Here is a 72,089-nt window from a genome sequence, read left to right as displayed (position 1 = left end):
ATAAGGGCAAAGACAACATCCTTCTAAATTTGGAAAAAGGCCGAAAAACAAGCCAAGGTTGCTTGTTTTATCTGAATTCTCCATGGCAACAGATTTCTCTGCTTTGTCTTCTCAAGAGAGCCAAAAGAAGGAGAGGGACCCGAAGGATTTGTGGCATCAAACCTAAGGCTACAGTTTTGGATCTGAGAGAGAGGCCCATTCACATGGCTATTCATTGCATTTTCAGTTTAAAGCAATGCCAAGTACTCTCACGCCTCTATCGTTTTGTTTCAAGGGAACCTATAATTCTTGATTGAACCTTACTCATACTTGACTCATCCGAAGAAATTAGCTGCATACCTAAACAACAATGGCAAGATGCATGCCATATGAGATAATGGGCTCCATTTTCCTTCCCTACACTTACCTACCTTGGTTACCAAGTTTCGAAGAGAAGAATTTCTCTTTTAGAGCTTGTTTAGATAAGTGACTCGTACGCTATGTATTACAATATTACAATATCATCAAGTCTAATCCTAAATCAATACAATATTAAAAAATCAAATCTAAAAAATAAAAAATTTTAGTTATCAAAACAAATTACCAAAGGTGAAAAAATGAGAAAACATTACGGAACGTTATTACAATCTACAATGATACTCTCTTGCACTACAGTAAATTAGTAGTGGTCTTAGTTTTTTTTTTTTTTTTTTAAGTGGCTTTCTTTTTATTTTCTATCAAATTTAAAAATTGAAATGTTAAAAAAAATCAAGTTTGGATTAAAATTAAAATTACAAAAACTAAATGAACCGTAAAGAAAAAAAAAAGTAAGTAGACTAAACATAATTTTTTCTAGCAAATTTAAAATTGACCATAAAATTTCTTCTTGTTTTAGACTTTAATTTTTTTTTTAATTACTAAGGTGATTTACTTAACCGATGAAGTATAATTTGCAATTGTTGCCTTTATAAACCGATGGCTAACAGTGTGTGATTTTGTTTGGAAAATGGAGGAAAGGGTATTTAACCAATTGCCTGGATTAATTTAAAAAATTAAAGGGCACTAAGTCCAATATTGAAAAATCCTAGATCCACCTCATCTTCTGCTGCAAATTGCCATGCACTGTCATTCACTATAAAGTAAAGAGAGACAAAATCATCTACTATTGGAAGTGTTTTAATACTTTAACTTGTAAAAAGAATGCACTTAAATGTAATTAAATTATAATATTCATAATCTAAAAACTTCATTATTTTCGCATTTAATAAATTATTTAGAAGAACCATACCTTGATCCTTAGAAAGCTTTTTGAGAGATTAAAATCGTGAACGTAATTTGACGAAGAAAACTATATATCTTTTAACCCTCAATTATTTTCACATATGTTATGTTCTGATGAAATAAAACAAACATTTATAGGTCAAAGGGAAGACCAGTTTTCTAAATAGCAAAAATAATTTTTTATTTTATTTTCAAAGGAAAAAATAAGTTATCATGAAAAATCCAGTTAAAATTGACCAAAACTGCTATTAGAATTGGTCAAACCTATCATATTACTATCAAAACCAGGTTTGTTGTGTTATAATCGATTTATCAAGATTACATCCATCATTTTACTATCAAAATCGAGTTTCCCGTTGAAATTAACTAAAATCATCATTTTACAAACAAACTAAATTTTCCAAGTAAAAAATGATCAAAATAATTTACCAGAGTCGAATTCCTCATTTCGCAGTTAAAATGAATATTTTTTTTAAATAAAAGCCATAATTTTCAATGGTCAAGTTTTGAACTGTCAAAAATAGTTTTTTAACACTAATTTTAACTTTATCAAAATGTGTGAGTATATATATATATATTAGAGAATTGAAAAAAAAAAAGGTGAAGAAATATAGTTTTTCATTCCAAATACACAATAAATCTTAACCATTCATTAAAATCAAAACCCAAACAAATTATAACCATAGATTTAATTTAAAATCATTTACATGTGGACCATCGGATCAAATCAGGCATGATCTGAACTATCCATCCAAGCAAACTCACGGATTCACCATGTAGCAAGCCACATTATTCATTATTCCTATATTGTTTACTTATTCAAAGCATTTAAAAATCCAATTAGCTCACAAACAATTACTTTATTATTCAATTCCTATATTGTTTTCTTATTCTCTTCACGCTAACACCCCATCGTATTAGTGTGTATAGGTCTTTGATGCCCAACCTTTCAAGCAAGGTATGCTGAAAGTTTTTACCACAAATAACTCTTACAAGTATATCTGTAAATTGATCTATAAACTTTACACATGAAAACTAAATTATTATATTTTTTTAAGTTTTGTTTAATAAAATTTATGTCTATTTTAACATGTTTTATTCAATAATACTGGACAAGATTATGAGCTATTACAATAGCACCCATGTAATCATAGAACAACATTATTTTACTGTTAGGTGGCAATCCAATCTCTGTTAATGATCTTCTCACCAAAAGAGTTCATATAGTCTTTTGGCCATCCTATGACAATTAGCCTCTACACTTGATAATGCTACAATTTGTTCTTTCTTACTCCTCTATGTTACAAGGTTTTCGCTAACAAAAATAAAATATCTTGAAGTAGATTTCTTCTCTGAGATATTACTAGCTTAATTTGCATTTGTATAACCTATAAATCTTATGTGGTTATTTCTTGAAAACATAATTTGAAAAAATTTCAAATATCAAAGTATTCGAGTCACTGCATTTATATAATATGTACTTAGACGATGTATGAATTGACTTGCCACATTGCCGCATATATAATATATAATATATAATCGGGGGTATGCAAGAGGTAGATAAGTTTTTTTACTAAACTCTAGTAACTCTATTTATTTGTTAGTACTTGATTCAGATACTCTCCAAGGTTATAATTTTAGATGATTGATATCTTTATAGACTTGCATTCCAATAGTCTCACCTTTAACTGTAAATTCAAGATTTACTTTTATTTAAAAAGAAATATACCATGTTTTGATTGTGCAATCTTAATTTTCAGGAAGTATTTTAGTCCTCTTATAATCCTTATCTCATATTCAACCACTAACTATTTATGAAGTTTCGATATCTCTGATGGGTCATTTTCCAGTGATGATCATGCCATCTACATATATAATCAAATATATAATCTAGGCAATTATTTTACTAGTTGATGCTTTATAAATAGTATAGGATATGGATTACTCTATTAAAACACATATTTCTTTGTAGCTTGGCTAAATCATCTAGACCAGGGGCTTGGTAATTGTTTTGAACAATATAATTTTTTCATGTACCTCAGTAGGACCTCCATTTAGATTTTCTCTTCAAGGTCATCATGGAAAAATGCTTTCTTCACATCAAATTGTTACAATAATAGTCAAGCTAAGTTTATTGTAGGGGACAAGAGGAATTTCAACATGTTTAGCTTTTTAACTACTGAGAATATCTCCTAATAGTCTAGCCCAATATGTCTTGAGTATACTTTTTAGCTATCAATTTGACCTTATACAAAAGATTTGAGATTTGAGAGCCATATTCATGAAAGCAATCCTACAATACAGAGGACCTATTGCAAAAGTGTATAAAAAAGGTATATGAAATAGCATGCGCTAGAGGTGTATGATGGCTAGTACTGTTTGACATGGAAGAAAGTGTAGCAGAAGAGTCAAGATTTCTAGGTGAAAATAGATTGAATGCTACCTACCTCATAAAATACATAGAAAGTATCCAGACATGACCTCTCAGACATTGTGAGGGCAAAACCATCTTCTTCATATGTTATTAAAGAACATCATCAACACTTATGACTTCAAACAAAACTTTTCCAGCTTGTTTGTTCAGTGGAAAGCTGGATTAAGCTGTCACAATCCTTTAATAGCCATCCTATTGCATTTTCTTTTCAGATATTCCATAGAAGTAGTTGTTGAATATCATAACAGCTGACTTGTTGAAGTTTTAATAGCAAAACTTATGCGAGGAAAAAAAAGAGAGAGAAAAAGAGAGCTAATTAATATCTAGGATGACAATGTGGCAGTATAAAAAGAAGTAGGAAGGCTAGATATATACTCAATTTTTTAGAAATACATCTAATTCAATAATATACGAGTAACTAAAGTAGCGTGAAAAAAAAAAATGTTGACAATGGACCTCCCTATATATGTAAAAGAACCCAAATGGAATTTAAAATAATAATAATAATAATAATAATAATAATAATAATAATAATAAAACTAATTTAGAATTTAAAATGGTCCAAATAAAAATAATGTTTTTGCAAACATATTTAGCTTATGGCACAACAAAACTTCAGCGGGGGTACAAACTTATGCTACACGTAATAATTTTGACAAACCTACAAAACTAAATTAAATAGTTAGAAAAAAATGAAGTATAATATTCAACTTTCTAATAATTAACATTCAACATTCATACCGCCCAACTCAAAAATTATTTACAGTGATTTAAAAAATATAGTTTAATTGATCAGATTTTAAGTTTATTCTCTACATATAAATCACTAGTTCGAGTCCCACAAATCTCATAGTTACTAAAGATTTATATGATTATTAACTTCAAGGTCCGTGGGATTAATCAAAGTACAAGCAAGCTAACCTGAACACTCATATTAATAAAAAATATTATTTACAATCAAAATATTAAATACAAAAACAAAGAATTATAAAATAGCTCTCACTAGTCAAAATTACACCCTCACAATTTGTAATTCCTATAATAAAAATTCAGAATATCTTGGTTATTATTCCTCAAATATATAATAAACAACTAAAAACAAAGGCACATTGGTAACTAATATAAAAAAACCATTTCTCCTCCTTAAGTGGCCGTAATCTTTTCTACTGCAAATCATGACATCGCTTCCTTTTTTTTTTCCTTTTCTTTTCTTAGTCTCCTTTGATCTCTCTCTTCCTTACTAGTTTAAGAAACTCTTGCTGAAACAGTACAAAATAATTATCATATAATTTTTATTTTGTTAAAAAATTTTGTTCACACAAGCACTTCACCATCACCAGGCCTTTTAACTGCCATTACCCATTAAGATAAAATAAATCATACATTACAAAAAAAAAAAAAAACAATTCTATATTAATTAGTGTTTCATAAACTTGAATATTTTAATAAAACTAAAGGGAGTCCATATTTTTGTATAATAAACTCGTAAGGTTATTGTTATGTATGCTTGGCTGTCCATTTTTGTCCATGCATGGAAGGATAGCATAGAGACTTCCGTGGCCATTCTTGGTGAGTAGCTAGGGTTTATGAAAAGCATGTGACAAACATGCAAATAAGGGACATATATAGTAATTTATGGGCACCCAATACACATTAGTTTCAGTGCACTTGGTCTAGGTGAGTGTCCTGTTTGTGATGGGGTCTCCTTTCTTTCTATTAAGAAACTGGTTCGTGCCTGGTGCCATGCCCTAGCTACTCGTGAGCTTGGTGTTGATGACAGTGACTGGCTCACATGAAATCATGAGATCAATGAATGCACTGAACTATTCTGTGCAAAGCATGTGGACTTTCCTCAGCTTTTCTCTCAGGTTGGCTCAGAGGATGCAGCCTTATTTGACATCTTTTTCCATCCTTGGTGCACCCAAGTACTAAACAATTGATAGATCAATGAAGCATTACATGTTTTCAAGAGGGTGCAGTATCCGAGTTTTTTTTCCATGGAAAAAACAATTATGCTAAAATAGTACGAAAATTTATTTATAAAAATAATATAGTTTATTGAGGGGCGCAGGTTTTATATAAATGAGGTGTAGCATCTTACAGAAGCTTAAAATTTGGCGTACTGCTATTAAACGTTGGCTTACTTGGATATATGATTATAGTTTTTTTTTAAATGTTTTATATTTAAAAATATATTAAAATAATAATTTTTTTATATTAACATATTAAAATAATTTAAAAATATCAAAATATATTAATTTGAAGTAAAGAAAAAAAAATTAAATTTTTTTCAAAAATATTTTTAAAATATAAAAATAAACAGGGTTATCCATGTAGGTAACTGGAAAAAAAAAAGAGTAAAATATATTTAATTTTGTTCTTTATTTTTTATTTTTTTAACCCTTTTATATAATTTAAATTATTTTTCTAGTTTCATCATCTAACATTTTATTGGTTGGAAATTGGGTTTCATGGTTTTTTTAGATAGGGTGTATCCAGTCTAATAACCTAGGTCACGAGTTTGAAAAGTTAACATGGGTTAACATCATATTTTTTTTTTGTCATTTATTTTCTTTTTAGATTTCATTATTAGACTGTTTTTTTCTTTAAAAAATAGAATTTTTTATTTTTTTTATTTTTTTCCTATCAAATTATCTCAATCTCATGATTTGGCTTTCAATTAACTTGGGGTAATCCAGGTTTGTTTGGCCCTCGTTACTCAAGTTATAGGTTTGTTATTATAACTCATATTGACTTGGATTTTTTTTTTTTATCTTTTTGTATTTACCAGCTCGAAATTAAGTTACATTATTATATAAATTTTTTTTTAGATTATCATAATTATTTTATTTTATTTGGTCTATATCTATTGTTATCTGTGTACGATGCAAGTTACATATTTTTTTTCTTTAAAACGTGCATGTAATTCCTGGATATTATTTATTAAAACAAAAAAAACAATTTGCCACGCAGCTAATCACAGTTTGACATCTGGTACCCTCCTATACAAGGGACCTATCAAAGAAACAAGATAAGATTCGCCCTGCTAATAGGATGAGGTTGCTTGTTACAAATCAATGAATTGTGTCCTTCGGCATCCCTTATTCGTAGGCTAGCTTAAAGAATGAGTTATGGACCAGCCTGTATACAAGCCCATTTAATTCATCTTCAAAAGCAAATTGTACAAAAAGAGTAGAAGAAATTCAATGCAAGTACTAACTCATATTTATTGGTTCTATCAGCCCCTACAATCTGTTTTCAATTAAATTTCGGAATATTGATGTAGAAATCTAAAGTTATTCGTGACATGTATTAGTAGATGCAGGATACTTTAATGTAAGGTCACGAACAATGAAGGATCGAAGCCAGCGAAGGCCATCCTCCTAATGTTTCAAAAACATCCTTGATTTTGATAATTTTTCCAAGAAGTTGTAAGAATTGATCCCCCTAAAAGTAAACATATAGAAAAACTCTTTCTAGATTAATCGTTCTTAAGACTTGAATGAAAAAAAATTATCATTTGATCAACCTTGTAATCTCCATATGGAGTTCGTATTATTAGAAAACAACTATCATAAAAATGCTCTCTCAGTATAAGATAAACTAAAACCCTAAGATAAAAATATTAATTTGTTTTATTAGTGTGAGTGTTCGGATTAGTTTGTGCATATCTCGACTAATCTCATAGGCCCTGAAGTTAACGACCTTGTAAGACTCTAGTAGCCCTGAGATTTGTGAGACTCGAACTAATGATCTTTAGAAAGCAAACTTAGAACTTAACCAGTTAAGCAACACCTCTAAAGATTAAACAAAAAAAACCATTATCTCTAAAATATTAGTAAAGCACATTAATTTAATGGATGCCATATAATAAAGCATTGTCGATAAAATTATTCCAAAATAATACAGGCAAAGGGTGATTTGATTGAAGAACTATTAATTGAATCTATTAAAATGATTGATTTTCGAAGATAATGAAAAGACAACAGAAATAGTTTGGTTGAGTGTGGAAGAGATGAGGACATTGTTATGTCTATAGAGACATGAATTGACCAATTGATTGATAAAGTGATTACAGCAGTCATCTTCCAAATTTACAACCATTGGTATAATGTTTGCTAAAAAAAAAATCAAAAAACAAAAAAGTACCCATTTCACTATTGTAAGTGAATGCTACACAAGAACGAGCACAAGGCCATGTGAAACTCCACTTCAATGTGCGCGATGAGTAACAACGACAGATGAAGGATGTTGCTTAGCTTCCTGTCTCGTCAAAAGGGCCCAGCTTAGGGGACCTATGTACCACAGAAGTTGGACACATACAGCAACCCTTAAAGGATTTTGTACACGGCTCCTATTCATTAACCTCACGAGTCATCCCTGCTGCCGTTAAGATTTCACCAAGAATGTCCCTTGAAAATTGAATGGATTTGGTCGGCAAAGTGATAATTTCATGTGAAGTCCGAGACAATGCTCGAGTATAAGTTGAAAAAGAAGCAGAAAAAGTTGTCATTGTTCACGGATTGCATATATATATGGGACAGCAGCATATAATCATAATGGCGAAGAGTGATATAAACCACAGAAATAAAATAAAATATTGAAGAAGCAGTAAGCAAAGCAGGGGCAGTAGGTTTAACGGTAAACATCGATCCCACGTCGGGAGAGAACAGGGTTTAAGGACTCCTCCATCCTTTCCAGCCCAAAAGTGTAGGGAACGTTACCGTCGTGAATAAAACATTGTATATGATGAAATAGGAAAGAGGCACCATTCGGACTCCTAGGAGGCTAGGACACACTCCCCTTGCTTGCGACTAGTGCTCCTTAGGGCACACACTCGGGCTATTGGTCATCATTAGGAAGAGCATACAGGTAGGGTTTGGTTTCAGACAGAACGTTAGGGATGATATAGTAGAGATGAGACAGAGTTCAGAGTTAGATTCTGTGTCTTTGTATTTGGTAACGGGGATAAGACATGTATGCTAGTTTCGTTTTTCTATGGCCTGTTCGGTGATGGGAGACCATACAGAACAAATCACGAGAAAATATTTGACCTACCTTTTGTAATATCTTTACTGCCTGTATAATGGTTGGCATGTGGTTTAGACTTTTTTTTTTTTTTTCATTATAGTATCATTAACAATTTTTAGTGTTAATTGATAAATCTATACTTTTTTATTTTTATTATTATTATTAATGTGGGTGTTTGGGTTAGTTTACATGTACCTTGACTAATCACACGGATCCTTAAGTTAACGATCATGTAAACTTTAAGTAACTATCATATTAGCAACCACATGAATCGAATCTAAAAGTGAGATAAACTTTTTAATCTTAAACTCATTAGATTATTTTTTATTTTAATGTACCTATATATATTTATATTTTATTCTATGTCTTTTATCATCTTTTGGATGATTGGCCTAGAAAAGCCCATAAAATGTAAAATAAAAAGGGGAGGAGTAATCATGATAGCTTTTAAAATGTAAAAAAACAAATCTTTCATGAAATCTCATTAATAGAAATATATAAAAAGATGGATGGGTTCATTAACCCTTATTTTTAAATGATTAAATTTCTTCCACTCAATTAAAAAAGAATTATACTTTAAAGTAAAATTTGTATATAATATTCATCCTCGATTTATCTTTATATATAAAATTTAGGATATAATACGGAAACATAATTTTCTATTTTGCTACATATATAATGCATGTTGTTTTTTATATTTTAAATACTATTTTTTTGAAGAATTTATAATAGTTTGAATTGAAAAAATAACATATTATAAATTTTGTGCATATAAGTTCATATGAAATGCTAGAATAATCAAAATAAGAAATTCAATAGAGGAGAACATTTATTAAAAAAAAAAAAAAAAAAAGCATTGGCCTTGTTTCAGGGCCGACCCATTTGAAAAAAAAAAAAAAAAGCATGTTCAAGGTTCACCTTCGTTGTTAGATGTTCTAAATAGAAGGGACAAGAAATTCACAATTTTTTTCCCCTCAAAAACTCGTACAAAATTGGAGGTTGTCTTCGTTGTTATGAACCAAGCATTGATTCAATCCTATACATGTCCCATCCATCATATACTCCATATATATCAAATCCAACATTAATTAAGGTATTAATTTAATATGCGTTTGGTATGTTGGATTGGACACCACAAGTTGAGTAGTGTTTTACACATACATTGAAAAGACATGACAAGTTATATATAAAGTTTGGTGCATTCATTAATCTAAGTGAGATTTTTTTTATGTTAAAATATATATTAATAATATTTTTTATTTTTAACAAATTATTTTTTATATTAATACATTAAAATAATTTAAAAATACTAAAAACATATTAATTTGAAGTAAATAAAATAATAAATTTTTTTAATTTTTTTCAAAAATATTTTTTAAACACAAAAACAAACAAACAAGTCTCGAGTTATAATCATTATAATCTCTGTATGGTCCGAAGTTATTCCAAGGATAAAATTTGTATAACTGTACGGGTGAAATAAACTTATTTCAATACTATATTATCCATTATCTATTTATCATTCATTTATTTTTTAATTTGGTTGACAAAGTTTTACTAAGTTTCCTCATATTTTATTGAAAAAATTACATATTGGACTTTAATTGCAAAGAAAAGGTCATCTTTAGGGACTAAATTCAACATATTGAGAAATTAGTGGATTAAGAATCTAAACATGGAATAAAATACCATAAAAGTGAAATATAAAGACTAAGTTAGGGATCAAATAATATAAAGGAAAATTACAGAAATGAGGAAAAGAAAATAAATAAGGAATCAAACAAAATTATATATATATTATATATATAATATATATATATATATATGAAGAGATTCTACATAGTTAAGAAAAGGAAAATTAAATTAATCTTTGACCATAAAATTTTCTAATTAAAAATTCATATTCAAGAAGAAAATAATAATAAAATATTTTCCAATAACTTTCAGAAAATGTTTTTCCGTCCAAATTTTTAGAAAAATATTTTTTTAAAAACTAAGTCAAAATTTTTTTTTTGATTGGAAAGTATTTTTGATTGATTAATTTTTTTAATAATAAACAAATATAAAAAGGTTTTAAAAATGATTTTTTGAGAAATAACATGGCCTTGGACTCTTCCTCAGCATTAACCATGGTACTGTCATATCGCCCTCACGAAACCACATAAACCTACGACAGCAGCAAACACTAAACCATCATACTCCTTGGAAACTCAACATCTCCACGTCACTGCCAGGCCAGCCTCATCTCTCATTACCAAACCCCAAATTAACACAAATTTCAGCCTCCCTCTCGGTCCAAAAACCGAGCCAAAATACTCCCTTAAGCCCAATAACGTTCATAATCTCTTCCCCCATGAAATCATCTTGTTTTTCTGTTTGTTTTTGCAAGTATAGTTATAGCGGTGGAGTACATGGGCCGTGGTTGATGGACCATTTCCAACAGTTTCTTGTTGACGCTCGTAGCTCTCAAAGGTCATTTTCAAATTGTGATGAATCTTGTTTGGTTTCATCAATGTATGAGTTTGTTCTTGTTGTTTTTTTATTTGACATGTTGATTGATTTATATTTCTCATAGCCTAAAATTGGTCCAAGAATTGTAAATCCTATTTAGATTTCTCCTCGGATGTTGTATTAAGGACAATCGATTTTGCATTGTATATATTGATATTGTGTATATTTTATATTTCTAGTTTTCAATGCATTGTGTTTTGTTGTAACTGAAAATTTTCCTATGAATTATAAGTACTAAATAGGTTTTTCCTCGGATGTGAAATTAAAGGTGCCACACCCAACATGAATATGGATCTCAAAAATTAAAAAAAATATAAAAAAATAAAGTCATCACCTAGTTCTTTAAAGAGATTAAGAATCTTAAAACATGCATTGGTTTTAGAGATTTGAGTAAGGGGTTTGTTATGTTTACAAGAAGATCAAAATCATCCTTATTGCATTCTTTCCAAGGTAAAGTTACATTTCCTAATTGTTTTCTCCTAAATTTATTTTAAGCATGTCATTTATCATAACACAATTTTTACCGCTTCTTTTCCAATAAACTTTCTAAAAAAAAAGTGTTTACAACCATTTATCCGTTCATTTTGTAATTCTCGAATATTATTAAGTATTACACAACCACTTAATCCTTGTAACCCAACAATCCTTGTATAACCAGATTCAAAAGAAATAGTAGAGAGATAAATTTAATAATCAAAACTTTATCCGATCTGATCTCCCTCCATATACGACAATGCTCAACATTACCGACATGGGAACAAAAAGGATGAAGTTACACATCCTATGGGCTAGTCCATGTGCTAAAACATTCTCTTTACGCAACCAGTCTCTATACCCGATCTCTGAGACCAATTAGGGTTTCTAGTGATTAAAATACTAGCTAGTGACTTTCATTCCATTTTTTCCATTGATAAAAAACAAGAATTTCATTGTTTCCCACATTTACCAATATATATCCATACACAAGAGTGGATGATTGTCACGACGCCGCACACGTACGATAGATAGTATTGCCCCTTAGCTTAGTTGACTCTTATCTATCATCATCATTCAGCCTTATAGACAATCATGCCACTTGTTTTCCTAGTGAGGAACATGAACTTATCATGCATCAACATTGTATTTTCCAAAAAAATTTGCAAACTCAGTTAATGGCTATCATTTTTGTAAATCATTTTTCTTGTTTTGGCAACAAGCCATAAATTTAAAAATTATATTCTTTCACATCCAATTATTAAAAAGAAATAGTCAAGAAGTAAACTTGAAAATAGTTTCATTTTTTCGTGTTGAAAACTCAAAACATATTGTTTAATAATAGGATGCACTTTGGTTTTTTTTGTGGTCAAAATATAATCCACTAAAAGTATTCTAACTTCCTTTTTTTAGCTTTCTCAGTCCTCTTTCAACAATCAAGAATTAAAATAAAAATAAATAAAAATTACTAAATATAAATTTTATTACTAAAATATAAATTTTAAAAGGAAAGCTTAGTGTGGAAAGATGCGGCTCTAGGAATAAACTTTTTCTGAACGGATATGCGCCAGCATACAAAACAAAACAAACCTCGAAATATATAACTAAAGCAACATAACTTATAAAGGCAAAAACAAAAGTTTAATGATCGGAGCATAAAAACTTATAATTTTTAAAGACTGAAAAGAAAAAAGACGCAATGAGTAGAAGGGTGAAGATACAAGTTTGCATAAATATCATAATTGTAGTGATTAACCATCGTACTTTTCTTTTAATGAAAACTAGTCATGGGCACTCATGCTATGCTGCGCATAAAATTCAAACTAAACGTAAGAGAACATGGTTTCGGTAATGCATATAGATGATCATTTTTTATTTAATTTGGTTTTTATTAAAAAAATTAAAAAAAAATTAAAACTGGTTCAAATCAATTGGTTTCAGTTCGGTTCAGGTTTTTTTAAGATAAAAACCGATTCAAACCAATTTGGCTCGATTTTTTTCAGTTTGACTCAGTTTTTTCGGTTTGTTTTTTTTCAGTTTCAGACTTATAAAACTAAAATTAAACTAGTTGGTTTTTTCAAAATTTTAATTGGTTTAATCAGTTTTTTTCATCGTTTGATTTTTTCAGTTATTTTTTTTCCTGGTTTTCTCAGTTTAATCGGTTTTTTTGGTTTTTTTGCTCACCCTGCATATGTTTTTTCATATTATAAAAAAATTAATTGATAATAAAAAACAGATGATCTTTACATTTTATAAAACAAGAAAATATGTTAACTTATAAATTATAGAAATTATCGCTAGTACTAATAAATTAATTTTTACTATAAGAAGCAAAAGATTAATGTATATATAATGCATTTAAATTTTTTATTTAATTGTGGGGGAAATAAAATGGATATTCTTAAGAAAAATAATTATTTAAATTCTGAAAAAAAAACGTTTTCAGTCAAGATTCTCACTTCTCATTAATGTTTTTTTCTAAAAAAACGTATATTTTTAATAGCATTATGGTTTATTGATTTGAAATAAGGGAAATCAAAATATAAATTAGAAAATATCCTATTGATTTGAAATAAGGAGAAAATAATGTATCTCTCTAATTAAAACTTCATTTTCTTATTCTTGTGTTTTTTATTCTTTTTTTTTTTCACAAAAACATTTCTTTTTTCATGTATTGTTTTTTAAATTAAAAAATATCATAATCTTAAAAGGAAGTTTGAATAAAAATACAAAATAAAAATCATAAATTGATAATTTTCATGGAATATATATATATATATATATATATATATATATATATATATATATGAGAATTCATGGATCAAATTTAAAACAATGTTTAGGATCGTACCATAAAGAACTAACTTATCATGAGCAAAATGTAAAAATAAAAACTTGAGAAAAGAAATTATTTTTTTTGCTAATATAAAAAATAAAATTTTTTTCTCGCACAATGTTGTAGAAATCTCTTTTTATTCGGTTCTTTTATAATTAAAATACATATTTAAACGAAACACAATGAATTCAATTTTGGGAAAAAATGATTTCTTTTCTTATTAATGTTTTTTTCTGTTTGAATAAAATATTTTTTTTATTTGCATCACATTTTGGGAATAAAAAGCACTGAAAATTAAAATAAAAATGTGTTAAGTTTTTTCATCATTTCAAATAAAATAAGTACTAAAAATAAAATTGTTAACATTCTCATTCAAATCTATAGTATCATGTAAAAACCATGAAAACATTAAATAATAATTCAAATATCATATTAAGTACAGTGCACTACAATCAAAATCTATAACAAAAACAATTTTGAATTAAAAAAAAAAATTATAGAAAGGGGCTCGAATTTAAATAGATAGACTTAGCAAGCTACAACAAACGATGCATTATCTATATTTAATTATTAAAAATAAATAAATAAATAGATGATATGTTTTCCACCATTAAGCTTAAAATCTATAATTATATCAATAAAAAAGATAATTTTGATTAAAAATATATTTTTTTTCTTCATAACTTTATTTGTTGTTTTACCAAGGAATGTCCATTTTATTATGATATTATTAAATATAAAATGTATTCTAAAAAACAATGTTAAAAAATCTAGTGAGATCCATGATCTATGTCATAAGATGACAGGTTAACTTGATTTCATCTGGGACAGCGCAAACATGAGCGTTTTGATATTTTTTTGTAATAAAAAAAGTTAAATCTACACTAATCTCTGAAATTTTTTAAATCAAATTAAAAATTTAATTGAATTAACCAAGTTATAAATATATCCACTACATCAATTTTATCTAACCAAGCCAACTCCTTTGGCTTAACTTCAAAACAAGCCCTAGTTTAGAGTTCGGGTTAGGAGAAATCATGATGTTACGTGATTGTTTGGAAACGTGGTTAAAACCATGTTTTTTAAAATTTTAGAATTTATTTTTGTTTAAAATTATTTTGTTTATGTTAATATTAAAAATATTTTTTATAAAAATAAAAATATATTATCTTCATATATTTCTAAACAAAAAAAATACTTCAAAAAATAATTATTATCCTAATCCTACCTTTCAAACTAAATTAGATTTTATAACATTAGCAAGAACAAATTCCGGCAGAGCAGCAACTGGACAGTGAAACCTAAAATATAAAGAGATTATTAGTTAGTGGTTGCAAGTGGGCCAACAACAACAGAAGATGCCACTTAGGAAAAGCCGAAACCATAAGCATCATTGTCACTATTTATTAAACTAAAAGAAAGGCTAGAGAGACTACCTTTCGGACATAAAGAAACAACATAAGACGGCTACTTGTATTTTATTTTATTTTATTTTTATTCTATAGGGTAGCTAACATGACAAAGCAACAAGTGTTAAGTGGAGCACTTCAACAACCCCATCTCACAAAATCAGATGCAATCGTGTTCCAATTAAAATCCCTTTCTTTTTTAAGGGTTTCAGTTTCGAAAGGCTTCTGCAACATCTCGTATTTTTAATCACTTGAATAAATCACAAAAAAAAAAAAAATTGGTTGATATTTTGCCGTGCTTGAACTGCTTAGAGTGTGTATGATATTACAGTAGCGGTTGTGATTGTAATTTTAAAAAAATTATTTTATAAAAAATACTTTTAATTGAGATTGTTTGAAAAAATAGGTGTTTGATTAAAATTATGATTGAAATTAAGATTGAACAAAAAATAATTTAATGTGTTTGGTTAATAATGCTTTTGAAATTAAGGTTATAAAATAATTTTAAAAAAATATATATTAATCTTAATGGTTTTTTATTTAAAAGTTGTAGATTTAATTATTGTTATTATTTCATGAAATAAATAATACTTTATATAAAATATTTTTTATTATTCCATTAAATCATCTACAATTCTATTATGTACAAAATTCATCCAATAAGAACTATAGTTTCCATAATTTTTTGAGCGTGCAATAAAATTAGATAAAATATTATCAGGAATAAAATTGATTTGATATTACAGTACAAGGGAATTTAATTTAGTCTACACTAGTTTTTTGAGAAAAAAAAAATACAAAAAATAAACATATTGAAAAAAAAATTATTCACGTGAACAGTGCAAGTGAATTGCATTGTGCACGTAAATAGTGCAAGTGAATTGCTCTGTTCACTAAAACACTGGTCGAAGAAAAGTATCCAGGAGCTGCTTCGCCAAAATCGCGTGCAAAATGTGAATTATCATTGGCCTCACCAAAAATAAATTGTGTTTTTTACGTAACCAAACATAATGCTTGATGTGGTTGCTTTAAACATAGAAGCAACCACGCAAACAAACAGCCTCTTAATTAGTTTAGTTATCTGAGGCCTGTTCATTAAGTTGTATTTGTCAAAGCTTTATCTATATTGATTTTGTTTATATAAATATATTTAATTTATTATGAAAGATTTAATTATCTTTAATATTTATTAAATATTTTATCAATAAATATAATATTTGATTAATGAATCTAGAGTAAAGATAAAGTTCTTTGAACAAAAATGTTTTACAAAGAAAATTATAAAGTTTTTTATAATTATGAAATTCTTATTGCATCAAAACATTGTTCCTAATGTTCTTGGCCAATGCTATATTAAAACTATACATTAATTAAAATTGTTGAGATTGATACATATTATGTTATTTCTTTTATAAAATAAAGCAATTTTTCTTATAAGATGAGGTATAAGAGATATCTAGAACTAATATGTAGGTGCTTGTCGGATAACATGTACACTGAACTAACCTGCATGAAAATTCTAAATGGAGAGATCACATGTGTTTATGAAAAGACTCACATGAGTGAGAATTGTGTAAGTAATCATCATACTTGAAATAACTAAGTTATTTTATTATGTTTTGATCCTGCTACACATTATCTTAATCAAGGGTAACAAATGGGCAGATATTTGGTAAAACAAGAACTATATGAAAGTATTTAAGTAATTAAGATATGATTTATCACCTTAGTTAAATTGGGAAAAATGTTTCATTTATTCTCATATAGTATTGAATGTAAATCCTTATGTAAGTTGAAATGATATTTGAAGAGGATTTCAAATCTTATTCAGAAAATTAATGACAAAGTCGAAACATTGTTGATTAAAGGATAATAACTACGTTCAGAAACTGATCATTGAAAGATTAAGTCAAATCACTTCTGACTTTTCTAATATTTGAGGGATCATGACATGTTACTAGACATTGTTCTTCATCTTTAAATATAAATCAATCAATTATTGAATTGACAATAAATTAATTTGTTTTAGAAATTGAGGAGTATAATTAAATTAATACAGGGGATTACAATTTTAAATCTAGAAACAATCAAGTAAGGACTTGATTGAATAATTTTCTAAAATTAGCCTCAAATAATATAAGTGATATTATTTAAAGGGCAATTTGATATTTTATTATTTATAGAGTTTTTAGATTTATCTATAAATAGAAAGTCATGCTTCTTATTTAACAAAGTAAACACCTAAAATATATAAGAAAAGAGCACTATAAGGTATATTTAGGATATTTTTATTGGTGATTTATATAGATTATCATTATAGGCTGGACATTTTAACGGCTTGTAGTGTGTGACAACCCAACCTTAAAGCAATTATTCAAAGTTAAAAAAATACATTTTATTTTTATGTAATCTTCATATAAACCCTAAAAAATCCTAGATAAGTTTAACGGAATCCTTAGATCTCCTGAAAAAATTTTAAATTTACAATTTTAACTATGCATATGTCTTTCAAGAAACCCAACAATATTAGCCATAGGATGTCTTCACGTTTCAATGATTTCATTAATGTAGGATGAGACAAGCTTACATGGTGTCATAAGTAAGGCTAAAGTGGAATTGTTTCAATTACAACTAATGATAAATCAATGACTACTAAAATTTTAGGCCTAATAAATATTTGATTTTGGTATACTATGAGTTAAAATTTCTACACACACACACATATATATATACCAACAACTAACTATATATATATCTACTTACTTTTTTTATTGTTTATGAAAAATTTAGTTCCACACGTTACAACATAGAAAAATATATACTATATTATTTTGTTTTCAAATTAAAATAAAACTGAAATCAAATCTCAATCTCTATTCTTCTCTTTACGACAAAGAGTGCTAGATCATATTTTTTTCATTTCATAATGAAATTTCTCTTGTATGTGTGTATCATAATATTCCAAACTAGCACTAAGGACTTGTGCTTTTGTCTTTAGAAGAACACCCATGCTATTATCAAATAATAAAGTATTTTGTTACCTTTTCTCATTAACACATTTATTGGATCCCGAATCACACCACCGGATTGTCATCTCTCCATGTAACCCCTCTCTTTTATAATGATATCAAAATCAATTTTAGTTCTTCTTAAAAACAATTATATATTTTATGTATATTTGTATTTTGCAACCTATCCTTTCAAAAGTTGCACTTTGCACCCTCAAATAGACATCAATGTGATTTGATTAATGATGCCCGTGCATTCACAAATGTCTACTTTAATATTAATAAAAAAAAAAACAATAAGAAACAAATTGACATATATATTCAAACATTAACATATATTTAAATTTTAATGGTGAGGAGCCAAGTTCTTTTTCACTTTGGTTCTCAAATGTTTTTAGGCCTATTTCTATTTTTATTATTTCAAAAATTGTATATTTAAATTTATCTTTCAATATTGGGTTTACTAAGTGATTATTACTTAAAAGTGTATTTTTATCAAGGTTTTATATAATCATTTTGCACTTGAAGTATTAATAACTCAACTAAAGTATGTTTTATAATAACATATCTAATAATATAAGATACCTTTAATTTATAGTAAATGTTCATATTAAATATAGGCCTATCATATAAATGAAAGAATTGGTTAATGAGTTTAAGTATTGAAATTGAAAGGACAAAAAGAGGGCCAAACTTAGAAAAGAGATGTTGGTGTAGTCCAAAATGGAATACTATTCGGTAATTAGGTCATATCTCGAGTTCTAGATGTTCAAATGACCTCAATGTTTTGGACATATTCGGTAAGACATAGGCGTACAACTTTCATGTGGAGTCTAAGATTTAAAAAGGCCGTTTTCAAGTCCAAATTATAGCAATAACGGAGAAGTCTGAATATGTCATGCGGCCCATACATTGTTCAGTGTTCAGCCCATATCTCGAATTCTAGAAGTTCAAATGACCTTAATTTTTTTTTCCTGGAAAGATAAGATAATTTCCTATAAGTATAGATGATTCCAGTTCTTATTCTAGCTATGACATTTTATTCAGATAAGAAGATAAGATTTTCACAAAGTCAAGAGTTGGCCACCTACTCAATAATTAGTCATCAAATAAATAGTTTCAAATTTTGGCCTATAAAAAGAGACATTTGCCATGCATTTAAGAGTTGGGGTTGTTCAGATCAAGAACTTGCTCTTGTTCTCTCTCTTTATATTTTTTTTTAATTCTTAAGTTTTGCTTTCATTAATATCTTGTTTATGCTTTTCATTTCCTTTCCTTTACTTAGTTAACTTGTATCTTATTTATGTTTTTATTTTGTTTATTTACATTTCTCTTTTTCATTATGTTTAGCTAAGTTTATTATGTCAACGTGAAAAGGTTACATTATTGGTGTAAGAATAAGTATAGTGTAAACTCAACATGGACCTTAATGTTTAATATTAACATGTCTTATCTTTTTATCTTACTAATTCTTAATACCTTGCTTGTAAAATGGTTAATCTAGATTTGTGTTGTTTAACACTTGGTACAATAAATGTTTGGCACTCTCATAGCCCAACCGTATGGTATTACTTACACCTATGCTATGAAAGGAACTTGATTTGTTGTTAACATAAGTTAGCATCATGAATTCCTGACAATATTTAAAAGTTTAGTGTTACTTAAATAAAATATTTAATATGATCATGTTAATAATTTATAATGAACTATTAATGACAAATCATCCAATTGGAACCTCCTTTGTGTGTGCTTTCCAGTTGAATAATAAGAGTTTATACTATACTTGTTTGAAATACTATTAGTGGATCCTCTAACCTTGACATTTGTTTTTATAATTATTTAATCCTTACATTAATCTTCCATCTCAAAGTTCTTATCAACTTCTTCTTTATTATTATTATTGTTATTGTTTTTGTTGTTGTATTATTGTTGTCTATAATTTATACAATTAACCTCCATGTGGTTCGACTCCGGTCTTGCCGAGTTATTTATTACTTCGACACTCTTATACTTGGGAGAAGATATCAATCTTTTGGTCATGTCACTAAGTGCAGAGATTCATAATGTATCTCGACTTGTTTTCTATGAAGTTATTTTGGTTTTATAACCCGGGTAATGAATTTTGTAAGTTAGTCATGTTGACTCAAATTATTTTTTCTTTATTTTTCTATTTTTTTTTCAATTTAACCCTTCAACATTGAGTTGATTGGGAATCAAACTCTATAATTGTTTTCAAATCACTTTCTATGAAGTTCTCCTAATCTTTTGACTTAGGTTTGACAAGTTAACCCAAGTTGACTTGAGTCTCTTTTTTTTTCAATTTAATTCTTCAAAGTTAGGTTGATTAGAAATTAGGATTTATAATTTTATTTATTTATTTTCTATTTAGTTATTACAGTTTTATGAATCATGTCGTGAGTTAAGCAAGTTGACTCGAAATTTTTTTTTTGTCCTTGTTTAGTTGAATTTTTTTAGTTTAATCCTTTAATATATGATTGATTTAGAATTAGGCTTTATAATTTATTTTAGTTTGCATTCTGTAAGGTTATCCAGGTCTCATGACCTGGTTCATGGGTTTGGTCGATTGACTCGAGTTGTTTTTTATGTCTTATTTTTATTTTTATTTTTATTTTTAATTTCACCGTTTAATATTAAGTTGATTAGAAATTGAGTTTCATAATTTTATTTGATTTGCTTTCTATGGGGTTATCTCGATCTTGTGACTCATGTTTAACAAGTTAACTTGAGTTGGCTTAACTTATTTTCTAAATTGAATTTTGGTTTAAATTTCATCTTTCAACATTGGTTGATTGAGAATTGAGTTTAATATTTTTTTTTTATTTGTTTTCGTTATCTCATTGTCTCATGATCTGGGTAACGGATTTGATAGATTGACCTAAGTTGATCCAAGTTGATCCAAGTCGATCTAATATGTTTTCATTTCAATATTTTTTTAAAAAATGTTGTCCTAATTTTTTTTTAAGTCAAATTGCATTTTTATCGATATTCAGGTTGTCTTTGAATTTGTCAAGTCAAACAAGTCATATAAGGTCAATTCCCATATAGTTTAATTTTTTCTCTCTAAAAAACACATTAACACCTGGATGTTTTTTATGTTACAACAAATTGATCTAATCCATAATGTTAGTGCAAGCACTGATCTAGTTACTTCCTAAATAGAGTGGAATCTTTGTTTATTTCTTATTTAAAAAAAAAAACTAATTTGATTTGATTCAAGGTTACCATTTTCTCAATAAAATTTAATTAGTAAAATACAATTAAGATTGCATTTAAATTATAATGGATTTGAAATTATTAAATGGAGATTAATAATGATGGGATCACTAGACTAGTGAAATGCCCGAATTGGTGGGATGCTCGAACTACTGATATGCCTAAACATTTGTCCCTTTTCAATAACAAAAATAATGTGTCTCTCTCAATGGAAAACCAATTGTACATCCCTTATTTGGCAAATCGATTGCATGTTCCTCTTTTTTAACGAGTCTTGCCACGCATCCCCTCTCAACGGGACTGGCCTCATATCCTCTTTTAGTTTCATACCAACTTCACTCCCTTTTTATTGATAGAATGACCTTACATCCCTCTTGCTTGACAAATTGACTTCGCTTCCTCCTTTTTTGGTGGACCCAACCTTTAATGGATAGACCACGGGTTCCCTTTAATAATAAAATGATCATGTTTTCTTGCATCAATTATGTGTCCCTTCTTAGTAGAGCTATCATACGTTCTTCTGAAAAGGCTTATAACCTTAAATCCAATTGCTACACTCTAGGTGTACTACCCTCTAATCAAGCTTGATTTACTTGTTACTAATTACAAAGATAAAATATGCATGCATTAAATGCTTGCACATCCTTTTATCATAATAGAGCTCATTAAATGGTGTTTTGGAATGCCATACCTAAGGTTGGCCCTCATTATGCCTTCTTCCCCACTTACTAATGAATTAACAACCTTATCTCTATGAAAGTTGATGTGACTCGTGACTATATAAATATAAATGAGCCATCAAGTAAATGGATCCAATTTGGAAGCTCATATTCTCCTATTTAACTTTTAATTATATATTACTTTTTTTCTAAACACGCATGAAACAACTTTGAAAGCTCCACCTTTTTTATATTTGTGCTAACTAAAGCATCAAAGGGTCTTCTAAGCCCATTAAAGGACTTATTTTATAATTGCTCATAAAGTCAACTCTAATAGTCTTAATCTCCTAACTTTCTCACTAGCTTAGAATGATTATGATATTGGAGCTTTTCATGAACCTCATCTATAAGAATCCTGAACAAAAATTAATTCCATGGATGGTAACCCATAAATCCTAATAAGTGAGAGTTATACATCATTCCATCATAGGTGCTCCATTAGCTTTTTTAGATCTTTACTAGCTTACCCAACAAGTAAAAATGTTTTTAGAGGCCTTATTAATCATACAAGAGCTATTGAAAAACTTGTCTCTTTCATAAAAGGTGTCTCCTCCATTAATACCACTATTTGTACCCCTTAATATGTGTAGACATCTCTAGTTTGAGGAGGAAATAAGCTAAAATGAAGTGTAATAGAGAAAAAAAAAAAGCAGTATTACTCTCACAACCCTCAAAAAAATCTATTATCGATATTATAAAGAGGGTTATCTAAGTGGATACTTCAAGCGTGATCACGAAAAGTAAAAAAAAAAACAAACCAACATATAGTCACAATCATAAAAGTAGTCACCATCATCACTCCTCATTAAGGACTTCCTCTACTAGCCTAGATGGGGGGAAAAAGCTTGAAAAAAGATAGATATATGATTATAAATACCTTTAGTATGGAGTTGTACATCCCTCACCAGGTGAGGGGCCCTTTATTATCTAAATAAGTGTTGGATACTCATATCTTGATAGAATTCATCATCATAAAAGCAAACATATATATCTATGATAGGCTCACAAATCCAAGTGATAATGTGCAAAACATCTATAACACTCTAGAATTGATCATACAACACATAAATCTCATGCATAAGACTTTTCCATCCATGTTTCATAAGTTAGCCTAAAAGTAGTATCACCATTTAGATCCCAAATCCATTATTGGCTTTGAGGATCTTTGTGCAAAGCTCATAACCCGTTTTAACACGGGTATCTAAGCCAAGAAAATCTCCACAAAGTTGTTCTCCACCATTTAGAAGGAGATTGAAAGCATTAGATCCTGCTTAAAGAGATTAAATGAAGATATATTAAATAAAGATAGACTTCTAAAACCAGTCACCATTAAGGCTTTAATAAATAGGGTTTTTAACCCAAATTTACAAAGAAAGTTATACATAATCCCTGACATGAATCTCTTAAAGGTGAAACAAATCATTAAAAACAACATTCAGATTTAAGATATAATAACAATATCTCTATAAGACTATACTCGTGTACTATTATTCATGAGTTATTATGTGTATGTTCCTTCCATTTAAGTTTTTTTACATAATGATCGCCAATAAATGGATCATGTGTTATTTTATAAGGTTGTCTCCATTAAAAACTTTAAATATAATATACTCTATAAAATAGTCTCCATATAATGCTTGCTTTCTATAAATTTTCCCCCATGTGTGGTTCCTCATAAAATATTATTTATACGATGAACTTCATGAAATACTCTCCAAGTGGCTCTCAATGAGTTTCACAAAGACATTCTCCACCTAGGGTACAAGATATAATTTTATCCAATGATAAAGATAATCTCTACCCTATTAAAATTGAATAAAATTATCTCTAAGGTTGTCTCCATAAAAAATTCTATATATAATATTCTTCATGAAACAATCTTCATATCATGCTCTCTATAGATTTTTCCCCATATGTGCTTCCCCATAAAATATTCTTTATACAGTGATCTCTATGAAATACTCTAAAAGTGGCTCTTTGTGATTTTAAAAAAAAAAACATTCTCTATCTAGGAATAAGATATATTTTTACTCGAGGATAAAGATATTCTCCACTCTAGGTACAAGAACCACTTTTTCTAGGTATAAAAACATCTTTTCCTAGGGGAAATATGATCTCCATGAAATATTTATAATGGTATTTTGTGCACATAACTCTCTTTTTTATATGAAAGAACATCATAGCTTGAGTATAACCCAATCCCTATGATAAATCATCATATGTAATCTTTATGAAATAGTCTTTATACAATGATCTTCATAAAACATTCATCATAGGATTTTCTCCATAAGAGTCTTCACACTAGGCAAGAGCTTCTCCACCTAGGTATTTTATGTTCTTCATTCAACATCCAAACTTAGGACAATATCTAATCTGATTTTAGTATGATCTCTAAAACAATCATAATAGGACAATATGGCTCGAGTAAGATGAGGAAGACACCTTCATCTAAGTTGGAGCAATACTTATCTTAGGTATAATACAATCTTTATTCAAGTACAAGGATTGCTTAATCTAACTCAAGACATTCTCCACCTCAAGTATAAAAATTAACTTTATCCAAGCATAAAGACACTCTATACCCTAGGCACAAAGTGGCTTTTTATATTTCGTTAGAATATCAATTAACTTAGCCTAAGCACAAAGACATTATATACCCTGGATACAAAGTGGCTTCCAATGTGTTGTTCAAATAAGAGACATTTATACTTGAGTACACAAACATTCTCCACCCTGGTTACAAGAATTCTTTTTCATTGACTAATTTCTACAAGTTGATGTTCATGTGTTGTTTTTCATGAGTTGTTCAAATCAGCCATTTTATCCAAAATTTAAAGACACGGACATTGCCTAGGTGCAAAGATAATGCCCTTCATAGTTAAGTGGCTGCATCATACTCCAATATAAGGGCAAATAATACAAAAGGTTATCACAATAAAATTTTAAAGACATCCCAGATAAATCCTTGATCATTTTAGAAAGCACATTAACATATCAACCAAGGTGGCTAGACAATGTAAGCTTAATGACTCGCATCTATATAACTAGTCCTCATAAATCACTTGTACAATAAAACCATTCAATCTCAATCTAAGTGAGCCTAATTTTAAGACAAGGGGAAACTGATGGGATACTTATATTGATGAGATGCCTAAATTGGTAAGATACTTGAACTATTGAGATTCCTAAATGTGCGTCATTCCTTAATCAAATTGATTGCTTCTTAATAGATTGATTATGTGTCCATTTGATCAATTATGCACCCCTCTTCTTAATGGATTAATTATGTTTCCCCCTTCTTCATGGGTTTGGCCATATGCCCTCCGTTAAAAGACCAACCTCTCATTACCTTCTTTTTGGTGGACTAGTCGTGCATCCTCAGATCGATCACATTTAATAGATTGATTGTGCACCCTTTTTTTTATAGATTGATCATTTTCTTTCCTCTTTGATAAACTAATAATGCATCTCCTGAATTGATCGCATACCTCTCTCATTGATGAATTAATCGCATATCCCTCTTTCTTAACGAATCTGATCAAATAACCTTCCTTAATAGGACTAATCTCAAATCCCTTTCCTTGGAAAACCAACTAAGTGTTCTCCTTGATTGGTTGATCAACCACGTGTCCCTACCTTTATGAATGTACACATATTTTCTTTACCAAAGCTTATACCTTTGAATCCAACTATTACATTCTAGGTGCATCACTCCTTAATTAAAGCTAGTTTACTCATCACCAATTATAGAGATAGAATTTACATGCATTAAATACTCACATGTCCTTCTATTATAATGGAATTCATATAGTAATGTTATGGCATGCCTATATCTAGGGATGACCCTTATGATGACATCCTTTTAACTTACCAATGAGCTACCAATCTTATCTCTATGCAAGTTAATATGGCGCATGATTATAAAAATATCCATGAGTCATTATGTAAAAGAGCTCGACCTGGGAGCTCATATTATTTTCTTCAACATTTAATCATCTCTAGCATTTTTTTTAAACATACACAACACAACCTTTAAGGCTTTACCCTCTATATATGTATGTTAACTTAAGCATCAAATAGTCCTTTAAACCCAATAGAAGACTTGTTTTGCAAGTGCCTATGAAGCCCAAGTTTAGCAATTGCAATCTCTTAGCTCTTTCATAAACCTTAAAAATACCTTGATATTTTAATTTTTTTTATAAACCTCGTTGACATGACCAAAAAATTGATATCTTCTCCCAAGTGCAGGAGTATCGAAGTAATAAATAACCTGACAAGACCGGGATCGAGCCACAAGGAGGTTAATTATATAAATTCTAAATAATAACAACAACGACGATGATGATGATGATGATGATGATGATGAGATGTAAGATTAATGTGAAGATTAAACAATGATAAAAACAGTTATCAAGGTTAAAGGATCCACTAATGGTATTTCAAATAACTATAATATAAACTTTTTTTATTACTCAACTGGAAACTACACACAAAGAAGGTTCCAATCAGATGATTTGTCATTAATAGCTCATTATAAATTATTAACATAATCATATTAATTATCTTATTTAAGTAACACCAAATTTTTAAATATTTTCATGAATTCATGATGCTAACTTATGTTAACAAGAAATCAAGTTCCTTTCATAGCACAAGTGTAGGTTATTCCATATGGTTGGCTATGAAAGTGTCAAGCATTTATTGTACCGAGTGTTATACAACACAAATTTAGATTAACCATTTAACAAGCAATGTATTAAGAATTAATAAGATAAAAATAATAAGACATGTTAATAGCAAGTTGTTTATGATATAAGCATCGAAGTCCATATTGAGTTTATATTATACTTATACTTACACCATTAATGAAACCTTTTCACCTTGATATAATAAACTTAGCTAGACATTATGAAGAAGAGAAACATAAATAAATAAGAGGAGAACATGATTATATAAGTATAGTAAAGGAAATGAAAAGTACAAACAAGAAATTAATAAAAATATAACATGGAATAAAACTTGAACATTATAAAATACAAATAAAGAGAGAAAGAGCAAGATCTTGATCTGAACAACCAAGATGCCTAAATGCTTGGCAAATGCCTCCTTTTATAGGTCAAAATTTAGAACTATTGGTTTGATGACTAATTGTTGAGTGGGTGGCCACATCTTGACTTGGTGACATTCCTTATCTTCTTTTCTAAACAAAACATCATTACTAACGTTAGAATTTGAATAGATTTATGCATGAAAGTTCTAGGAAATTGTCTCAGCTTTTCAAGAAAAAAAAAAGAATTGGTGCATTTGGACTTCTAGAACTTGAGATATGGGCTGAACACTGAACAGTATCTAGGCTGCAGGACAGATTCAGACTTCTCTGTTGTTGCTACAATTTGAACTTGAAAATAGCTTTTTTGAATCTTGCACTCCTCATGAAAGTTTTAGGCTTATGTCTTAGCTTTCCATCCACATAGAGCAGACCTAAATCCAAGTTTTACAACTCCAGTTATGACCCAATGACTGAAAAGTGTTCCAGTTTGGACTAAATCGACATCTTTTTTCTAAGCTTAGCCCTTTCTGTCTTCTCAATTTCATTAGTTAAACTCATCAATAAATTCCTTGATTTATATGATAGACCTGTATTTAAGATAAATATTTACCATAAATTAAAGGTATCTTATATTATTAGATATGTTATTATAAAACATGCTCTAGCTAAGGAGTTATTGATACTTCAAGTGCAAAATGATAATATAAAACCTTGATAAAAATGCACTTTTAAGTACTAATTACTCGTCAAATACTATTTTTCATCCAACCATATTTGTTAGGGTATATGAAATTAAAGAGGGTATAAGATAATAATGTCTGGATATAAAATGTAAAGATTTGCATATACATGATGGATGTTTTACTAACTTATCTAGATACACTAGATAATTGGTTTGCACTTCGCGCTGGATTGAGTCCAAAAAACAATGAACATGACAAAAAAAAATACAGGTATTGCTAATATGTTTTCTAATTATAAGAAAACATTTGACCATGAACTAAAAATTTGATACACGCGTTTAATAAAGTAGATTAAGAATTAAATGCACCAATAAATGTTAAAGATATATTTTAATGCTAACTAAAGAGTAAGTCTTTAAGTTGAGAAATAGATGTAGATTAAGATATATAAATTTTTGTTTAATGTTGTTTATTTGTTAAAAATCAAAAGAAATCATAACACATACCTCTTAAAAATTTGCATGATTTAAACTAAGGATAAAAAAGATATCTCTCTAATTAGAACCCTTTTGTCTAATTAACATGCTCAATATTTTCAAAAATGTTTTACAAGAATATTTGTTTTTAAGACAATGTATGATCATTATTCTAAAAGCAAGTTTGAATTATGAAAAAAAACATTTTTTAAAAATTTAGATATAAGTATATTAAAAAATATAAGAATTAAATAATGTTCGTATGCAACCACAAGGAACTCTTTGGCTCTTTGGTAATGTCATTAAACCTGGTATAGCGAGTCAATCTAGAAATACCCGACCCAGTTCCTTGTGTGGCTAGGGTTTCAAATCAAATTAGGGGGGTTGACCCTATGACCCTATACATCCCTATTGACTTGACAGCCTAAAGGTAAGCCGAACAACCTATCAAAACTTGATTTGACTAAAACGATTTCAAGATGCCATCTTTTTTTTTCTTTCATATTGAGATAATGTCATGTTGGTTAGGCACAAGTCAACCCAGATTTACCTGCTAAACTATAATTCAGGTTATGTATTTGGCTGAATTCAATACCTTTTTTTTTAAAAAATATATTTTTATTTAATTGTATGATAATAGAGACTGACACTCATAGTTAAGCAACCAAATAAAATGTTTTTAAGAAATCAACTATGGTGGGTTGTACAAAAAAAAATGCTTGCTAATATTAAAAAAATCTATAATCTTATTTGAAAACATAGAAAAAACTTAATGGTATTAAATAAAATAATACCTAAATAAATTCTTAATTAGTTTAAGAATTTAATAAAATAATATACCTAATATATTTTTAATCAATTAATTTTTAAGAAATAACATCTAAATTAGTTGGGAGAATTCCAAAATAAAATAATAAAAAAATAGGTCGGGCATGTGGCCAAGGTGGCCAACGTGCCTTGGCCTTTTTTTTTTTTTTTGTCAAATTCATTCATCCATTTGTTATATATATATATATATATATATATATATAAACATATGACACGTTGTTTGTCTATTTAGAATTCAATCACCATAGAAATAGCTAGAAACCAGGAGTTTTTTTACTTAAAAATATATTTTCAACTCATTATTATCTGAAAATACCTAATATACACATTTAGAATCTCAAAAAGCATTTTATCAATCAAAAAACCCCTAAAAAGCTCTAAAAACACAAAAACAAACCATGAAAAAAAATTATCTCTCAACTTCAATCTACATTTTCTAACAAAATGGAGGCCTAAAAACTCCTTAATGGGACTTTCTTATTGAATAAAATCTTTTTTTATTGTTTAAATATAACCAGCTAAAAACACTCTCTCTTTCTCTTTCTCTTGTTCATTATTCTCTTCTTTTTTAAATTAAAAAACTAAAATATTAAGAAAACAAATTTTTAGATCAAAATTAAAATGTTAAAACTAAAGGGACTTTAGTGGAAGAGGAAGGGAAGTAGGTGAACTAATCAAAAAAAATTCGTGCAAATTTGAGATTTGTTGTCGTTTCTCAATATTTTACACTGTTGTTATCTTTTGTTGAATTTTAAATTTCAAAGACAATTTTTTAGAAAAAATGATTAATTTATTCACAAAAGATATTATAGATATCGTTAATTACTAACTACAGTGAAAATGCTAGTTTTTTAGTATATTTTTTCATTTAATCTTAATGAACCAATTGCTTGTTTCTTAATCCTCGATACAGACATGAGACATTACGTATTCTTGTATTACCTACCTTACAAATTGACCAGGCTGCCACTTGCAGGAGTTGCAGGGCAAAGAAGCAAATGACAAAAAGAAGCATAACATCAACGACAAGGACCCGCGCTCTTCCGGTCCGTTTCATCGAAGCAATAACCAGCCTCTGTCCTTTCAACGACACTAATGTAAGAGTCAAATCTATGTTACTTCACAAATGAAGCAATCCTTCCAACATAGCCTGTTGTTCTTCTATGAAACAGTTCAAGCGGAAGAAGGCTGCTGAGATATCTCATAAAATCGATAAATGGAAACTATAAAGGCATGCCATTACATTTCCGGTGAATAATAACACAACACGAAAGGTGGTCCACCACCCGGGGGCAATAAACATATGATCCGAGGATCGCATACACGTAAAAACAACAAATTTCTCTCTATAGCACAAACGCTGCTTTTCCTTCACTTTACTTTTACACAATTCACAGTGACAGGGCAGTGCTGCCTTAGCTACTCTCTCCCTCTCTCTTTCTTAGCTGTGTGTAAGTGTGGGGTTTTGTATACCTTTCTCTTCTTCTTTGAGGGTTTTCTATTCTTTATATTTGTCGGTAGGATCATAATATCAATTGTGTTTTTGTCTTGCATTGTCTTCTCTTTATTCAGTACTTGTTTCCTTTCGTGTTTTGAATTCCACTTTTGGTAAAGAAAATCTGATCAATATGTCATTTCATGGTTTTAATGATCCATGCATGTTAAATGTTGTAATGGTGAGATATTTTTTTTACATGTTCTAGTTTGTAATATATAGGATAAAGAGTGTTTGATGGTTCTTTCTCTTGTTTTTCTGCTGCAGTTCATTCTGATTTCAAGTGATTTGAAGTACTGGCAGTTATGAGTGAAGTCATGGACCATAAAACATGGCTGTGGAGGAAGAAATCGGCAGACAAGATTGTTGTTGCAACTGATCATAAAGTTGACCTTTCTTCAAACGAAGAAGAGGTAAATTTCAGCAATTCTGGGAGCTTCAATTTTGTATATTAATGCAATCTATTAGAATCATCAGTTAATGCAATTTATGGTTCTCCAATCCCACAATATATGTTCTTTGTGATCAGAAATCGGAACACAAGATCACTCAATTATTCTTGGGAAAGCTCCATAATTGTTCCTCAATGGACACTAAGAACATCAGCTTCTTTCTTGTAAAAGATTCTAATTGGCTTTGCATGTCATACACAAAAACACAAATTACTGATTTATCTGATTTAGAGGAGTCAACCTTTACTGTTCACTGTATTTATTCTTGGTTGATTTCATTTAATAAGAGAAAACTGCAGTGACTCTGATGATTACAGCTTCTTGCAATGTTTGTTATATTGAAGTTCAACATGAAATAAGCTAGTTTTGATGCTTGAACCCAATTAATCCAGATTGGTATGCCAAAGCCTGTTACAAAAGTCGGTTAAGACAATGAAGATGACACCCTGCCTGGGTGGTAAGACTTCTCCTTGAATGGTAGTGGAGAACTGAGTTCGAAATCCATCATTTTTCTAGCTTAGAAAGAACTTGACATTTCCCTGATTTACCAAATGGCTAAAAAGAAAAAAAGTTGAAACAATGTGTTAAGATGCACTTTCGGAACCAAAACTCAAATATTTACTGTCTCTGAAGCCTGAAGCAATGTCTTCCAGGTGATTGTCAACGGCAAATCGCTATTTTTATTAGTTCACCGATTTCCTTTTCAGATAGGGGTGGGATAGAAGAAGAACCATAGAGGGGAGAGTTGCTCACTTTCTTTTGAGGAGAGGGTTACCTGCTTACTAGTTTCAGATCTCAATTCTGCAATACAAAAAACCATGATTTGCTTCAAACTATAAAGCTTGTCAACGAAGAGATTTTCTCCTCCACTAGGACTCTTTTGAGTTATGCTAGAACTAACAACCTTTTGTGTTATGATTATGCCTTGGTTTAGCCATCTATTGAGAACAATCAAGTTAGTTGTCTCTAGGTCTAGTGTGTAAAAATGTGTGCAAGGAAACACTAGAACTGATCAAAGCAGAGAGAGAGTCAAATCAGTTTGGCACGTCCTTGATTGCTGGAAGTTTTACTAATAAATTCGCGTATACATTTAGAATTTATTTTTATTTTGGATGATTACTAAAAAACTTCGATGTTCCAGATACAGACACTATTGGCTGATAAGGCTGAATTGGAGAATGACCTGAAAATTTTGAGGGACAAGCTTTCATCAGCCCTGTCTGAGTGTAACGCCAAAGATGATCTTGCAAAGAAACAAGCCAAGCTTGCAAAGGAAGCCATGACAGGTAAATTAGTAAATATTGTTCCGTTTCAGCACTTAAGTGGTAGGGTTCTTCTGCCAATCTATCAATTCACATTGTCAAATGTCTTCTGTAATCTTGTGTACTCTATGATTATTGATTTTCAATAGGCCAGGAGAAGGCAGAAGCAAAAGCAGTGTCTCTAAAGCAAGAATTAGATGAAGCCTTACAGCAAAGAGCAGCTGGAGAACAAATATCGACTCATCTGGAAGCTGCCCTCAAGGAGTGTATGCAGCAGCTACGTTTTGTTCGAGAAGATCAGGAGCAAAGGATTCATGATGCTGTCATGAAGACATCCAATGAATTTGAAAAGTCCCAGATGATTTTGGAAGAGAAGCTGGCAGAGACTAGGAAAACACTTGCCAAAATTGGTCTTGAGAATACTCATCTAAGCAAGGCTCTCTTAGCAAAGGAAAAGTTGATCGAAGGTGTAAGCAAGCAAAAGGCTCAGGTGGAGGCAGATTTTAATGCCCTGATGAGGAGGTTAGAGTCCACAGAAAAATATAGTGCTTCTCTCAAATACGAAGTCCGAGTGCTAGAAAAGGAGCTTGAGATCCGCCATAAGGAGACAGAATTTAATCGCAGAACAGCAGATGTATCACACAAGCAACACTTAGAGAGTGTGAAAAGAATTGCCAAGTTAGAAGAAGAATGTCAGAGGCTTCGTGTCCTGGTCCGCAAGCGGTTGCCCGGCCCGGCTGCCTTGGCTAAAATGAAAAGTGAAGTAGAAATCCTTGAAAGAGATTCAGTTGAAATGAGCAGGAGAAGGTTAAATGGTCGTCCTATGGGTTTAGCGGTTGACTCAGCTGTTGAAAACTCTGCTGATTCTCCCAGAAAAAGGATCAACTTTCTGACTGAGCAGCTATGTGTAGTGGAAGAAGAAAACAAGACTCTCAAGGAAGCCTTTAATAAAAAAGCAAATGAACTCCAGTTTTCAAGAGCCATGTATGCTCGCACAGCTTCCAAATTATCACAGGTTGAGTCGCATCTTGATGAATTGTCAAAGGGACAGGCAACCTTAGACAGAACAAGAAGCGTGGTTATGTCACATGAGCTGTCTCTGGCCTCAACGTCTGAGATTGGCAGTGATAATAAGGTTAGCTCTGCTGAATCTTGGGCTTCTGCTTTGATTTCAGAATTGGAGCACTTCAAACAGGGAAAGCAAAGGGGGTCGCCAACAAACAGAACTATAGGAGCTTCAGACATATCCATGATGGATGACTTTGCTGAAATGGAAAAACTAGCAATAGTCGCAGTAGATGAACAGTTCGAAGGTCCTCGTGTTTCTTCTGACAATGTTAACGCAATAGGTCGGGAGATCATTCCAGTATCAGAGTCTGGATCTGCTGTATCAAACCAGGTAATCAATTCCAGAGATGAAACTTCTGGCTGGCTACATGATATTCTGAAAGTCGTGTTGGAGCAAAACCGTGTCACACTAAGAAAGCCTGATGAAATACTGGAGGATGTTAGAATAGCTCTGGCAAATATAAATCATGCAAGCCCTGCAGAATATGATGATACAAGGCAAAGCTCAACACATTCTGATGGATTAAATTCCTGTCATGCTGGTGGATATACCTCATGGAAACCTATATGTTTGGTGACTGATTCACCTGGTAGAATTACTGAAGCTGATGCCTTGTCGACAGATAAGAGCAGTCAGCCAGATCTCAGCAAATCACTCTGCAAGATTATTGAGATTATTGAAGGGATCACTTTATCCTTTGCTGATTATGGAAAATCAGAGACCTTGACCAGAAAGGATGGGAGTTTTTTGCCTTACGAGAACACAGAAACACCGTCAGGCTACATGGTCCGTGTTTTGCAGTGGAAAACTTCTGAACTAATTGCTGTATTGCAGCAATTTGCTCATGCGTGTCATGATCTGTTGGATGGAAAATCCGATTTGAACATGTTTGCCCAAGAATTATGTTCTGCTTTGGACTGGACTATGAACCACTGCTTTTCCATTCAAGATAAGAAACATTTTGACTGGGATGAATCACGGAGTGGGTGCAAACCAGAGTTTGTTGCTTCAAATGGACATCACAGCTACTTTGGGAAGGATGAATGTCATCAATCTACAATTATAGACGAGAATAAAAAGTTAAGAGAGGATTTGATTAATATTGACTCTGAAAAGAGGGACTTGGAAGCCAGGCTCCAGTCAGCTACTAATAACAGTGAGTCCTTGAAGAATCAACTCAAGGAATCTGAGAAAATCATTGGAGGCCTGCAAACAGATTTAGAAACTTTGAGAGGTTTGAAGGCAAGGTTTGAGAGCCAAAATGAAAATCATAAGCTGACGAAAGAAGATGTTGACACACAGCTTACAGTGGCCAGAGCTGAATTGAATGATGCTCACCAGAAGTTATCTTCCTTGGAAATGGAACTGGAGAACAAAAGGAGTTGCTGTGAAGAATTGGAAGCTACATGTCTTGAACTGCAGTTCCAACTTGAGAGGTAGTGGATTTAATTTTTATATGATTTCCCTCTTTTGAAGATAAAGTAACCCCACAGCATCAGATTAAATCGACATAACACATGAAAGATAGAATATCGCATGCATTTTAGGATGCCATACACTTCATGACCCAAAATGTTGTCTAACTTTGAATTTTCTCCCTCGAACAAATTATTGAGAAATCTCATCTATCTGATGTGCTATTTTCAGTATGAAGAAAAAGGAATTCCCTAACTCTGAACTCCACGAGGAAGAGAGCCAACTCCGGACTGTAAGTTCTTATCATGCCACCTTGAACATACAAATTATTTTCATTTGCCTTTATATTAACTTCTTTTTGTGATTTATATAATCATGTAGAGGATAGGAGAACTGCTTGTTGGTATAAAGAATGGCATTTCCTTAAGAATTGCACTTGAACTCTTTGAACAAAATATATACTCTCTCCTAATTCGAGTAAAGCCAATTTGCAAATGGGATCAGTTGATTCCTCTTTAACCTTTTCTTCTCTGGGAAAAAATGAGACACTTCATGTAAAAATTAACTTCAGCACGTTCTCTTGGGCTTGGATGAAGTTTCGTGTTTAACCATGGAGATTAAGAGCTGTTAAGTCGTCGGGATTTACATTGAAGGGTCACTGTCTAGCGTCTTGGCTTAAATTATTCGACATCTGCAAGCTGGATACTTCACGCAAAGCTGCTCAAGATACCCCTTCTTAAAACCCTACTTTTCCACAACCACCTGATCCTTTGTTATCAGTGAAAATAACATGATTTTCCGATGAATATGCAGTGCATTTTATGCATCCAAACGCCAGAACAATCATTGATTCCAATTACGTGCTATCCTCTATTCTTTCTTGTATTATCAGAGTTTTCATGTTTGTCACCTTCAAATTGCCTAAATTACATGTGAATGTATCTCATTGTTGAACCAAGAACTTCCTGAATCTTGCAGGGTTGGGAGATAACGGCTGCTTCAGAAAAGTTAGCTGAGTGCCAAGAGACAATTCTAAACCTGGGGAAGCAGTTAAAGGCAATGGCTTCACCAGGCGAAGCACCCCTGTTTGACAAGGTCCTCTCTACATTCACCGACACAAATACCACCGCAGTCACCACGTCCACAAGCAAAGCCTTGATTTCAACCAAGAACAAGAACCAGAGGTCCTCTTTGCTAGATCAGATGCTAAAAGAGGACAGTGCTGAAGTAAAGGACACTAAATCAATCAATCGCAAAGAAAGTGATAACAATTCCAGTCCCACCTTCATTTCCACTAAGGTGATCGAACCTCTTGAAAAGATTCCCGTTTTAAATGGAATCAAACACCAGGATGACGACGTTGCAATTAATTATTTGGCCATTGTGCCTAGCAAGAAAAGTGGAGGTGCAAATTTGTGGAAAAAGCTGCTATGGAAAAAGAAGAAATCAAACATCAAGATACCATCCTTTCCATTTGCCCCGTAACTGGCTGCACAGTCCCCGGTCCATAAAGAGCAAAAATTGGCTGCACGGGGTTCTCCACGGTGGTAGCTCTCAAGTTTGCTGCATACTAAGGATCGAATACATTAAGGTCTGCCTCCTGTTATTTTGAGAGATCTTTTTTGCATCTTCGTGTGTATTCCTTCTGTACATTTAACTGGCTGTCCCCAGACGAGGTTTTGCACTTCGGGACACTGCTTTCTAATTTCTGTGGGGATCATTGCTTAGGACAATGCTTAAATTAATCAAGTCTGTCTTTCCAAAACACAATAATCCTAAGCTTTTTCTCATTAATAAATTAAATTTGTATATAAAATGCAGCTAGTAAGGAAATGGCTTAGCAATACAACTCTCACAATACGGAAAAGAAGAAACAGATGCAAAACAAAATACTAGAATTACCAGACAGGCAGTCTGCAAAAGCCAGATAATAAGGACACCACCAGCATCTCAAAAACAGGAGATGCACATGAAACCAGAAAAAACACAAGGCAAGTAGAAGATAGCAAGAGCACCACCATCCGAACTGAGAGAGATCTGATGACAAAATAGCACAAGAGGCAGAGACTGATCAAGTAGTTGAAAGACATTACAGGCATATTAAACTGGACTTGTAAGATTCTGAAATTGGCAACAGCAAACCCCACCACAACAAAGAACGACAAAATACCACGAGAGGCAGAAGCTGATCAAGTAGTTCGAAGATGTTCCAGGCATATTAAACTGGACTTGCATGAATCTGAAATTGGCAACAGCAAACCCCACCACAAAAAAGAATTTGGGCAACAATCCATGACTCAAATGGTACACACAACCGAACTGAGAAAACCACAAGACATCAAAATTCAGAAACACCTTGTAGAACTCGTACAAGACAGCAAAATAAAAAACACAACAGTAGCAATCAGATCATCAAGCCACAATAATCATAATCCTAAACTGCTAAACCCCTTCTATTCAAACAAAGAAAATAAATTTCACTCTAATAACCCAAATAGCTCTAATTTAAACCTAAATTCATCACCTAACAAAATTGATTAAATATAACAATAAGTTTAACTGTATTTGATTCCTTGAAGCCACGAGAAATCTCTGGTTAAAGGCACTGGAAATGTGTTGCCAGAAATTGTAGTAGTCAATCTCTCACACGGGTAACAAAAGGTTTCAGAGATTCTCGTTTTGAAAAAAATGCTGAGGTTGTAATAGAGTAGCTGAGACTGCTATTGCTTCAGATATTTGATTTTTTTTTTTTGTTAGGGTTTTAAATTTGAGAATTTGAATCCCCATATTTGAGTGAGGGATTATACTGGTGATGCTATAGAGAGGGAGACCGTGGTGTGGGGAAGAGTGAGTTTTTTTAAAGAAGGTGGTGGTTGTTTTAACATTGGGGACTAACGTGTCAAGTTTATGAAAAGTAGAATGATGTCTAGATAAAACAGATGGGTTAAGGACTGGTTTGTGGGGCCAATAACAAATTGGGGATTGATTTGTAGTTATCCCTAATTGGATAGTAATCTAAATCCTGATGCAAGCTTGAATTTGGAGGTCATTTGTATGCTCAAGCTTGAAAGAGTCACCACAGATTATCCATCAGTATAGCAAACAGTATATATATGAAGTTTTAAATTGTTTCAAAATTTAATTTGCTGTCATGCTGTGTATTTAAAACTGAAAATGGAATTTCAAAATCCAAATTGACTCAGCATAAACATGTGGGATTGATTATATCTACCAACCTAGACACTCAATCTCTATATTGGATAAATCTTGCAACATCGTGAAGTCCAGCCTGTTTATAGCACTCAGATATCTGTTCCGCAGCTTCATCCCAAGTCCCTTCAACAGAAGCTAAGTCCAACAAAAATGCAGCTTCATCCAATGCAATCTGCAAGTTTGCAAGACAAGGATCAACATACACACTGGCTATGAATTTGCTTCATAGTGAAGTCCAGCATTTACAGATACATTATAAAACAGAAGGAAACCTGTGATGGTTCTTTTCCCTTGTTAAGGTCTTCCTGCCTTCCTTCTTCGGTCATTTTTTCTTTAATATACTCAATTTGCTCATCTTCCCATTGTGCTATCTGAGCAACATCCTGGATAGGACTCCAACCTCGACAATATAAATTCAAGAAAGGAAGAGAAAACACAACACAGTACAATAAATGGTAAAGAGAAATTATCTGAGCAGCCCATGCCTTGTATCTGCAACCCAGGGTCCACCATGGTGATTTTAAAGCTCCCCTGGCAGCATCTTTGGCTTCTAACTTACGTCCAATCCTGTAGAAAGTATAAGAGGCTTCTTATGATATGAAAAAGGAAATAAATGATAAACTGAAAATTCAGAACATTTTTTTTGGAGATAGCAATAGAAGAAAATCATACGAACTTCAGCATAACCTCTGCATTGAATGCAAAAGGCCTTGCAAATCCCGGAAAATGCTTTTTCCTTGTATAGAACTCCCCAGTCACTAAAGCTGAAACCTTTACAAACATGCATATGCAAACAGTTAGCCACCCAGACTCGCAAGCAAATCCATGCTGCTTGCAAATAGTAACCAAAAGTCAGGTTAGTCTTACATGATCACCTTTCTGCAAATGGAGCATCACTTTGCGCTCTAAGACATCTGGAAACAAACCTACCTGAAAATAAACCTTTTAACAATTAAAATTCAATTAAGAGAATGAAGATCAATTTGAGGATTCCAAGTGTCCACCGCCTAGGAATTCAAATTTGTTTAGCTCGATCGAATCAAAGAAAGAAAAAAGTTTTTACAGCTAATTACAGTACAATTTGTACCTTTTTTAAGAGATATACATCTAGGTCTAAAATCTGAGACTTAGCATAGTCACCCTTTTTATAAAGATTATCTCCAGCATCAGCTGCAGCATGAAATAGATCAGCATTGCCTTCTGAAGAAATATCAGCATCTTCCTCAACCAGGATTCGATTAATATATTGATCTACCTGTACCATGACAAAAATTATGTTGTTAGTAAAATGTCTTTACAAAAGGAAGGTCTGACTACTGGTTATATCCATGAGCAGCAGCATGCATACTCAACTTACAGTCTTTGCCAAAAGCCAAACTCCATGTTTACGAACCTCAACCACTGGCATTTCCATCCTGGACACATCAGACAACAATGACTGCAGGGAAAGAAAAACAACAACAAACAAAGACCATGAATAATTTGAGACTCTTACCCAGGTGGTGCTGTTGGCCATCTCAGCAGCGCAATCACAGCATCTATTCACACAAATAAATCACATGTATCATGCTAAAAATTAGTTGCTTCTCAAATCTTAAAAATAGTGAGTCCCCACAGCTTGCATTCATCAATACCTGAACTGTTTCTAGCCAGTGGAATGGCAAGAGGGAACAACCCTTTCTTGGCTCTAGGAGAAACAATAGATTCACCTGTTACCAAGGATTTAATGCAACACGATTTAAGGGGAGGTTGTTTAGATGACAAGGAAACTGAACAAAAACAAGGATGCTATTATTACACAAACATAATACATCATTATAGCCTCGTCACCAGCTTTGTTAGTCACCACGAGGTATTTGTTCACATATTTTCGGGAAGGAAGGTCTTTTTTTCACATCACAATATATACAATTTATTTGAAAATATGAGTTGATGGCTCTATGGATGATAAATCTCCAAATGGCATCTGATATTGCGCACTTCACTTTACTGCAGAAGTTCAGCAACCTCAAAAAAGAAACATTTACTGCAAAAATAAGACTTATAGACTAGAAATGCACCTCTTGTCACATGAGTTAATAAGCACCAACGAAAACATAAACCAAGTAGCATTCATTATCCTAGCCAATCCTTAGCAAGACTCAAAAAACCCAAAAACAAACCAAGAGTTACAAGCCAAAATAAAGCAAATAACCTGATAAAAAAAATGATATATCAATTAATTTAACAAAATTCAAGAGTGTTAAAGTTCTGTCCTTCAAGAGTTGAATAGCGAGTAAGTTTTGTTCTTCACAATATCTACCTTTTGTCTTTAACATCCTCAACAAATGAGACAAATGCTTAGGAGGCTGAGTTGCAGCCACTTCTTTGATAAAACCGATATGGTCTGTAAATTTTCATCAACATTACATTGTTAAAAACAAAGAAATAAAGACAACGACAAAATTGTATAAATAATGGTATCTACCAGGAAATGAAGAACAAGAAAAAGTGCGTAGCGTAGTGTGTCTGCGGAGGCTGAGAAGGAATGAGGAGGCGCGTGGAGCTCCATAAAACACTCCTCCGCCTATTTTCATTCCTCTAATCGTGAACTACGGTGGCGTTGGCTCCCTGCCACTGCTGTTGCCCTTTGATACAAATGAGGAGAAGTCGGGACCGGAAGATGGTTTGGGGCTAAAGCCCAGATCTTTGAGGCCCAGACCTGTTGTTTAGTGGCAACTAAGGAAGACAATGGTTACCTTGCGTTGAATTTGTTAATATTAAGGTTTTTTGTTTATTGAAAAATAGTTTTTTTTTAAGTGAATATTTTAAAAATTGAATTATTTTTTATATTTGGTAGTGTCATGAAAAATAAATTATAAAATATTTTTCAGTATTTGATTATATTATGAAAAATAATTTATTAATATTTTATTTTCAAATTTAGTAAAATAATGAGGAACAAATCTTACAAATTAAAAGGTTGAATGAGAATAAAATTGAAAAAAAATATATAATTTCATAAATTATCTCAAATAAAATAAATAACAATCAAAATAATAAAATTCAAATCCAACAAATAAAAAAGTTGAAAGATAATGAAAAATAATTACAATTTCATAAATTATTTCAAATTAAATAAATAGCAATTAAAAGAATGAGGACCAAATTTGATAGATAAAAAATTTCACTTAAGAAAATAATAAGAGAAAAGCAAATAAAAATTATAAAAATAAGGACCAAAATTAATATAAAAATTAAATTGAATCAAATTTTAAAGAATAAAATTGAAAAAAAAGATTTAAAACAAAATATATAGCAATCAAAAGTTTGAGAACTAAATTTGATATAAGCAAAAAATAATATGATTTTTTTTAAAATTTTCATAATTTTTTGAAAGTGATTTTTATCCAAAATAAAAGAAAAATATTTTTTTTGTAAATTAAGCCAAATTTTTTTTTAACTGGAAGAGCACAAACCAAGAGGAGCATGTTTTTTATAATGTATATTCATTAACAAATTATTATGAAACTGTCCTGAGAATGTTTGTTATGAGAAAGTTCACAAAAAAAAAACATGGATTTAACAAATAATAAATCAATGACAGAAAGGAAATGATGTGAGTAGTGAAATGGAAGATCCAATAGGATCTAGAAGATTCAAAGACAAAAATCCAAATGTGAAAAGCAAGTAGCTAGATGTGAAGATCCAGATGCAAAAATCTTAGAAGCAAATAATTTAGGTTGGACACAATATCACCGTAAAAGGGATAGAGCATTTGTAGAAGTAGCACCAATTTCTCTAATGAACTCTCTGTTCTTTGTTGTTTATTTTGCAAGAAATTAGGGCAAAAACTCTAGCTTTCCTTTTGCTCTCCCTGAGTCAGGTGAGTGTTCAATAAAGTTAATATATATATATATTGTATCTTACCTGGGTTAGCTCGATTCAACCAAATCACGGATTTACCTATCAAATTGACTAGGTTTGACTGTTTTTTTTTAGTCGGTCTTTTATTTTACCTGGATTAGTCCAAGTTCTAGGTTTCAGGTCGACCTGTCGGGCCAATTTAAGTTTAATAACATTGATAAAAAGCACTTGGTATGTTTTTCCAAAAATGAAAAATAACTTTGAGGTAAATTTCTTCTCAATCTTAATTATTTGTTCATATTATTCTAGATAAAATTTCTTTTTATAGAATTCATATAATCATTGTTAAGGGTACAATCCATCACCCCAAACTCAAAGGACTAGTTGCTTTGTAGAAGATTTTATTAAATATTTTATTATAAACTTTTATTTTGTTTTTAATGCCTTCAAACAATAGGTAGTTCTAAAAATATTATTAGATTTTTAAGAACTTGGGATCTATTATATTATTTATTTACAGTATCCATGTTATCACATGATTGATGAATCAGTTAGGTTTAATAAGAGCTATTAAATACATGTCTTCTCAAATTTTGACGTAATTTGTTATATTATTTGTTTACAATTAATACCCTTGTTATCACAATTTATTTTGAAACACAAGGCAAGATTAAAGCATGGCTTTCCATTTTAGAGTGCCTAAATCCAGGATCGCATGTTCATAATAAGGAAGGTGATGTTCTTTCTCATGCTTTGATTTTCAAGAAAAAAAAAAAAAAACTTTCACACCCATAAAATGAAGCACCCGTAATTTTTCTATATATATATATAATTTTTCTCGAGCAGGACATGACTTGTAAGATTGTAATCAATAAAAAAAATACATACATTTCTTATAAAAAAATTTTTAAATCCAAGCAATTTCCTATCTCCTGCTAACCCCAACATGAGATCCCATGCAGGTGGAATCTGTAAAATTACAACATTACAAGTAATAAGAATCCCTGGCTCAGATGTTATTTCTTGATATTTTAGGAAAAGAAAAATGATCTCAGGAAAGGATAAACAAATCTAATCTTTAAAGCCAGTGTCAAATATACATATTTGTTTTTAATTGTATCTAAATTGTTTTTAAAAAATTTAAATTTTTTTTTAATTAATATATTTTGATATTATTTTAATATGTTAATATGAAAAATAAAAAATATCATTTTAATATATTTTTAAATAAAAATTATTATTATACAAAAATCATTATCCAAATTCCAAACAGAAGTAAAAACGGTGTTAAAATTTTCTTCTGCATCTCCTTGTAATAGCATCATAATAGAGGCTTGGGTGACATTCACAGCCATCATATCAAATAGTATATTTAGTAGCTTTTTTTTTTTTAGCAGTGTAGTGTAATTACAAGTTAATTTTTAAATAATTTTTTATGTTAAAATATATATTAATAATATTTTTTTATTTTTTTAAAATTATTTTTAACATCACCATATTAAAATAATTTGAAAATATTAAAAACATATTAATTTAAAATAAATAAAAAAATATTTTTAAAATATAAAAATAAACATGATTTTTGTTTTTAACACACAGGTGAGTCTGCATCCTACCCCCTCAAACGACTACAGTTCATATCAAACAGTATATTCTAATATATCTATGCTTCTATCAAGACAGCTACACCTGTTCAGTCAGCGAGAAGACAGTTCCTCGGCAGTAGAAATGTTCTCATTGATTGATTTCAAAACCAGAGACCTGTCTTTTGTATTCTCTCCTTTCAAATCAACTCGTAAATGGTTTTGATCCCCAGAACCCTTCTCCCCTGATCCTAAATAGTAATCTAGCTGCTGATAACAAAGAGCCCTCTACAATATCAAATTAAAACAGTATACTGATTACAATTATTAAATTATAATTTAACCCAGAGAGAGACGATTCAAGAAAACCCAATTGAAATAAAAAGAAGATGAAAAATAATGTAAAGGGAAACCTTTCTTAAGAGTGTATGCCCTCAACGGTGATTGGGAGGTGGTTGTTCCGGTGGTGGTTGCTTGACAATGGATCTGGTTTGGAACAGAGCTATTGGGATTTGGTCGGTAGAGAGAGAAGGAGGCGTCGGTTGTGATTTTTTGTTGTTTTGAGTGAAGATGGTCAATGAAATCACGGTTGGCTGTGATTTTTTGGGGAATCGAATCGAGAGTTGTAGGTAGAAAAAAAAAAGAGAGTTAAACAGAATAACTAAACTTTATTCACATGAGCCGATGATGTGACATAGTAATTAATAAAACTAAATTATAACTTATAAGATGTAATTAATAATCATATTATAAAATTTCTTCTTGAAATTTGTAAGGTTCACGGGAGCTTAGGATTTTGTTTGCTGGCGTAGGCAACGGGATTATGGTAATAATTGGTTTTTAAAATGTTTTTTATTTTAAAATATTTTAAAAATATATATATATTTTTAAAAAATATTTTTAATCTAAAAACATTAAAATAATCTAAAAATATAAAAAAATTAATTTGAAATAAAAAAAATTAATTTTTTTAAAAATACATTTTAAACACAAAAGCAAATGAGGTTTAAGAGCGTGTTAGTTTTTGCGTTTCAAAAGTATTTTAAAAAAAATTAATTTTTTTTTTAATTTGCTTCAAATTAATTTTTTTTTATTTCATATCGTTAATGTACCGATATTAAAAATAAATTTTAAAAAAATAAAAAAATATTATTTCGATGTATTTTAAAATAAAAAAAATTAAAAAAAATAATTGCTGATATAATATCAAAAGAGCTAAAAAAAAAAAAAACTTGAGTTTCAATATGTTTTCCTTCAATAATATTAAACATATATGATGTCCCTTAAATCATGCCATCTTAAATAATTGAGAAGCCTATCTAACTTGAATTATTAAGAAGAAAACACTTGCCAACAACCATCTCAAATCTACTTGAAAAGGTATGTGTGGTCCGTGAGCTACCATCCATAATATTTGTCGTTGGCTTGCTAGATTTGACCTATCTAATTTTTGAAAAGCAAAAAAGTCTAGGAATATCAAATAAAGAGCAGAGCAACGCGACCGTATAGCCAGGTAGTTCAAAAACACGATTCACTGCAAAGTTTTAAACAGTATATAATTCAAAATAAAGTTGCCACGTTTCCTTTCCCCCCATAACATCTTACTCGCCTTTTTTTTTTTTTTTCTTTTAAAAAAAGAAAAATAGAAAAGAATCCAACAACCATTGAAATTATTAAATTACTATAATTACAAAACAACCAGAAAAAAAAAAATCCAAAATCAATCCTCCTCCAAATTTTTATTTTTAGGGTTTCAAGCCGACCCGCCAAATCCTCTCCTACTTGTTTTTGTTTTGTTTTGTTTTTTCCCAATCTTTCCTTGAGCGACGGCATTTTTTTATGATCCGCATTGTTGATTCGGATCCTAACAATGGCGTCGCCGTCGCCTCCGCCTCCGCCTGCTTCCGTCACCAGATCGGAGCCTCCTAAAGTCTCACCGGTACTCCATTTCTCCCAACTCATGAACATTATTTTCTCTCACAAGGTTTCGTTTGGTTATTCTTACTATGATTTCCTCTTTTTGTTTATTGATGATTTCTTAAGACAGTAGAGAGAACGTGTTTAATTTATAACTGCGCTGTTCGTATTAGTCTTAATTGTTTTTGGTGCATTTATATTGGTAATTTTGACTTTAAGTAATTTTTGCATAATTTGTGGTTCAAAACTAAATTTTGATTCAAAATACTGCAAAATCCTTGCAATGCATGTCGCTGCGCTAGCCTTGGAGCTCCAGCTGATCCGGTTTATTTTACAATTATTTTGGTTGGTGATTGTGATTTTCCTTTTTTAGTTAATTTTCAGTGAATTATTTTGAGGTTATTTATAATTTATGGTTATGATCAGACCCGTCTGGTCCGGTTCAATTTTTCCTGGTTGCTTGTATTAAGTTTTCTGATTTTAGTTAACTTTTTTATTTCAGTTTTGGAATCGGTCATTCATGGTTGTAATTACTAATTAGAATGGATACTGATGAATTTTTATTTTTATTTTTATATAGGCGATGAAGTCTGATGAAGAGACAGCTTTAACAAGCAAAATGGTTTTATCAGTTATTGAATCATTAAAGAAGCAAGTTGCAGCTGACCGATGTTTTTATGTTATGGTACATTTTTTGTTAGTTGTATGAAATGCCTCCTTTTGGGTTTTGCTTTCAGTCCATTTATTTATTTATTGCTTTCAGAAAAGGATGGAAGACAACAAACAGAAGTTGGCTGGTGTTACGAACCACCTCTATAAGCTGTCAAAGGAAAGGAAGAACAGTTGGATTAGTGATACTGACAATAGTGTAGATTTATTTACAAAGAGGCAACAGGATGCACTCAGTATGCATGGTGGTATTGATTCAAGTAATGTAGATAAAGATAGTCGTGGCTCTGAAGAAGATGGTAATACTTCTACTGCAGTACTTTTGGGATCCAGTATCCCAGTAAAGAATGCAGTACGGCCTATTAAGCTACCTGAAGTGAAGAGGTTACCCCCTTACACATCATGGATTTTTTTGGACAGGTATGTTTAGATTATTCTGTATCAAGATTTTGTTTTACCGGAATGGTAGTTGGTCATTTTTTGATTTTGAGTTTTGAATTCAAGTTTCATGGTCTCTCTTTCTATACATCTTCATGCCACTAACTTATAATTTGCTGCATTGGTTTTGGGTTAGTAATTTATGATATTCCTGCTGTAGAAATCAAAGAATGACAGAGGACCAATCGGTGCTTGGTCGAAGGAGAATTTATTATGACCAAAATGGTGGTGAAGCACTAATCTGCAGTGACAGTGAAGAGGAAATAATTGATGAAGAAGAGGAGAAGCGAGATTTTTTAGAATCAGAAGATTATATTCTACGGTTGGTATAATCATGGTATCTGGTGTGATGTATTGATTCTTTTTTCTTTACATTGTATGCTAAAGCAAGGTTGATTGGCGCTGAATGTCTTAGGTTCAAACTTTTTGAACATAAAAGGGGAATTTTGTTTGGAGTGGGAGCTCCCTGGAAATTTGATCTTCATCTTAAAGGAAGAAATTTTAATCTAGCTTGTATTTGAATGGACCAGCTCGTGGCCTTTATCTTGAGCATTAACAGTGCCAAATGCTGTCAAAATAATGGGCGTAGCTGTGTCAAAAATATTGATGAATTGTCTGTTGATTTAGCCAGTGACTTTTGACAAGTATTTGCCATGTGATGTAACTCATATATGTTCGATACAGTTTTAGCAATAAATGCTAAAAAGGAAAAGGAGTAGCTATGCATACTGGTTGATGCTAAAACCTTGAATATAAATACATTTAACTATCTCCTAGTTCAATGTAAATTATGTCCTCAGATTTTTTTTCAGGGATTTTATCATGCTTTAGTATGCAACCCAGGTTGTTTTTTCTGTTGGTTAATAATTTGTTTTGCCAGGATGACTATAAAAGAAGCTGGATTGTCCGATCCAGTTGTGGAATCTCTAGCACAGTGTTTTTCTAGAAGTTCTAGTGAAGTCAAGGTATGCATTTGCTGCAAGAGGGTGTTTTTTTTAGTAATGAGGAGAATGTATTATATTGAGACTATGTTATATGTTTTTTGCCTTCAATTGAAGGATCCATTTTTTTTTTTATTCAAACAGTTGTTTCCATATAATATCTAATGAGAAAAAGGTCATAGTGTAAGCTTGGGTCCAGCCGTTTCCCATTTGCTTTTTGCTGGCTTTACACAGATATGAAACACCATCAAACATCTTATACAGGCAAGATTTGAGGTTCTTAAGAAGGAAGAGAAGGCCGTGGAGGATTCTAAGAATAAAGATAATGAAGCACAAACACTGAATTCTTTTCTTGATAAAGATCTTGAAGTTGCTTTGGATTCTTTTGACAACCTATTTTGTCGCCGATGTCTTGTAAGCATCATTCTTGTACTACTTTCAGTGTTGTGCTTTTACTGTTACTATATAGCTTCCTCATTATGTTTCATGCTGGCAGGTATTTGATTGTAGATTACATGGATGTTCACAGGATCTTATCTTCCCTGTAAGTTGATCTTGTATGACTAACCATCATGATGTTGCATTAGTATCTAGAGGGAATCTCATATGTTTTGTTGACACTCATATTTTAGGCTGAGAAACAATCTCCATGGAGCTATCCAGATGACAACATAACATGTGGTCCACAGTGCTACAAATCGGTATATGTTTGATGATTTATTAATATAATTTGTTTGGACTGGGCATTTCTGCACAAGGATCTGACAAACAAAAATATTTAAGTGCCATCAAATTCTTTCATGTCAGGTTTTGAAATCAGAGAGAATTTCTTCAGGGATTTCTCCTGAGCGTGGGTTTATTGAAGAAAATTCTGTTTGTCAATCAGATGGTGCTGGGGTGCCTATAACATCAAGAAAGAAATCTTCTGCTCCATCTGCCAACCGGAGGGTGAAGTCCTGCCAAAGTGAAAGTGCTTCGTCAAATGCAAAAAACATTTCAGAGAGCAGTGACTCAGAGATTGGACCTCGGCAAGACACCTCTCCCACTAGTCAGTTGTCACCTTCCAAGATTAAGCTTGTTGGGAAAGGTGGGACTTGTAAAAGGAACAGCAAGCGAGTGGCTGAACGTGTTCTAAGTTGCATGCGGAAAAGGCAGAAGAAAATGGTGGCTTCTGATACTGATTCTGTTGCTAGTGGAGGCCTTCTGTCAAGTGATATGAAACTTAGGTCCACTTCACACAAAGGAAAGGAAGATGCAAGTTCTTCTTCCCATAAGAATTTGAAATCTCCCATCACTGCAAGGTCTAGGAGAAAGAGTGAGTTTCATGATGGTCCATCAAGTGAGATGGTCATGGATCCACCTGTGCCTAGCAGTGATGACACCTTTAGGAAAGAAGAGTTCATAGACAAAAATACATGTAAAAAAGAGTTAAGTGATAACAGATCTTGGAAAGCTATTGAAAAAAGCCTATTTGAGAAAGGTGTTGAGATTTTTGGCGGGAACAGGTCAGGGGGTTCATTTCTTGTTCATTCCTATTAATTTTGTTACAGTTTCCTTGTTTGTTGATTTATTTATTTTTTTGATATTATGGAAGAGTGATGATTTTGACTGAGTGATGTTTGATGTGACCATTATGTTAGAAAGTACTTAACTTAATTCACCTATGGTAAATAGATTTTTACATTCTCAGTTTTCTTATTTCATTGCCATTGAATTTGTTTTAAGAAATAAAGATAGTAAAGTGATAACCAGTGGAATCAAACCCATGAAAGACTGCTGAAGAAAATTTTTGTTAAACGAGATATTTATAATAATGATTTCTTTTATTTAAGAGGTTTATCTAGTATCTTGGGTTAAAAAGAGTATTTCAGAAATAATGCTTTATAAAATGGAGTTAGATAAACAATGTGCTATAAATTATCCTGAGTGATTGTAGTGAGATTTTGGAATTCATTTTTTTTCAGGCCTGGATTGGGGTGCGTGGAGGGAATTCATGGAATCTTCACACATTCCCATTGATCTTCTTTACCATATGTGCTTCTTATTATGCATGCATGCATAATACATGTGCTCATTCACATTTTATTTTCCATTATTTCTTATAAATTATGATGAAACTGACTAAATCAAATGAATGGTCCCACAAATTTAACAGCCTTTACCATTGACCTTCCTCCAGTTACGCTCTAACGATCTTACTGATACCTTCATATTGCTCCGAAGAGAATTGGCTGTGGTTTCATCTATTCTCTGTCTAAATTTTGTTTTTGTTTTCCATGACAGTTGCTTAATTGCTAGGAACCTCTTAAATGGCTTAAAGACGTGTTGGGAGGTTTTTCAATATATAACTCGCTCTGAGAATAGGCTAGCCTGTGAGGCAGGTGATGCTGGAACTCTTGGTGAAGGCTACTCCAAGTTTGACTGCAGCGGAACAGTGGTTAGAATTTTGCTTCTTGTATATGGCCATGTTTTTGTTAGCATGCAAGTGTTGATCTTTTTCTTCCTTTTTTTTTGGTTGGGGGTATTGAACTGCATATCAGGGTAAGAATGAAGCAAGAAGGAGATCAAGATTTTTAAGGAGAAGAGGTAGAGTTCGCCGTTTGAAGTACTCTTGGAAATCTACTGCTTACCATTCTATTAGGAAGCGGATAACTGAAAGAAAAGATCAACCCTGCCGTCAGTATAATCCATGTAATTGCCAAGCTGCTTGTGGAAAGCAGTGCACATGTCTGCTAAATGGCACCTGTTGTGAGAAGTATTGCGGGTGAGCCTTCCTTTAACAACCCAAAATTTGAGATCAAGGTTTATGGTATTTGTATATCTTTTAGTTACCATTTATTTTTCTTCCAGAAATGAGAACTTAATAAAATTTAGTTTATCATAGGGCTTCATTCAAATTTAGAGTTTTCTCTTGTAGAGCTTCATACCTTACCAGCTTAAACAAATTTGGGGCCTTAGATTTAGATGTTTTTGATTGTGTCTGTACGTGTGTGATGAATACTCTCAACAATTTTTTACTTGCTCCTCTAGATGTCCTAAGAGTTGCAAGAACCGATTTAGAGGCTGTCATTGTGCCAAAAGTCAATGTCGAAGTCGTCAATGTCCATGCTTTGCTGCAGACAGGGAATGTGATCCAGATGTCTGTAGGAATTGTTGGGTCAGGTGAGTTGGTGCTCTTGTTCCTTTTTTTTTCTCTATTTAATGTTTTCATGAACTATTTATTTCTAAGCTAATCATTTACTTAGCTTTGTCTGTGTACTGTTTTTATCATAATTGTAGAAGATTATGAAATTTTTCATGATAACTGCACTTGGAAATTAATGATGTGCACATTGGTAAGTAATACATTTGTTTCTACTAATGTTGGATTGAATCACAAAGGTTTGAAATTTCCATTAAGTTGGTTCAGGTAGCCAAACTTTTAGATTCCTTATGGGGTTGAAACTATATCGAGTTTCAAAGAATTTAAAGGTGGGGTTTGTGTATTCTAAATGTCAGCGTTTTGTTTGGTTACAAGAGGCTGTATCCCACAGGCTATGAACTGTGGACTTCAGAGTGGTAAGGTCCAAATTTTGGTTCTAAGTCCATACATGAAGGTTCCATTTCTCAAAATTTACCAGTGAAAGGTCTAGTAAACAGCACTCGATTAATGCCACTCCCACCACTGTGCCCATGCCAGCATTTACCAGCTTCAGTACATCCAAGCTTTTGCCATATCCATTTTCTTTGGCTCTTTGTGCCTAGGAAAATGCTATGGTTATTTCTGTCAGTTTTATGTCATTTGATGTACTTGTGAAATTTCATCCTTCACAGGGTTTCAAAATAATGTTTTGTTTATTACTTGTCCAGAAATATATTTATTCTTTTCCTCACTCTTCTTGCACTACTATGTATCATTTTGAACTGTTAAAATTTGCTTTGTAGTTGTGGTGATGGTACTCTTGGTATCCCCAGCCAAAGGGGTGATAATTATGAATGCAGAAATATGAAGCTTCTTCTCAAACAACAACAAAGGGTAGAGACACTTTCATCTTCTTATTACCTTTCATTGTTTGATATTTAGAGATAGGTACACACATTTGAATATTCGCTTCTCTTAGTTGTCTGGCATTTGAAGTAATCTGTTAGTGCAATGATTGGTGAAGTTCTCTAGTAAACAGTACCATTCTTCTATTTGTTCTTAGTTGTCTGTCTTCATGAATGCCCATAATGTGGAAAACTATTCTTTTAGCTTGCTTTTCAGCTTCCTTTATAGAGTTGTGAAATTGACCAAGTTTTTCTTTGTGGCTTGACTGAACTGGAAGCTGATACTAAAATGTAGTCAACTGAAAAATGTGGTGTATAAGAAAGATTTGTGGCATTACTATGCAATACAGAACTACTTGTTATGTATTGGGCGATAAAGTTTAGGGTGTCCTTGGAAGCATATAGAGTTTATAAAAAAAAAAAAAAAAAAATACAACATATATTGGTAGTTTATGAAATTATGAAGGTGTTTAAAGTCTTGCTATGAACTAGGAAGAAGACGAGAACTGTTAATGAAACTGATGAAAGTGCAAAGAGCGCCACTTGCAAGATGGAAAAAGCCAAGGAATACCGTCATCCCAAATACCACCCTCAATGGGTTGCTCCACTTCATCAAATTTTTTTTCTTTGATTGCTTTCTTTCCAATGTCCACATCAAATTATGTAGAAATTAATGCTTTCAAACAACAGGCGTTTGATGGGGTCATTTTTCAAGCTGCTTACGATTTTCTCCATCTTACTAATATCTTGTTCTATGAATAGGTTTTACTCGGAAGATCTGATGTATCAGGCTGGGGTGCTTTCTTGAAGGTAATATTCTGGATGGACTGCGTAATATGAGACAAATTTGCCCTTGGATAATCCTCTTCATCCCATGTGGTTTTTGAGAATAATCTCAGAAGCATTTGGGAAAAAACCTAGAGATTTATTTGCTTGTTTCCTCATACTTGTGAATATATCTGGCTCCTCACAGAATAGTGTCGGCAAGCATGAGTACCTGGGTGAGTACACTGGGGAGCTGATTTCACATAGGGAAGCAGATAAGCGTGGGAAGATCTACGACCGTGAAAATTCATCATTTCTCTTCAATCTCAATGATCAGGCATGACTCATTGTACTGATTTAAGATCTTATATGAGGATTCAACCACCATCTTTTATTGTTTATATGAAACCAAGATTTGTTTCTTGCAGTTTGTTCTTGATGCATACCGCAAGGGTGACAAACTCAAGTTTGCCAACCACTCTCCAGAACCAAATTGCTATGCAAAGGTATCCTCTTTGACTACTGTAGCTCAACAGCCCATCTAATATATATATATATATATTTACTTTTGCACTTGGTTTCTGATTAATAGCGTGCTAAAAACATGGCTGGAATATATTTAATATCTTGCCACCGTTTCCTCACTTGCAACCACCGCGTGGTTTGCAGGTCATAATGGTTGCAGGGGATCACCGAGTGGGCATATTCGCCAAAGAAAGGATTAATGCAGGGGAGGAACTTTTCTATGATTATCGTTATGAGCCAGACAGAGCTCCTGCTTGGGCCAGGAAGCCTGAAGCGTCTGGATCAAAGAAGGAAGATGGCGGTCATTCAAGTGGCCGTGCCAAGAAGCTTGCTTAATTTGAGCATCTACTTGCATCCTCAATTCAAAATTTTTTGTCAATTCTTTTACAATTACAAGCATCATTCTCACTTATCGTAGGGGATAGGTTCATGATTAGTCATTTTGTTATCGGAGAGGCCATTGTCATCTCCGCCATAACTTCAACTGATTTGTATTCCAATTTAGACGGAAACTAGTTAGCTTACCTGTACTACGATGATGTGGGTTGGAGCAAGAACAAACTGCAAGAAACAAATCTTACGGTATATAGATATTGCTAAAGTGTTTCTTGTAGCAAGAAAAATATTTAATTGTGATAAAATCTGATGCGCACGTCAAATAAAAGGTTTGAGAATCGCGTGCTAAAAAGAATTGTTAACAGTGATTGAATATTAAGTTTTGAAGTTAAGGAAAAAATGTTGAATCTGTGAGTTTAAAGGTAACTTGAACTGAGAGTAGGAACTTGGCTTGATTTAAAAGAAATTTTAAGATAAAAGTATTTTAAAAAATATTGAGATCAGTTAATATTTTAAATTCATATCATAACTTGAACTATTAATTAAGTTGGATTTAATATTTTTTTTATTTAAATATATAATATCAAAAATAGATATTCATGGAAAAGCAATCAAATAAATTTATTTAAAAGAAACTATTATGGCTGGTTGCACACAAGGAATGCTTGCTAACGTTTTTAAGAGGCTACTATAATCTTATTCAAAAGCAAAATAAAAATTGAATAGTATTTAATAAAATAATATCCATAATTAGTTTAATAAATAATAAAATTATATATGTAATATATTTTAAATTAATTAATTGAAAATATTTTAGATTGAAATTCAAGGAAAAACATTTTAAAAACCCTAAAATAGTATAGGAGTCTCGGGTCTTGATACCCAAGCATACGTAGTTATATTTTTCTTTTATGACCTCCATTTTTTTATAACACATGATGGGTCGTCTATTGCAGCAAACGAACCAGCTCATGATTGACTAGTTTCTGATCATCTCTATTGATTAGAAAACCGAGGTCCAAAATTTTGAATTTAAAAAAAAATAACTAACAAAACATTGTAAACAATGTATTTGTTTATAGGTGAACAATTATAAAAGATATTAAAAAACATTTGATGTTGTTTCATTGTTCCTATGAACAATGAAACTCCTCCACACTTTTTCTTTATACTTTTGCCTCTGTTTTTTTATTTTTTATTTTCACTTTTTTTTTAATCTTTTGTATTTAATCTTTTCATAGTATGTTGATTTGCTTTTGGCTTAATAATTATTATTTTTTGATACAGGGCTCTCGAGATATTAAAAGAACAATTAGACGCTTGGATAATCCTCGGTTAAACACAAAAAAATTCACTGTTATGGATTTAAAGCTTTAGGGATCACATTTGAAACTAAAACAAATAGCTACCTTCTTTTTTATCAAATAACAAATATATTAAATAATTATAAAAAAAATATATAGCGCGTGTAACACACAAACTAGCAATAAAAATTGCACAACTAGAAGGGTGCATGTGGCGGCCAACCATCTTGGGTTCAAAGGGGGGCTGCTTTTCCTTTTAACTTGAAAGAGCGTTGTTGATGGAATTGCTTAACTATCGGTTCTTCTACATTAATAAAAGGAAAAGCAGCTCTTTCAAGTTACTGCAATTCGCAAGAACATGTTAAAGTGATTTCTTAAGAATCTATCATATTATTGCATTGTTTTTAAATAAGGTTAGAGCTCCAGATGGTAATATTAACAATCACATAATGAATAATTATATATCAACTTAATATGCGGAATTAGTTTTTTTTTAAAAAAAATATCATGAATATTCAATGAGAATAAAAAATTTATTTTTTTTAATTGTTGAATTTTTATTTAATATCATCAAATTAATTATTTTTTTATTTTTCATCCATTCGCTTAAAATTTATTGAATTACAATTTTTTTTATTTTTTTTTATTCAAATCATGATATGGTTTTATTTTAAAAAAGTATTTTTGATAAAAAAACAATTTCATAATAAAAAAAATTACATTAATAAAGGAAGGGGGTTTTGATTAAAAAGGTAACTTTTTTCTCTTTAATTAAAATCATTGAAAGTTTTTATGAATATTTATTTTAATTACCTTTAATTTTTACTTAAAAAACCATGCTGTTAATTAAAAAGACATGAATAAGAAAAAGGGATTTTGACTACAAAAATATATTTTTCTCTAGAATTAAAATCATGTTTTTAATATCTATTAATTATTATAAAACTAAATCTAAAAAATTATACGAGCACACCTTCTATTGAAAAAAAAAAAAAAAAAAAGAGAAGAAGAAAGCACTATTCACCTAAACACAATTTGAGAATAGTGTTTTCTCCTTCTTGACCTAACAAACCTCTTAGCCAAATGTTTATGTTTAGGGGTAAAATAGATTTTGCATCAGGATAAGTTTGGTATTCTAAAAATTAATTAGGGATAGGACAAGTATTTTGTGTTTTAAATGTATAGTAAATTTACATCACTATCCTTAAAATATATATATATATATATATATATATATATATATATATATATATATATATATTATTTTTTTGCTTATATAGAGGGTTACTTTTGTATTTTCATATGAAGAATGCATAATAAAATAACATATCTATCATTATAATAATAAGAAAAATAACTGATGATGGGGAGCCTTCATGTAATTTTATTTTTTGTGTGTGGTAAAATCACCTTGGCATACTTGATGTCAAATAATTTAACCCTTAGATTAAAAAGTATTTGTGTTATTTTGTTGTTGGGTATTTGTAATTAATGAGCTTGGGTGGGGTCATTTAAGTCTTGGGGTTGTGTGATGTGCACATGTCAACCACTCCGACGACATGTGCGACTAATTCATGAGGCCAAAATTGCGGGTTGCTCTCAATTTATCTTGATATGTTTTCCATGAAAAAGCAGCGTGTGCATAGATATTTTTGTTGGCTTATCATTAGCGGCCATTCCTTTTTCTTTTTTTCTTTTTTTTTCTTTTCTTTCCTTTCTCTTCCTCAATCTTTGTGCATAACATGCAATTTTTTTAGACAAACCATTAAACTTCTCTTTATTTTTTTATTCAGTTCATGTTATTTCTATTATTTTTTATTTTATTTTAAATAATTTATGAAATTAAATTTCATTGTTATTCAAGTTCTTGTTTTATCAAATTTAATCTTTATTTTTTTACTTGCTATTTATAAAATATAGGTTGCAAGTTTTGAAAATTAACCCAACTTTAGGAGGGTTTGCTCAAGACTTATTTGTTTAATTTAATATTTTTAAAGCTAATATTTTTTTTCTTCGGTTTATCCTTTGTTTTTTTTATTTGATTGAGTTCTCTCGTATCTTTTTATTAATTGAAAAGTTTATTTTTATAAATAAATTTTACTTTTGAGTTAAATAGAATAAATTGGTTGAAAATAGATGGATGATCATTCTTTATTTTTTTTTTGTTTTGTTTTACGTGATATTGTTCTAGTGACTCATGTGGGTTTTTTTTAATGTCATGATGCATTCTTATGCAATGAGGTTTGGACCATCTTAATAAGAGTTTTGATGGTTATAGGCATTATCAATAGTAGAATAATGATATGTCTCCAATGATTTTTTTTTACTTTTTTTTTTTGTAATGATACTGGCAACTGATTTGTTTTAGTTAATTGTTATCAAATATTTTTTTATATATAATTTGTCTCCTATAATTTAAATCAAATTATCATATTATATGATCTTATTAAATTCTCAGTCAGGTTAGTAATTCGAAGATCGAGCTTTTCTTGTTTCTTTACTAATATTACCGTTGCTTAAACATCCATGTTAATTTCTTCATGATTAACCGAGGCTGTAAATAACCACCGAACCTGTGGGCCACCAACTGGACTTTAAGATGTTGCTCTAATCGTGAGTCAAATCGAGCTCTGTCCAAGGTTTATTTATTAATTTAGAGTTAACTCGAGTTTTTGATCATCGAAATAAATAATAATAATTAAATTTATTTAGAAGAATGGATTTATTCCGGGCCAATCCCATACGTAAAGTGTTTCTTTTGTTATATTCTTCCCTTTTCGCTACAGATTTAATGTTAGTTGGAAGTACTCATCATTTTCCTACCTGCTAAAGCAACCTACCCTACAAGCTTGCATCATTTTTTACCGGAAAACTTGTGATTTATGGTGTTTTTTTTTTTTATAAATATATTAAAATAATGTGTGATATTAATGCATTAAAATAAAAAAAAAGAAAAAAAATAAATATTCTTTTTTAAAAAAACATGACTTCTGCAATTTTCTGGGAGAAAATGGTAAAGCAAGGATAACCAATCATGTCGAAGCATGATATCCAAAGATGTTGTCTCGGCACGGAGTTCATGCAAGCTAACCCCACCATGTGAAAGGCACTGACAAAAGGTTAAGCCTGTGAAGACAAAATTGAGTTGCTTATTATTTAGTCTCTCTGAATTTTAAAAATCATATATTTAGTCCTTTTCATTACATTTATATTATATTTCCATTTATTTTTCACTTAAAAAATAAGAGCGAATATATATATCATGGAAAGGTTGATGAAAAAAAACACATTTCTTGGAATAAAATAATATTAAATTAAGCATGATCATGAAGGGACTAAATAATTGGTTTTTAAAATGATGGGACTAATTAATTCATTTCTTAAGACTATAGGGACTAAATTTATAATTTACTCGATAACATTCAATCAACCTTTCAAAACACGAACGAGCCCAACTGCCTTCTCGAGACCCAAACGACGTCGTTGTTATTGTTAAAGTAAAAGCTCAAACAAAAAAGTAGTTCCTGTTAACCTTAATAAAGTAAAAGAGACTGCAAACTGTTGGGAGCCGTACCCGTTGATAATAGGTTATCCCTTGCCTTTTTTTTTTTTTTTTTTTCAATTACAATTAGGAACATTCTTTTCAGAGAAACAAAATTAATTAATATGAGAGAAACGAAAATATTTTTCCGATGAAGTCTCTTAAACAACTTTTTATATATGATTTACAGCTATTTTTAGCATTACTTATTCTTAATTATTACTATAATAAAGGATGAAATTCGAAATGTTTTTCTTGATTGGAAAGGGAATATGAATATAATTACTATTTAATTCAAAACAACAAGAAAATTTATGATCATTAGGAATAATTAATGATATTATCTGACCTTAACTTAAAAAAAAACAAAAAGAGAAGTAATAAGAATATATTTTTTAGATTTTTATTCCTATTAAAAGTATTTTTTAAAATGAATTCAGGAAGTAAATATTACTAACGATTCAAAATTGAAACATAAATCCTTTGCATGGAAAACAGCACAATTTATGGACTAAATAATATAATTAACTTTCTTCTTCTTCTTAAAAATAAATAAATGTAATAAATAAAACTATAGAAAAAGAGAAATTAAAGTGGGAGTGCCATTAAGCCCGCCTTGTCACCTTCATTACAGTTTACACAGTGCAAAAGACTTCTCTTTCTCTCTATCAATCTCTCTCTATCTTTCCTTACTCAGTTCTCGAGCTCTGCATAAGCGTACAGTGGCGATGTCCCCGTGTTTCACGGTCCACCGTAGCCTATGCAGAGCCCCTCTTGCAATCGGCTTCCTTTACCTCTCTCTGCTTCTCTCCTCATTCATGATAGCTCATGCACAGGTGCTTGCATCTCTTTCTTTTCTTGATTTTTATTTTTCATGATCCGTACAATTTAACAGAATTTCGAGTCAATCCCATAGGTTTTACAATCCTGTACAGAAGCCACAAATTGTGGGCCAGGTCTTTATTGTGGAAATTGCCCTGCTCTAGGCAAGACTCAACCCATTTGCACCAGAGGCCAAGCTACCATACCTAATTCTTATGTATGTTCTTTTTTTGGTTTAATTTTGTGTTTTTGATTATGGGTTTGGGTTGTTTTTAGCTAAAACACTGTAAAGATTGTGTCTTTTTTTGTGTGTGCTTTTGCAGATAAATGGGTTGCCTTTTAATAAGTATACATGGTTAGTTACTCATAATTCTTTTAGCATTGTTGATGCACCTCCTTTGCCTGGTGTTCAGAGGCTTACATTTTATAATCAAGAAGACACTGTGACAAATCAGTTGAGGGTATGTGGTCCTTGTTCTTCTTCTTGTTTTTATTTGGTTTCTATTTTTTCATTTTTCCTTGTTGACTTGTTTGGCTACTCAGAATCTGGAGGCGAGAGAAAAACTGAAATGAAAATTTTGAGCTTTTCGAGTATTCAACTATATATACTGGTGCTAAGTTGAATGACAATTAAATGATGAATTTTATATTTCGTTCCTTTCTTGTGCTTAATTTCCTGGCAATTAGACAAGCTAATCGATTATTTTTGTTTTTTTTCGTAGACATTGATGAATATTTTACTTATCATTAATTGTCTGTTTTTTTTTTTTTTTCATGGTTGTTTGTTAGAATGGTGTGAGGGGGTTGATGTTGGATATGTATGATTTCGAAGGCGACATCTGGCTCTGCCATTCATTTCGAGGGCAATGTTACAACTTCACTGCGTTTGTATACATCTTTCCATTTTACCAATTTAAGTAATTTGAAATTTGTTAATGGTTTTTGTAAATTGGTTTATGATGTGCCCATCTGCATTTTTTGTAGCAACCTGCAATAAACACTTTGAAGGAAGTGGAATCATTCTTGAGCGAGAATCCAACTGAGATTGTGACAATTATCATTGAGGACTACGTCCATACTCCAAAAGGCTTGATAAATTTGTTCACCAATGCTGGTTTGGATAAGTATTGGTTTCCTGTGTCTAAGATGCCGAAAAAGGGAGAAGATTGGCCCACTGTGACAGAGATGGTGCAAGAAAATCACAGGCTTGTGGTATTCACTTCTATTGCTTCAAAGGAAGCAGAGGAAGGAGTTGCTTATCAATGGAAATATATGTTGGAAAATGAGGGTAAGCATCATGTTCATAAATATCGATTGGTTTTATAAAGTTTGCTTGGAGGTGAATGGTCCAGTAACAACTGCATGCTTAATTGAATTTCAGCTGGAGATCCTGGGGTAAAACCAGGCTCGTGCCCAAGCAGAAAAGAATCAAAGCCGCTGAATTCCAAAAGTGCATCACTTTTTTTAATGAATTACTTCCCAACATATCCAGTTGAAACTGAAGCTTGCAAAGAGCATTCAACTCCACTTGCTCAGATGGTTGGTACCTGCTATAAAGCAGCTGGAAATGTGATGCCAAATTTTTTGGCAGTCAACTTTTACATGGTATAAGTACTAGCATGCACTAATAGATGTGAAATAAACATATCCTATTTAAGCATTCTAACTGGGATGAATATGGTGCAGAGGAGTGATGGTGGTGGTGTTTTTGATGCTATGGATAGAATGAACGGACAGGCATGCGGTTGTAGCACTGTGACTGCTTGCCAGGTCTATCCATTTTACCTATGTAGTATTAACTGCCTTACTTCCACACTGTGGTTTAGCTGTTTCTGGAAACAAAGAATAAAAAATTTCCAATTCTGGCATATTTCCAAATGCATGCCTAATTGATTTCGTTTGAATATTAGTCTATTTAATTTGGGGGGCATTTTTCAATCTAGAGTTGGATCACAATTAGCCACTAAGTTGTGAGACTTGCTTCATATCCCCTTCCATGGGATAGTGATTCTTGTGCCATAATAGGATGATGAGTAGGAGTTTTGAATAAATGTTTAAAACATATTCATGGTGTATTGTCACTGTGACAGGTTAAAGGATTTAATATGACTTGCCATGACATAAGTTTTGAACTTGACTTTTTCCTTGCCTACTTTCGTTCAACAAAAAGCAATGGATTCTCGTTTTGGTTATGGCTTGGACAATATAGTATGATCACTTTGAGTCCTGGGGTTCCATTTGTGAAGGGCTCTTAGATTAGTTATGGTATTAGAATGTGAATAAATTTGATTGCTAAAGATGCCATATTATGGTCTTTTGCAGGCTGGAGCACCTTTTGGATCTTGCAATAATGTTACCATACCTAATGTAAGTCCTGTAACAAATACCGCGGGAAGTACAAGCCCGTTGTCAAATACTGCAGGAAGCTTTACTGGATCTGTTCAATTCTCGAAATCTGCAACAAAAATCCAATCTCCAAATAGCTTTGTTTTGTCCATGTTCTTTTCTATTAGCAGCATCTTGATCATATTATGGATACAGTGAATGATTTCTGGATGGAGGTTAGGGATCCACTCTTTTCCTTAGATGGTTAGGGAGTTACTTCTTTGGTAGAGGTTTATAGTTTCTGTATGTATTCTCCAATAATAACTGGTATACCATGTCCCAGCCTTATTGAGAGAAAGGTAAAGGAATACTTTCCAGAGATATGAAATTGGTTATAAACAAAGAACTTTTGAGATTCTTATATTGAGGCTAAAAAGTAAGGAGTTGCACAGGAATCTGAGGTAGATAGTGTCCAGAAGTAACCAGAATATGTCATGAAAAAGTTCAGGTATGCAGTGGCCAACAGTGACCAGAATATGTCATGAAAAGGTTCAGGTATGTAGTTTGCTTCACTCTAAAGGTTGTATGGTTCTTAAAGAATTGCCATTATTTTACTTTTAGCAACATTAAACATCTGTGTTCCTGATCTTTACTTAAACATGATTTAGATTTCCATAAACCTTGTAATAAAAGCCTCAAATAAGTGTACTTTTAGCAACATTAAACATCTGTGTTCCTTATCTGGATATATTGCATTTTGAAGCATGCCAATATGAGGACTTTTTACTTGAATTTGCGTTCTTGTAATTGCAAACCAAGACTTTTGCCATACTCATTAAATTCTGCAGTCTGTATATAATTATTATTATTAACTATAAACTTAATCTCCAACTTTCAAATTTTTTTTCTAACTTTTCATATACTTGCTGTTCTCCCTATTCATCTTCATGGCTATTAGCAATTGCATTCAGTTTGATATGGTCAAATGCTACTCATATCCTGTCAAAAGTTCATTAACCTTGTAAGATTTATGGGTTCTACTGGTAGAAACTGAATTACCCTGAATTTCAATTTGAAAATGCTAAAGAATTCTAGCAAACGATACCAAGTGGTAGTCTCTTCTTTATTATTCTGAAGGACTTGGGTGTTGGTTCAATTGGTTAAGGTGTTTGGCAGGTTCTAGGTATTATCTAGAAACTTACCAATCAGAACACAGTATATTAATCTCTCTCTGGTAATGCATTCTTGTTCTTCCCTGATTCAGTATATACTTTATTTCTAACCACTAATTTTATTTTGTTCCTGGTTTTCTACAATCTCTTCATTTAAACACCTAATGTCCTTAAAATATGTGCGTGGGTCCTTTAAACTAATGAGGAAATAGATAGGCATTAACATTGTAGCAGCTCTGCAAGTACTGCATACTCTCTCTACTGCACACAGTTATGGAAAAATTCATGTGTTAAAAGCTCATATTCTTCTTTGCTTGTAAGAAGAATTCATGTTTACGTTTCTAGTTTTGACAGATTTTCTCTTGATGTTCTTCAGGTTGTCTGTTGACCATAGTATTTAGCGGTTGGGATAGTAGAATGGAGCGACTGTTGAAATTTTTCCATTACATTACTAGTTTCACTCAACATTTTCTTTTGGTTTGCATGCCCACTTGTATAGGGCCATTATTATCCTCTGCATATCATCATCTGAATAATGTGGAACATGTAGGCTGTCAGGATAAGGAGTTGTTCGAGGGCTTGTCTTCTAGAATGAAATAGGTCATGTTGTTTCACATGTTTCAGTGAATTCCAGCAATTGGAATAAAAAAGCATGATGGCTTGGTTCTTGAGAATTATATGCAAGGGATAGAACAATACATAATAAGCACAACTACAGTTAAGAAATCAAAATATGAACGCATCAGAAGGGCAAAGCTGGTTTGTTAGTTCTGCCTTGTTATTTTTTGCCAACAGAAATCATAACCTGCATAGATCGAAAAACCAGAAGATTCATTTGTATAAAGCACAAATCTTGACGCATCACATAATTTACAGATACGAATAATTAACTTCATTAGTACAGAGGAAGTATCTGAAGGATGTTCCCAGCTGTTTATTGTATCCATCGGCTCGTGATAATGTTTGAAACATAAAGCAGAAATAATAATCCATACAAGAGCAATGAGCACCGTTTAATAGTGCTCGTGGGGGTTAAATTTGAAGGGCAGGACTAATGTCAGGCAAATCAATGAAGAAATGTACAGGAATTCTGGTTCCCCATACGTTAAGAAAGATAGAAGACCGATTTCTGTTACACGGCGGTAGCTCCATGGGACAACAGTCCAGAACGAAATAAGATGCAAAGTCATTTCCAGTAAGGTTACTTTCTAGAGACCAATATTAACATCAGTTAAGCAGATTTCATCCTTCGAGTAATTCAATTGTCTGACCATCACTGCCATTTGACAAATCAACATGGAAGCATCTAAAACTATGTCCAGAATGGAATTCGGGGTGATGTCATCAGGCAACTCACCTTTAAATGTGGAAAGCTATCTGCGATAGCAAATAAAGACTCATCTGTGATAAAAGTACCACCAATGTCCAGGTGTTGCAAGGAGTTAGCCCACTGGCTCCTTGAATTGAAAATAGAAAAGACAAATGAGAAATTATTTTCAAGCTCTTGCCAATTCAAGCTCCGAATAACCAATTCAACCACTATATATATTGAACACAAATAATCATTCAACAAGCGATGTTAATAGCCAAATCAACCACTATACACATAAATATTGAAAGCTCTGGCTGTTCTAGGCAATAGTGTTCACTGGGCAATCAAAACGGGAAACAAGTTGCATGTTTCTCAAGCCATCCCACAAAAAAACAATATCTAAAATCTTAAAAGATATCAAAGCTAGAGACATGACTGCTTATGCTTGAATATTTCAAGAACGTAAAAGCCTTAGTTTCAAACAAAACCCAAAATCACAGAAAAAATAAACCAACTTTCCTGACCTCTTGCAAACATTACATTTTTCTATTGAACAAAGTTCCAATCTTTTAGTGGTTTAGTTAACTATCAACAAATAACCCATTAAATAAAAATTACCACCAAGTCTCAATCATTAATTGAAAAGGGACAGAGGCATACATATCGAGTTCTTTAAGGTTGTAAACAAGGCGAACAAGACGGGCGGTGGAGTCATCATCCATCTTCCAACCAGAAAAGCTCAAGCTGTTTCTTTGTGCCAAAGATTGCTTCACCCCTTCTTTCCATTTCCTGCAAACACTACTTACCTGGGCTAAATCAGTGAAGGGAGTTATCAAACCAAATATGTAAGCCAGCAAGTCTATTGGTAAACGATCAATCCCTGCCCTCTTCCTTCTCCATATAGATTTTCTTTCTTCGTTTCTTTCAACAAAGAAACAGAGAAGTTAAGAGGGAGAAGACTTCTTTGAGTTTAGGCTTCTTGTTGCACGTAGAAACAGGCAGAATGGGTACAAAGAATCATGAAATAATAATAACTATTAAGGCAAATATAAAGAGACAGAATGTGGTCATTTTTTTACATCGTAAGATCATATCACCAATTCTCTCGGTTTTTCACCAAAAAAATAAAATAAAGACTATTATTATTTTATTAACCATGCTTAATTTAGTAACTAAAAGTTAATAAATTATAAATTAATTTGTAATGAATTAAATAATTCTATCTAGTTTCAAAAACTGATCAATTAATTCCTTAACGAGTGTTAACCAGCTTAATTTAATATTATTTTGTTTAAAAATGTCTATACGGTATTGGCTTTTGTGTATATAGGTCTCCAATCAAAATTTTTTTGTTATAGAAAACAATTAGCTGAGTAATTTCGTAATTCAAGAAGTTCTAATTCTCTTGAATTGAGCTCTCTTTATCTCTCGTAGCCTGGCCTTATGTAGATTTCAAGAAAAATTAGGTTTTTAAAATATAATTTGTATTCGTTTTCTCCAATTCATAATTAATATCAAAAGATCCTTCATTGCTAGATTAATAGGCATTAATAAATCAAATTGAGGCCTATAAGGTGCAAAGAGTATAAATAAAAGCAATGCCCATAGGTTACTAACCATGATAAAAGACTATCTCCGAGAGTTTAGTGATTTCATAAATGTTACTCGGCTGAACAATCATTGAGGATTCACTAGCTCCCATGTTAACCTAAAGATAATGTGCGTGTTGAAAGTATTGTATAATACGTTCTGTTGAATATCAGAATGAATATTGGCAAGTAAACTGGAAACCATATTTTCTCTCTTATTAGAATTGAAGAATAACTGGCTTTAAATAACCTTACACCATAACTACTTTTCAGAAAAATAAGCTGGATAATAATAACATAACACATCAAAAAGAAACCTACAGACTCGATCAACCCAACAGTTGTGATTCCTAGTTAATAGGATTTATTAACAAAAAACAAATAAAGTAAATCCTAACAACTTTAACACACTCCCTTAAACTGAATGCTTATAAGCAATTAAGTTTATTTCGTCAATGAAACACATGCCAAGTAATGCTCTCAAATTCATGAAAGATTTAGCCTTTAAAGGTTTAGTTAGAATGTCTGCAATTTGCTTAGCACTTCTACAATGAACTAGTTCCACTTTTCCTTTTTTAGTGAGATCATAGAGAAAGTGAAACCTCATATCAATGTGTTTGCTTCTTTCATGCAAGACTGGATTTTTTAACAGTTTAATAGTTGAGCTATTGTCATAAAATAACATAATTGGACATTGATGTGTATACTTCACCTTTTCCAAAATTCTTCTTAGCTAAATACCTTGACAGACACATTATGCAACAACTATAAACTCTGCTTTGGTTGTAGATAGAGTAACAACAGGTTGCTTCTTTGAGAACCATGAAACTGTAGCTCCACTTAAGAGAAATACATACCCGGACGTGCTCTTACGGTCATCCACATCCCCAGCATAATCACTGTCACTAAAACCAACAAACTCATTTCTTTCACTCTTCTTCTTTTTATAGAACAAACTATAGTCAAGAGTACCTTTTAAATAGCAAAGTATCTTTCTGACAACTTGATAATGTAGTTCAATTGGTGCTTCCGTAAATCTTCTAATGAGACTAACAACATATGTTAAATCTGGTCGAGTGTCAGTCATTCACACCAAACTTCCAATCATTTGCTTGTAATAGGTGTTGTCAATCTTTACTCCTTCACCATCTCGAGTTAGCTTAGTTCTAGGAATTATAGGAACCTGGACCGGATTACAATCATCCATTCTGAACCTTTCTAAGACCTCTTGAGCATATTTCTTTTGACAAATAAAGATGCCACCTGCAGATTGAGTCATTTTTATGCCAGGAAAATATTTCATCTTTTCCAAATCAGTCATCTCAAATTCTTTTATCATAGATTGTTTAAATTTTCTAAACATGCCTTCATCATTGCTAGTAAATATTAAATCACCCACATATAAGCACACAATCAAAAGATTACCTTTTTCTCTAGTTTTGATGTAGAATGTGTGCTTATAAGGACATTTATGAAAGCCAGCCTTGCTGAAGTAGGTGTCAATTAGATTATACGAAGCTCTTGGAGCTTGTTTCAGTCCATAAAGAGCATTTTTTCAGCTTATAGACCATATGCTTGCTTGCCTTCTTTACGTAGCCTAGTGGTTGATCCACAAAACCTTGCTTTACAAGTTCTCCATGTAAAAATGCAAAATTAACATCTATTTGAAAAACAATCCACTCATTCATAGCAACTAATGAGATAACCATTCTTATTGTGTAATTCCTTGCTACTAGAGCAAACACTTCATAATAATCAATTCCATACTTTTGAGTATATCCTTTAGCAACTAAACGAGCCTTGAACCTTCAACTTCCCCTTTTTCATTCAACTTTGTTCAATAAATTCATTTTACTCCCACTATTTTTTCTCCTTCAGACAACTCCATTAACTCCCATGTGTGATTTCTTTCAATAGCTTCAATTTCTGCATCCATTGCCTTTCTCTATTTTGAATCTTTAATTTGCCTCATAAAATATAATAAGATCACTTTCTGCAAATAAAACAAGATGAGCCAATGTGTTTTCATCATAAAACTCTTCACTACTTGTATAATCATTCATCCAAACTGGTCTTCTCTTCAAGTGTTGCATATTTTGCAGTGAAGTTTCAGATGCCTCATGTAGTGAAGTTTCTGTTGCCTCATTCACACTGTCAGATCTAGATTCATTTGATTCTTCCTCATCACTGTATGCATCCTTTTCAACGTCAGCTGTTTCATTATCCACGAGTTCAAGAGCCATTGAATTTCCTTTATCTTTACTTTTCTAATTTTAGTTGCTGTTTTTGTTGAACACCATATCTTTAGAAATGCAAATCCCTTTTGTTATAGGATTGTAAAGACGGTAAGCCTTGGATTCTTTACTCACACCAAGCAATACATACGAGTGAGCATTTTCAGTTCGATTCGATTTTGAATTGAAAAAAACAACCAAATCGGTTCTCTCTTTTTTTTGAAAAAAAATCGAAACCGAACCGAAACCGAGTCAAACCGACCGGTTTCGGTTCGGTTCGGTTCGGTTTTTGATTTCAAAAAACTGAGAAAACCTATATGCTCATATTTCTTGTCGAACTCGCCAGTAAGATGCCTTTTCACAACTGCTGTTTTCCCTGCATTGTGCAAACGAATTAAAAACCAAAAATCAACACCACTGATTTCATCCCAAATCCAAAACTCTGCTATAAATCAAAACCCAAAATTTCTTGCAAAATTAACATGGTTTTTCCTATATTTTTCAAATACCTAAATGCCAAAAATCCAAACCTGATTTTTTAAAATCAAAACCCCAAATCTTCTTATACAAATAAATCTTATCTTCCCTACATTTAAAAGAAAACCCAGAAGCTAAAAAACAAAACCCATGTTTTTTTATATAAAAAATATCAAAACTCAAACCGGTTCTATATCAGGGGGAGGGAGAGGGAGAGGGAGAGAAAGAGGTGAGAGGGGGCTGCTGGGAGGGAGAGGGAGAGAAAAAGGGAGAGGGGGCTGTGGCTAGGGTTACTGGAGAGAAAGAGTGAGAGAGGGGGATAATTTTTCTATTTATAGTGCCTTTTTTTGAACCGGTTCGGTTCGGTCCGGGTTAACCGGTTCCTGCATTACAAAACCAAAAACTGAACTAAACCGGGATTTTTCCTAACTATTCTAATCGGTTTAATCGATTTTTTTTTTCGGTTCGGTTTTTTTGGTTAATTTTTTCTCGGTTTTCTTGGTTTATTCGGTTTTCCAGTTTTTTTTCACACCCCTAGCAGTACATATTTTTCTCCCTTATCATCAAGTTTCATTCTCTTTGGATCTAGAATATACAAATATGCCACACAACCAAATATTCTGAAGTGATCAACAATTGGTTTGTGACCTGACCAAACTTCTTCTGGTGTCATATTCTTCACAGAAAATGTTGGACTTTGATTTAGAACATGCACACTTCAGTTAACTGCCTCAAGCTAGAAAGTCTTTAACATGTCATTGCTTACTAGTAGACTTCACACCATATTCATAATGGTTTTATTTCTCCTTTCTGATGCACCATTCTAATGTGGTGTATACACTGCAGTCAAGTGTCTCTTGATTCCATTGCTTTCACACACATTTGCAAACTCATTGGATGTATATTCTCCATCATGATCTGTTCAAAGACATTGAATATCTTTTTCTGTCTTCTTCTCAACTCTGGCTTTGAATCTCTTAAATGCTTCAATAGCTTCAGATTTTTCTACCAAAAAATACACCTATATTTTTCTGCTAAAGTCATCAGTGAAAGTTATGAAGTACCTTTTGTTGTTGTTAGAAGTTGGATTCATAGAATCGTAAATGTTTCAGTGCACTAGTTGTAGAACCTGATTGGCTCTCCAAGTACTTTTTTTTGCATCTTCTTGTTCATCAACATTTTAACACTTTCTTTTCCCATAACACTCATGTTAGAGTCGTTTCCAAGGTTGACATTTTCTTGGAAATTTTCATTTAAGTCATAGAAAAGGTTTTTGTTTCCTGTCACGTGATTGCTGCATCCAGAATCAAGGTACCATATTGCTCCATTTCCAGCTATCTTATGCTCTATGTAAGCCATCAACAATACTTCTTCTTCTTCTTCTTCTTCTTCTTCTTCTTCTTCTTCTTCTTCTTCTTCTTCTTCTTCTTCTTATATTTCATCAAAGTTTTTCTTTTCTACCTTTTTATTAGGATATTCCTATTGAAAATGACCAATCTTATGACAATCGTAGCATTTAATAAATGCCTTGTCAAAGATTCCTTCTCTAGTGCCACGACCACGTCCTCGTCCTCTTCCTTTGAAGCTTCCATGACCTCTGCCTCTTCTAAAGGAATCTCCTGCATAACTCACATTAAGAGCTTGTTCTTTCTCTATGTGTTTAGACATGAGTTGTTCATGCATTAATAGTGAAATTTGCAGCTCATTTACTAACATAATATCAATGTCATTAAATTCTTCTACTGAGCATACCACATAATCAAACTTAGAAGTCATAGAGCGTAGGATTTTCTCTATGACTGTCACATCTTCTAGTTTCTCGCCAAGCATTTTCATCCGAATTGTAATTGTTAGTGTCCTTGCAAAGTACTCATCAACAAATTCTCTAGCTTTCATGTGTAGTATTTCAAACTCTTTAAGAAGAGCTTGCAACTGAGCACATTTGACTCTAGTAGTGCCTTGATACTTTTTTTTTTAGGGAGTCCTATATGTCTTTAGTAGTGTTCTTCTTAAGAAGGGTCTCAAGAACATGTCGGTTTATTGCTTGAAATAAGAAATTCTTCATCTTTATGTATGATATTGCCTTTGACTGTGCCTTCTCTTGCTTCTGGAATTCCTTCCTTAATGAGTCCCTAATATTCCTTTGATCTTAGAAAATTCTCCATCGGCATACTCCAACGATTATAATAACCATCAAGCCTTGGGATTGCTGGTTGCATAAATCCACTAGTGTTCCCCTCTAATACCATTTCAAATGTTTACAGAAGACTGCTGCTTCAAATAATAAGGCATCTTTTACTGTTTTGATACCAATTGTTGAATATCAGAATGAATATTAACAAGTAAATTGGAAATCGTCTTCTTTTTCTCTCTTAACTGCTTTAAATAGCCTTACACCACAACTACTTCTAAAAAAAAAAATAAGCTAGATAATAATAACAAAACACACCAAAAGAAAACCTACAGACTCAATCAACCTAACAATTGTGATTCCTAATTAATATGACTTATTAACAAAAAACAAATAAAGTAAATCCTAACAACTTTAACAGGTTCATGAGCATAAGTCCATATCCAATATAGATAAATCAATAATAATAATAAAAAAGAAAATGCATAAGACACCTATTTGCTTATATGTTAAGAGTTCGCCTAATCTGGTATTATATGTGTGTCTAAGTAAAGGTAATTTTTTTTTTATGATCTAAGACAATGATTTGCGACTTAGAAAAAAAACAAGGCTCAATCCTTAATTTTAAAACATGAGCATTGTAATCACAAGGGATGGTGAATAGTTGATAAATATAAACATGTTCATTGTTATATTGATTAAAATGGGTTCATAAGTCATTGTTCTTACTCAATGGCTTATGTAATTGTATCAATCCATCCCAAATTCACTTACAACATCAAACAAGGTTGTCCTAAATTACAAGAACATAAGAATATATTCACAAACCCATCAACATGAACATAAGAATTTGAAATTCAAATAACACATGAATTTTTATTGATAATAATTAAAATTAAAAACTAATGTTATGGTTTTACAAATATTTATATTTATATATATTTTTTAAAATGATGTTGTTACCATTAATGACTTAAGCAATATTAATGTTCGTTGTTTTCTTTGTGTTTTTTGAGATATTCCTTAATAATTCGGTTCAAGCCTATTAGTAAATTAGCATTTAAAAAAATCATTAACATGAATATAACAAAAAAGGGTTGAAAATTATGAAATTGCCAAAAACTAGCTGAATGCATTGATAATGCTTTTTTTTTTGAGAATTTTATATTAATTTTTAAAAAATAAGTGATTGAAAAAATAAGTTTATAACAAGAACCAAACACAACCTATTTAGATGCTAGTGAAATCCATGAATCTAAAAGAAAATTATCGGATGGCATGTTAAATTTGAAACTAAAATAAATTAATTTTGGATGATTAAACATATCCATAAATCATTTTATTGTCAAGTAAAATTAATTTTTTATGAGGTTGGATATTAAAAACATACCTCTTACACTAGTTTAATGTATATAAAAGAATAAATTTTTAAAGGTCGAGTCCTAAAAATCCAACTATAGCAAAAATCTATGAAGCAAAAACAATTTTCTTAGAGTACACTTACCAAGATAATTAAAGATTTTTTTTTATATATAAAATTAAAAGATTGGTTTTCCAAAATGCAATATGACGAGTTAACTTTTTTTTATTAAGATTTTTATAAACAAACATGTCAAATCCAAAGAACTTGGATATTACCAAGTTCTAAGGCTATGTATCTGATCGTGAATGATTCTCTATAATAAAAGTATTAAAGACATGATACACCACAATGCCTATACTCATAGGTATATACAAGGTCTCTTAAGGGACCTACTATACTTACTATCTCATTAAT

At 31.5% G+C, this 72,089-nt stretch overlaps 4 protein-coding genes and 2 long non-coding RNA genes across 11 annotated transcripts; 3 read left to right on the top strand and 3 right to left on the bottom strand.

Moving 5' to 3' along the window:
* The first annotated feature begins 30,447 nt into the window (after positions 1–30,447).
* LOC118047874 (filament-like plant protein 7) lies at positions 30,448–36,891 on the top strand. Of its 3 annotated transcripts, none has more exons than XM_035057288.2 (6): positions 30,448–30,549; positions 31,215–31,360; positions 32,541–32,685; positions 32,811–35,166; positions 35,378–35,438; positions 36,125–36,891. In XM_035057288.2, exons 2-6 carry the CDS (start codon positions 31,253–31,255, stop codon positions 36,629–36,631), a joined length of 3,177 nt encoding a protein of 1,058 aa, XP_034913179.1. In that variant the 5' UTR covers positions 30,448–30,549; positions 31,215–31,252; the 3' UTR covers positions 36,632–36,891. The 3 variants fall into 3 exon arrangements, with proteins under 3 accessions (XP_034913179.1, XP_034913178.1, XP_034913177.1); XM_035057287.2 differs by lacking the exon at positions 30,448–30,549 and adding an exon at positions 30,563–30,777; XM_035057286.2 differs by lacking the exon at positions 30,448–30,549 and adding an exon at positions 30,563–30,903.
* An 11-nt stretch (positions 36,892–36,902) lies between these two features.
* On the bottom strand, positions 36,903–41,068 carry LOC118047875 (protein IN CHLOROPLAST ATPASE BIOGENESIS, chloroplastic). Of its 4 annotated transcripts, none has more exons than XR_004687389.2 (12): positions 40,827–41,068; positions 40,662–40,745; positions 39,994–40,068; positions 39,855–39,897; positions 39,717–39,774; positions 39,447–39,614; positions 39,227–39,289; positions 39,036–39,130; positions 38,632–38,926; positions 38,383–38,531; positions 37,294–37,465; positions 36,903–37,183 (listed from the first exon to the last, which is right to left on the bottom strand). XR_004687389.2 is itself a non-coding variant. In XM_035057294.2 (12 exons), the coding sequence occupies exons 1-11, from the start codon at positions 40,933–40,935 to the stop codon at positions 38,391–38,393; spliced, it is 1,029 nt and encodes a 342-aa protein (XP_034913185.1). In that variant the 5' UTR covers positions 40,936–41,068; the 3' UTR covers positions 36,903–37,465; positions 38,383–38,390. The 4 variants fall into 4 exon arrangements, 2 of the variants coding, with proteins under 2 accessions (XP_034913185.1, XP_034913183.1); XR_004687390.2 differs by having other exon boundaries at positions 37,317–37,465; XM_035057294.2 differs by having other exon boundaries at positions 36,903–37,465; positions 38,632–38,742; positions 38,845–38,926.
* A 2,669-nt stretch (positions 41,069–43,737) lies between these two features.
* Positions 43,738–44,456, bottom strand: LOC118047873 (uncharacterized). Its single transcript, XR_004687387.2, has 2 exons — positions 44,202–44,456; positions 43,738–44,076 (listed from the first exon to the last, which is right to left on the bottom strand). It is a non-coding gene; the product is annotated as an uncharacterized lncRNA (long non-coding RNA).
* A 933-nt stretch (positions 44,457–45,389) lies between these two features.
* LOC118047872 (histone-lysine N-methyltransferase CLF) lies at positions 45,390–53,692 on the top strand. Its single transcript, XM_035057285.2, has 17 exons — positions 45,390–45,727; positions 46,286–46,390; positions 46,469–46,794; positions 46,973–47,134; positions 47,693–47,777; positions 48,018–48,167; positions 48,250–48,297; positions 48,386–48,454; positions 48,561–49,258; positions 50,037–50,190; positions 50,294–50,517; positions 50,784–50,915; positions 51,678–51,768; positions 52,542–52,589; positions 52,753–52,881; positions 52,973–53,050; positions 53,214–53,692. The coding sequence occupies exons 1-17, from the start codon at positions 45,659–45,661 to the stop codon at positions 53,403–53,405; spliced, it is 2,760 nt and encodes a 919-aa protein (XP_034913176.1). The 5' UTR covers positions 45,390–45,658; the 3' UTR covers positions 53,406–53,692.
* Positions 53,693–58,847: 5,155 nt separating this feature from the next.
* On the top strand, positions 58,848–61,818 carry LOC118047871 (PI-PLC X domain-containing protein At5g67130). The gene is made up of 8 exons (XM_035057284.2): positions 58,848–59,086; positions 59,167–59,289; positions 59,396–59,533; positions 59,862–59,960; positions 60,057–60,360; positions 60,454–60,677; positions 60,759–60,842; positions 61,395–61,818. The coding sequence occupies exons 1-8, from the start codon at positions 58,979–58,981 to the stop codon at positions 61,614–61,616; spliced, it is 1,302 nt and encodes a 433-aa protein (XP_034913175.1). The 5' UTR covers positions 58,848–58,978; the 3' UTR covers positions 61,617–61,818.
* A 1,665-nt stretch (positions 61,819–63,483) lies between these two features.
* LOC140955787 (uncharacterized) lies at positions 63,484–64,961 on the bottom strand. Its single transcript, XR_012170331.1, has 2 exons — positions 64,542–64,961; positions 63,484–64,026 (listed from the first exon to the last, which is right to left on the bottom strand). It is a non-coding gene; the product is annotated as an uncharacterized lncRNA (long non-coding RNA).
* Positions 64,962–72,089: the final 7,128 nt, after the last annotated feature.

This window comes from Populus alba, chromosome 7 (assembly GCF_005239225.2).
Source record: "Populus alba chromosome 7, ASM523922v2, whole genome shotgun sequence".
NCBI classification, from domain to species: domain Eukaryota; kingdom Viridiplantae; phylum Streptophyta; class Magnoliopsida; order Malpighiales; family Salicaceae; genus Populus; species Populus alba.
The sequence above is the reverse complement of the archived record's forward strand: the minus strand, read 5'-3'. Positions and strand labels throughout refer to the sequence as shown.

Bases quoted from the DNA above. Each gene is read 5' to 3' on its own strand.
- LOC118047872 (XM_035057285.2), top strand. From the start codon at position 45,659: ATGGCGTCGCCGTCGCCTCCGCCTCCGCCTGCTTCCGTCACCAGATCG. The intron at 48,168-48,249 runs GTAAGCATCATT...TCATGCTGGCAG, and splicing joins TATTTTGTCGCCGATGTCTT to GTATTTGATTGTAGATTACA. The intron at 51,769-52,541 runs GTAGAGACACTT...TTCTATGAATAG, and splicing joins TTCTCAAACAACAACAAAGG to GTTTTACTCGGAAGATCTGA.
- LOC118047874 (XM_035057288.2), top strand. From the start codon at position 31,253: ATGAGTGAAGTCATGGACCATAAAACATGGCTGTGGAGGAAGAAATCG. The intron at 35,167-35,377 runs GTAGTGGATTTA...TGCTATTTTCAG, and splicing joins CTGCAGTTCCAACTTGAGAG to TATGAAGAAAAAGGAATTCC. The intron at 35,439-36,124 runs GTAAGTTCTTAT...TGAATCTTGCAG, and splicing joins AAGAGAGCCAACTCCGGACT to GGTTGGGAGATAACGGCTGC.
- LOC118047875 (XM_035057292.2), bottom strand. From the start codon at position 40,935: ATGAAAATAGGCGGAGGAGTGTTTTATGGAGCTCCACGCGCCTCCTCA. The intron at 39,775-39,854 runs GTAAGAGTCTCA...TGATGTGTCCAG, and splicing joins TGGCCAACAGCACCACCTGG to GATGGAAATGCCAGTGGTTG. The intron at 39,131-39,226 runs GTAAGACTAACC...ATGTTTGTAAAG, and splicing joins ATTTGCAGAAAGGTGATCAT to GTTTCAGCTTTAGTGACTGG.
- LOC118047871 (XM_035057284.2), top strand. From the start codon at position 58,979: ATGTCCCCGTGTTTCACGGTCCACCGTAGCCTATGCAGAGCCCCTCTT. The intron at 59,534-59,861 runs GTATGTGGTCCT...GTTGTTTGTTAG, and splicing joins CTGTGACAAATCAGTTGAGG to AATGGTGTGAGGGGGTTGAT. The intron at 60,843-61,394 runs GTCTATCCATTT...GGTCTTTTGCAG, and splicing joins GCACTGTGACTGCTTGCCAG to GCTGGAGCACCTTTTGGATC.